This window comes from Rhinoraja longicauda, chromosome 5 (assembly GCF_053455715.1).
Source record: "Rhinoraja longicauda isolate Sanriku21f chromosome 5, sRhiLon1.1, whole genome shotgun sequence".
NCBI classification, from domain to species: Eukaryota; Metazoa; Chordata; class Chondrichthyes; order Rajiformes; family Arhynchobatidae; genus Rhinoraja; species Rhinoraja longicauda.
Genome location: NC_135957.1, coordinates 62,918,087 through 62,990,175, shown reverse-complemented (window position 1 = coordinate 62,990,175; position 72,089 = coordinate 62,918,087).

The window sequence follows — 72,089 nt, the reverse complement described above, 5'->3', positions numbered from 1 at the left end:
AGGCCATTCGGCCCTTTGGCCCTTCGAGCCAGCACCACCATTCAATGTGATCATGGCTGATCATTCTCAATCAGTACCCCGTTCCTGCCTTTTCCCCATACCCCCTGACTCCGCTCTCCTTAAGAGCTCTATCTAGCAGAACCATCCTATCAACAACTAGAGACTGGTCCTGAGCTACTATTCCCTTTACCATGTATCTGTACACTGTAGATGGCTCAATTATAATCATATATGTTCTTTCCACTGACTGGTGAATATGCATCAAAAGGTTTTCACAGTACCTCGGTACACTTGACAATAAACTAAAGTAAATTAAACTAAACAAAATGTTTGCAAGGTTTTTAAAATATGAAATGAGTTAAAGAATTATGGCATTGGGTAGAGTATACAGCACAGGGACCGACCCTTCAACCCACAGTCATGTTTGTGCTGACTTTGATGCCAATCAGTATTAATCTAATTTGCTTGTACATGGTGTACATCCTTCCAGCCCTTACCTATTCATGTGTTCATTTAAATGTCTCATGAACATTGCTATCATATCTATTTCCACCACTTCCGCTGGCAATATAATCGAGGCACCGACCACTCTGTGTATAAATTTGCCTCTTTTAAACTTACTCCCTCTCACCTTAAATCTACGCCTTTTCAAATGTGACATTTCCGACATAGACTATCCATCTTATGACGTAGACTACTTATCCTATCTATCCCCGTCATAATTTTATATACATATGTCAGGTCGCCCCTCAACCTCCAATATCCAGAGAAGACAATCCATGTTTGTCCAACCTCTCCTTATAGCTAATACTCTCTAATCCAAGCAACATCCTGGTGAACCTTTTTTTCACTCTCTTCAAAGACTCCACGTTCTTCCTGTAAAAACGGTGTTCAGAACTGAAGACAATACCCTAAACATGGCCTAACCTTATTTTTAAACAGCTACAATTCTACACTCAGCACCTCAATCAATGAAGACAAGTATGATGTACACCTTCTTTACCACACAATCTACTTCTGTTGCTGCTTTCAGGAAGCTATGGACTTGTAGGAAATATGTTCCCAATGTTGGAGGAGTCCAGAACCAGGGGCCACAGTCTAAGAATAGAGGGGAGGCCATTTAAAACTGAGGTGAGAGGAAACTTTTTCACCCAGAGAATTGTGAATTTGTGGAATTTTCTGCCACATAGGGAAGTGGAGGCCAATTCAATTGATGAATTTAAAAGAGAGTTAGATAGAGCTCTAAGGGCTAGTGGAATCAAGGGATATTTGGAGAAGGCAGGCATAGGTTGCTGATTGTGGATGATCAGCCATGATCACAATGAATGATGGTGCTGGCTTGAAGGGCCGAAGGGCCAAATGGCCTCCTCCTGCACCTATTTTCTATGTTTCTATGTTTTCTATAATCCAGGATGAGTCATACGCTGGCCACTCCCTCTTCTTCCCTCACCCATAGGGCAAAGCATATACAAGTGTGACAACGTACACCACCAGATTCAGGGACAGTTTCTTCCCAGCTGTTATTAGGCAATTAGAGAGTAGTGCTGAACGACTGACAACGAGGCATGTAAAGATAAAATTTAAGCAGGACAGTCAGACTAGTCGGAGAACTAGGATGGGGGAGGGATGGAGAGAGAGGGAAAGTTAGCCATCCTGGAATCTTGCTTGCAGCCTCAAAAATGCCTATATATGCCTCTGACTGAAGGATCTCCTATCATTATTGTTCACCTGGACTTTTTCCTACCCTGCTGTACGATTTGATGAGATACGATAGAACTTTATTTATCCCAGGAGGGAAATTGGTCTGCCAACAGTTTTGGGGGGGGGGGGGCTTGGGAAGGGGGAAGGGGAGTCAGTCTCCACCACACCAGAAAGAAGAGAAGGTGTACTGTTTCATAGCCACAGGGAAAATGGATCTCCTGTGGCGTTCTGTGCTGTATCTTGGTGGAACCAATCTGTGGCTGAAGGTGCTCCTCAGGTTGACCAGTGTGTCATGGAGGGGGTGAGCTGTATTATCCAACATGCTCCGAAGTTTGAGGACCATCCTCCTCTCCAAGACCTCTCCAGTGAATCCAACTTCACCCCCCCCCATGACAGAGCTAGCCTTCCTGATGAGTTTGTTAATTCTGTTCGTGTCCGTGACCTTCGCCCTGCTACCCCAGCACATGACAGCGAAGAAGATGGCACTCGCCATCATTGATTGATCGAACATCTGTGGCATCTTACTGCAGACATTGAAAGAGCGGAGCCTCCTCAGGAAGTTCAGGCGGCTCTGTCCCTTCTTGTCCAGTGCCTCAGCGTTCCTGGACCAGTCCAGTTTACTGTCCAGGTAAACTCCAAGGTACCTATACCCCATGGTAAACAGCACATCCACGCCCTTGATGCAGACAGGGGACAGGGGTATTCCTCTCCGCCTAAAGTCCACCACTGACTCTCGAGTCTTGTCGGTGTTGAGCTGCAGATGATTCAGCCCACACCACTCAACAAAGTAATTGACTACATCTCTTGTATTTAGCTTCCCTCCCCTCACTGAAGCTTCTGCAGGTGGCAGGAGTCCGAGTTGTATCTGAAGTCCGAGGTGTAGATGGTGAACAGGAAGGGAGTCCCCTGTGGAGCCCCTGTGTTGCTCACTATTGTGTCCGAGACACAATTCTGTAGCTTGACATATTGTGGTCGTCCAGACAGGTAGTTGATGATCCAGGCCATCAATCATTGACCCATCTTCAGACTTCAGAAGGGTCTCAACCCGAAACCTTCTATCCACTCCTTCTATCCAGAGATGCTGCCTGACCCACTGAGTTACTCCAGCTTTTTGTGTCTAACCACTGTCAGATCAGCCTGACGTGACCAATCCTCACGGACTTCACCAAAAGATTTGATGATCCTTTGAGATCTGCCAATCCTAAGAGACAGATTACAGATTTGCAGTGAATTATTTTCCGAATCCATTATAAACTGTTTAATTCATTTTGAACCACAGGACTATGAATGATAATAGTAAGTTCTGCTCTTTCCTGCAACCTATTATTAATTTCCCATAACGGCACCAGAATACTCCAGGAGCTTTCCCTTGAATATTAATTATTGCGTACTCTGCATCCAATTTCATCTATTGTATTAACCTAGTTAAATGTAATTAGCTTAAGCAACATAATGAACAAGGAAAAAGGAGGCTATTTTCTGGACAGAAGTCATGGCCATTAAGAAATAAAGGCAATTAATTCTGTGTAGTTGTTGTAACAGTGTTAAAAGAAGCTGCAGATTATAAATATTGAAGTTGAATTTCCAAGGAGATTCTCTCAATTGTTTGCTGCAAAATCAATCATTGTGCAGCAGCAACCTCAAAGACAAGTAAAATGACACTTACGTTTTCTTGATTACTTCATGCAGTTGGGTCAAAATCCACTCCACCAGCATGTTTTTCCAATGGCAGGAAGAACCCTGGGAATCTGATAAAGACTTTCTCCTCTTTTACACGTAGTAAAACAATTTTTTTTTTCCCGCTGCCAGATATATAAGCATTAATATCATAAAATATCTCAAAGAAAAATTCAACTGGCAAGGTTAACTATAAACCTGGAAAACTTTACTATATAATATAACAGCTATCTTCCTCAAAAGTTGCTTTGGTGATTTATAATGCAACACAAAATCTCAAAAGAAGTCAACAATTTTTACTGGAGACAACCAAATCGTGCTTGAAAGAAAAGGTGGATAACCTTGCTGCAGTTTTGGTCCTAATTTGAGGAAGGACATCCTTGCTATTGAGGCAGTGCAGCGTAGGTTCACGAGATTAATCCCTGGGATGGCGGAATTGTCCTATGAGGAAAGATTGGAAAGACTGGGCTTGTATTCACTAGAGTTTAGAAGGATGAGAGGGGATCTTACAGAGACGTATAAAATTATAAAAGGACTAGATGAGCTAGATGCAGGAAAAATGCTCCCAATGTTGGGAGAGTCCCGAACCAGGGGAGGCCATTTAAAACCGAGGCTGAGAAGAAACTTTTTCACCCAGAGAGTTGTGAATTTGTGGAATTCTCTGCCACAGAAGGCAGTGGAGGCCAATTTACAGGATGAATTTAAAAGAGAGGTAGATAGAGCTCTAGGGGCTAGTGGAATCAAGGGATATGGGGAGAAGGCAGGCACAGGTTACTGATTGTGGATGATCAGCCATGATCACAATGAATGGCGGTGCTGGCTCGAAGGGCCAAATGACCTCCTCCTGCACCTATTTTCTATGTTTCTATGATTCTATTGGATTAAATTCACTGTTGCATTGAATTATCAGACATTAGTTAGATTTCAACATCTCTGACTGTCAATACAAATATTAGTTTGACAAAAGCTTTAATTTAATCTTTCAATTACATAAAAAGCTCTCCTCAGAGGTAGTCAATGCATTTTCCAATGTACAAAAGAAAAAAATGACAAAGGAAAGGAAGTCCTTGTAATATTCTAATAGACCAGCACTTTTATTAAAAGATCATTGTTTAAAATGTAACAATTCTGCTCTTCTCATCGATGCCACTTGACTAATTCCAACAATTTTCTGCGTTTTAAATATATATATTTCAGATTTTCAATATCCATAATATTTTATACTTGGAAGAAGAACCAGTCAATTATGCCAATCGGAATTACAGATGAAAAGTGCCAGTTTTGGTGTGTTGCATGTTGAGACTGATGTCCAATTCTAATAATTGATTCTGCATCTTTTCTTATTTTTGTCACTGTTCTGTAATAAAGTGCTCTTTTGTAAGTTGCTTTCATCGTCTCAAATTTAAAATATTTATCAGGATTTCACATTATACTTTTATCGTTATTTTTCTGATTTGCAATCAACTCTTGGAAAGTCAGATGTTTTGACATGAATGAACAAGGCTGTGGGTGCACTTTATTTTTGGAAGGGCAATATTAGGAGATCACTATTTTCATGGAATGTGATATGCCTTCAAGAATGAACAGGTCTGGTGTCTCAACAATGCTCCCCATAGAGTAAGTGAATACTTCATGACCCTTCATCTCAATCTTAGTATCCAAGATGGCACCCAAGCCAGGCAAATCTTTGTGTGCTATTCAGAGAAATGGATCTGCAATAATGCATTAAAATCGCTCCACTCTTTTAAATCTCTGCTCCAATTCACATTATTCCCTCTATCATGTGTTTGTACACTATGGATGGCTCGATTGTAATCATGTGTTGCCTTTCTGCTGACTCGTTAGCAAGCAATAAAAGCTTTTCATTGTACCTCAGTACACATGACAATAAGCTAAACACAAACTGAAATTCAAACTAATGTGGAACAAATCCTGCAGTCGTCAGTGCCTAAGGCCCACTCCTTGAAGACATGGATGAAGCTTAGGTGGATTTATCTTTTGACCTTGAAAAAATGGTCGAATGTCAAAGACCACTTCTAATAACATCTTCCTCCTAACAAAATGTGTGGAATCTTAAAACTGTACAACATGGAAGCAGACACTTCAGCCCAACTTGTTCATGTAGACCAGTGGTTCCCAACCTGTGGGTCGCGACCCCAAACGGGGTCGCGACACCAATGCCATGGGGTCGTTAAATGATTTTGAGCTGATATGAATATTATATAAAACACGGTGAAATGCATATTAAGATAGTTATATAAATTCATACTATGAAACTAAATGTAACAGTTCCCTAAGTCACTCAACACAACGTGTTGTCACTCAAGCCAGTATTGAACATGTTTGGTTTCTGTTTTGTCTTGGTCGCGCCACCGCTGTCGCTCCTCCCACTTACCTAGTGTTGTACGCGCGCTTGCAGTGACACGTAGTTAGTTTTGTTCGAGTGATTCTTAACCCTTTAAAAATGAGTGTAAGAAAGAGAAAGTACAGTGATGATTTCTTGAAATGGGGATTCACTGACATAGTTAATGCAGGTGTGGAAAGACCACAGTGTGTAGTATGTTTGGAAGTTCTTGCTCATGAGTCTATGAAACCAGCTAAACTTCAAAGACATCTCGAAACTAAGCACCCTGATTTGAAAGATAAAAGTATTGACTTTTTTAAAGCAAAAGTTGTTGGTGTCAAAAGCCGCCGGCTTGATAGCAGTGGATTATTTCAAAACAGAAATGTAGCCGCCATTGAAGCTTCATACACGGTTGCATTAAGAATAGCACGTGCTAAAAAGCCACACACAATAGCTGAGAATCTTATTTTTCCATGCACCAAAGATATTGTACGTCTCATGATCGGTCCTGAAGCGGTAAATAAATTATCGCTTCTATCCGTGTCAAACAATACGGTAAAACGAAGGATAACAGATATGTCCGAGGATATTTTATGCCAAATTATTCAAGAATTAAAAGAAACTCCAACTGGGCTGTTCAGCATACAGCTTGATGAAACTACTGATGTGACAAACTTTGCACAACTTCTTGTGTATGTTCGTTATTATAAAAATGAAAAAATTAAAGAAGAATTCTTGTGTTGTAAGCCTCTGCAAACTTCAACTACTGCTGCTGATATTTTTGATTTAATTGATGATTTCTTTAATGAACATTCAATTGAATGGAAGAAATTATGCGGAGTTTGTACTGACGGGGCACCTGCAATGCTCGGCTGTAAGTCTGGCTTCCAATCGTTGGTTAAAAAAGTGACTCCAGAAGTAATTGGGACTCACTGCATGATTCATCGACAAGTATTAGCTACCAAGACGTTACCTGAACCATTGAAAGAAGTGCTTAACCGAGTGATTAAAGCAGTAAATGTCGTTAAATCAAGGCCACTTGCAACACGGCTCTTCAAAGTTTTATGTGAGGATTTGGGATCAACGCATGAAGCACTATTGTTTCACACAGAGGTAAGATGGCTCTCGAAAGGAAAGGCGTTGAAGAGATTTTTTGAATTAAGAGGAGAGCTTCAAATATTTCTCGATTCTCAAAATGCAAGCGAATATGAATCATTGTTGACGGATGAATTTACGTTGTGCAAATTGGCATACCTGGTCGACATTTTTGAGATATTTAATAGTGTTAATACAGGATTACAGGGTAAGGAAAGTACGATAATATCTTTGTCTGAAAACATATCGTCTTTCAAAATGAAATTGGAACTCTGGATCACCAAAATTAACCATAAGAAATTATACATGTTCCCAACACTTGTCCAATTTGTTGAAGAAGCGGCAAATGAAATTAACATCGATGACTTATATAGCTTGATACAAGAGCATTTGGAAATTCTTACTGTTCGATTAAGAAGTTATTTTCCTGATGAATGTTGCAAATCTTTCTCCCTTACAATCAACCCATTCAATGCCAATGTATCTAATATCCCTGAAGCAGCAGAAGAAGAGTTCATCGACTTAAAAAACAATTTTGAAGCTAAATCATGGTTTGGTGAATTGCAACTACAAGAATTTTGGGCAAAAAGTTTCCAAAAATTCCCAGTAATATCAGAAATCGCGATAAGGAATTTATTGCCCTTCCCAACAACTTACTTATGTGAAGCAGCATTCTCCCAACTTCTCATCCTTAAAAACAAATACCGAAATAAATTAAATCTGGAAGACGACTTGAGGTGTGCCATATCGACAACGGAGCCCAGGATAGAATTGCTAGCTAAAAAACTGCAATACCAGCCGTCTCATTAAAGTCAGTTCATAAACATATTTTACATAACGGTGGAAATTTGTGTGTTCGAACAATTTTGAATTGATTTGCAATTAATTAATGTTTGTAGGAGCTTTGGAATTTTTTATGAATAAATAATCTATAATTCAATAATCGCAATATATGGCAGTTTGTTGTACAAAAACCGAATGTATATATAAGATATTTTAAGGGTTGGGGTCGCTTCATGATTGCTTGTTCTAAAATGGGTCGCTATATTTGAAAGGTTGGGAACCACTGATGTAGACCAAGCTGGCATTATAGGTTAACCCCATTTGCCTGTATTTAGCCCAAATCCCTAAAAACCAGGGGAGCAACCGTGTGTGGACCCCGAGCCAAGGGTCCGGTGTCCATCCAGCCCAGGAGCCGAACTTGTGGCTGGAGTCAGTGCCATGGCCCACAATGCTATGGGTCAGGCACATGGTTAGAGCCAAGGTCCGGAGTACTTGTTTATTTCCTGCTCCCTTTTGACTCACTGAGATAACTGTGCGGAGATGGCAGGAGAATGCGGTTCAGAGGGAGAGTAAGAAAATAACTGCAGATGCTGGTACAAATCACACAACATGCTGGAGTAACTCAGCAGGTCAGGCAGCATCTCAGGAGAGAAGGAATGGGTGGCGTTTTGGGTCGAGACCCTTCTTCAGACGTCTGACCTTTATCATTCACATAATATGTTCAGACACCAGGAAGTCCTGTTACAACATTTAATTGTGATGATAACCATGCAATAGCTGCCTCCGTGCTGACATAACTGACAGAATTCCATAATTTCCCTGGCATTTGATCCGAGACTAATTGGTTTCGATTCCCTTCCTTTCCCTCTATTTCCCTTTTTTCGTCAATACATATTCACTTTCCAATTCTGTGTAACTTTTCCAGGCACTTGTGCATTATCGATTACGAAAACCAATGCATTAAGTTATAAACATAAATATTGTGGAGTTCTGGCAAAGAAATTATCTCCAAGGAAAAGGCTAACTTAGAATTTTTTGAACACCAACTAAAGCAGCATGAATGGAATATAAATTGTGTCCCAGTTTCTTATCATCATCCACCTCTTTACAACATACATTAGGGTCGACGTTAAAATTAAAATGATAAGGAATTGCAATTATTTTTTCGCCCCCCCGATACAAATCATATGGATATATGGTTTGATGAATTGTGTCGTTGATATTATTATGTTTTTTTAATTTCTTAATAATGCTGGTAACTCTATGAAACATAGAAGTCTTTTCCATGAGATGATGTTTTTCAACTGAGATTCTGCCTTGGAAAATAGATACACTATATCAGAAAGTTATGAAAATATTGTGAAAATGTTCAGTGTAATATTTGCCTTTACATATTTGCACAAAGGCTATCTTCCCAAAGGGGCTATGTAACAATCCAGTTTGTTGGGTTAGCACATAGAAGACGGAACAAGACACCACAGGAACAGACTCATTAGCCCACAGTGACTTTGCCGAATTTAATGCCAAGACCAACTCTTACCTGCCTGCAAATAATCCTTATCCCTCATCTCTGCTTCCACCACTATTCCCAGGCACTCACCACTCTGTGTATAAAAAACCTGGTTCCGAATAACTATCATTTGAGTAGGTAAATAAGTAAACAATGGCTGATCACCCGTACGCAATTCTCTGTGATTGGCACCACTTTTGTTCCAGCAACTCTGTAAAACAATAGAACATCTCTCGTGTACAAGTGAATGAAGTTACATTCACACACTCCCCATCAACTGTCCACTTGCATTTTCCAACCGTTCAACCGAATATTTAATCAGTAAGTTGACAATGATTCACATTTTGAAATCTTGATATCCATGACATCCCTAATTTATGACAGCCTCTAGGAAATATTATTCAAAAATGTCCAAATTGACTTTTTTATTATTATTCCAGCATATCAGTTTTACTTCAGATTTTTTTTACCAATATGAATTAACCAGAGCCTTGATGTTTCAGCCTCAGTGGAAATTTACACAAAAATCACATTGATATGCACCTGTCAGAAAATACCCGGTGACTTGTTGTCTGTATCTAAATAGAATTCTGAATGGCAATCACAAGTTGAATTGGATGCCTACTGCCGTCATCAGGAATTAAACCATGCACAAGAACTCAATCATCAGCATGAGTGATATGTTCAGGATTGAAACGTCAGCAAATTAACATGATAGTAAATAGCAGACTGCTGCTTCTGCGCTGATATGCCTAAAGTCAAGGCAGAGTCATAAACATATAAAGCCCAGCAAGAAACCATTCTACAACTGCATATTAATTCATTGATTTATGGTGTTAATCTGTAAATAAGATAAATAACATGCCCCGAACGCAGCATGAACCTGAATATGGAATTGCACTGAAACACTTCTTCCATTTTGCAGAATCAATACACATTTGCATCCATGTGACACTTTATGAATAAAATATGGTCAGTTTTTGTGAAAGCGTATGGAAAACAAAAACAAGCATCGAAACGAATGCTGAACACCACAAATCAACAGTCCACATCTTTAAGGGAAGGTCGGTCATAAAGTTTCTTAGCTCTCCATTATATTCCTGACGAGAGCATAGATGAAGAGATCAATGTTATTGTTTGCAGTTGAGAAGGTAATTCAGTCTTGTAACATCACTAGATTTCACGTTTCTTAACCTTTTCAGAACTTTTTTTCTAAGCTACCACTTTCAATTCCAACCACTTTCAAATCTTCTGGAAGTTCATTTTTCTACTTATCTGAAAATCAAATGTTGGGAATAGAGTGGGCTCCTAATATCAGAGAATTCTGCCGAATTGAGTCTATTGCAGTAGTTTATGGCCTGTAAAATAAAACATTCCTTACTCTGCTCTTTCCCCTTGCCTTTATTCTTTTTTTTTCCTTTTCGAAACAATTCTATCTCTAATTCAACACGGCACGCAGCCATAAATATGCTGCCTTACAGCGCCAGAGACCCGGATTTGATCCTGACTACAGGTCCTGACTGTATGGAGTTTGTACATTCTCCCTGTGACTGTGTGGAGTTTTTTCGGGTGCACTGGTTTCCTCTCACATCCCAAAGTCATGCAGGTTTGTGGGTTAATTGGCTTCTGTAAATTGTCCCTAGTGTGTAGGATGCGAAGGTGGGATAACAAAGAACTAGTGTATGGATGATCAATGGCCTGCATAGTAAGCCGAAGGGCCTACTTCCACACTGTATCTCTAAACCAAACTAAACTAAAATTCATAAACATCCTAAATATTTCACAGGAACATTTTGTTCTAAAAGATGAAAATTCTCTGGACTGAAACAATTCAATCCATATCTGCCAATGTTGTAGCAGCTAAAATTGGGGATGCTCAGAAAGTGGAAGCAGTCATCTCAGGGGAGGAGGAAGGGAGAGGGCAGGGGGAGGGGAGGGAAAGAGATTTCAAAGATAGGGAAGTTCAAATACGTTGCGGTTCACCGGCAGTAGTGTTTCAAAACAAGCATTGCAGAGCAAAGAGTTAAGTTTGGCCATCTTGTATTTAAATGACAAATGATACAAGTTGGCAGAGGAGAGCAGTGTTGGTGGAGTTAACATTTATAAAATCTGCAACCTAGAAAATAAGAGATTTAGGTTTATTATTAGAAGTAGAAATAGACCCTTCGGCCTACTGAGCCCGTGCCGATCACCATGTATTAGTTCTACCCTACACATTAGGGACATTTTTTACAGAAACCTACAAACCTGAGCGTCTTTTGAATATGGGAATTAACTGGAGCATCTGGAGGAATCCCACACGGTCACAGGGAGAATGTGTAAACTCCATATAGAAGTTTACCTATAGTCAAAGGTTCTCGAAGGGTCTCGACCCAAAGGGTCTCGACTCAAAACGTCAGTCTGAAGAAGGATCTCGACGTGAAACGTCACCCATTCCTTCTCTCCTGAGATGCTGCCTGTCCCGTGAAAATCAAATTACCATACAGCCATACTAAAAAAAGCAACAAGACACACAACTACATAAAAGTTAACATAAACATCCACCACAGCGGATTCCCCACATTCCTCACTGTGATGGAAGGCAATAAAGTCTAATCTTATCCTCTTATTCTCCCGCGTTCGTGGCAGTAGAACCATCCGCAGTCGGGGTGATCGAAGCTCCCGCAGTCGACGATCGAAGTCCCCACGTCGGGGTGGTCGAAGCTCCCGCTTCGGGGCAGTTGAAGCTCCTGCAACCTGGAACTCCCAAAGTCGGTCCCTAACCAGGGACCGCGAGCGCCACGATGGTAAGTCCACAGGCTCCCGCGGTTGGAGCTCCCCGGTCGGTCTCCAGCAGAGACCTCCAGCTCCTTGATGTTTGGCCGCAGTGCAGACGGAGATACGATACGGGAAAAAAATCGCATTTTTCCTTAACAACTTAAAGCTGTACTACTAAAGCTGTAATGAAGCTAGTTACCTCAAACAACTACTTTTTAATGCGCTGCTGATCAACAATCTTTCAAAAATGTATTATGCCACATATTACAATGTCAAAGTTATGCTGAGGGAGAATGGTTGCCTACAGAAGCTCTACCTTCAACATTTCTACTCAAGGGGCTCCAATTATCTATGATTCCTTTACTTGTGAAAACATCGACTTGCTCTTTCCTGGATCTTTTCAGTTGCCTGGCACTAGATAAGAAAATATTACACATAGATCAGGTACAATTGTTGAGAGTTCAGAGTTTAGTTTATTGTCACAAAGAAAAGTAATGTAGCATGCCTTAACTCAGTTTCAGTTTGGTTTCTGTTTAGTTTATTGTCACTGGTACCGAGGTACAGTGAAAAGCTTTTGTTAAGTGCTAACCAGTCAGTGGAAAGACAATACATGATTACAATTGAGCCACCCACAGTGTACAGATACATGATAAAGGGAATAACGTGAATAACATTCAGTGCAATGATGAGAAGCACTGAAAAAAAACTGAGATAGTTATGTGCATTAGATTCATAAATATGTACTTAGTTTTTGAAGGGCACATTTGCAGTGAATCAGACAATAACAGTGGTATCATTGCAGATGAACTCATTTTGTGCATGATCAGGGGTGTTTGGTGGGTCTGATCATTGGGAACATATATTCATGACTGTTTGTGCAAAGAGATCATTATTGCTGTTATCACTGTGTCTCTTGGCACTGTTTCTATATTAGTTTGTTATTGGAAAGAAAATTATTGCAGATTAGGAGATTTTATGTTCTAATGGATATTTAGAAATGCATTGGACCTTTTCTCAGTGATTTAAAGTGGGGGCATTTCATTGACTTCATTTGCTTCAGACATGTTGTATAGCTGACACTAGACTCTTTGATTTGCTCATACTGAATCAGAGAATTATGACTTTGAGTCATGGAGTCGTATAGCCCTGCAACCCCCCATATCCATGCTGACAATTGTTTGAGCAATTGTCCCTAATAGGGGCAATAGTGAATCATTAACTCGCGCTACACTCTGTCTGACTATATTTTCCATTTAAGATAATGTAAAATAAAATCAGGCACACCATGCTGGGCTTCCTATTCACTTCCAGCAAGCCTAAAAGTCACTGACCTGTTTCGAACAATATGTGATTTCTGAATTTTGTGTAACTTTCATTCAGATGTGGAGACTGCAGATGGAAAGAATTCACACAGAATCCGGAGTTCATCTTCAGATCAAACTTTCTTTATTACAATTTGGGCAGCTTGGGAGATACCTACTTTTGGGCAAAAGTTATCTGATTCTGTTTACATTATTTTTATATTACTTATCTATCATCACAACCCCCCCCCCCCCCCCCCTCCCCCCAACCCCTGCCCCATTATTTCTCCCCCGTGTGCACCTTGAGTATATAGGATGAGCTAAGTTGTTCTTGCTGGTCCATGCTCTGGTGTGCTGTGTTTTACATAAGTCATGAGCAATTCCATTTTTAACATGATCTACTGTGATAAGTTTCTGCACTAGGCTTTGCACACTGATTACCATGCAATTTCCAGGCATGGCTTCATTATAATTCCCCTTTAGCTCACATATGGTAATATCCAGTTGCAAAAGGGTATCTAATGAGCCCCTCCGATGGACATACTGCTCAGTACTTCAGAGTGCAGCCAAAACTGCAAAGATTAGTTGAATCCAGAGACACAAGAGAATGCAGATGCTGGAATATAGAACATTACAGATATATAGGCCAATAGGCAAGTGGATGCAATTTACAAACAGTCTATTGGAGGAACTCAGCAGGTCGAATGTTGACTGCCCATTTCCCTCCATGATGCTGCTCGACCCATTTGAGTTCTTCCAGCAGATTGCTTGTTAGTTAACTTCACTTGCCTATTGACCTATTTTTAGTGGGATGGGAATTTGAATAGATCTAAGTGATATTTTTTCCTCTACTCATTACATTATTTCAGTTAGATTTAGTTTAGCTTAGTATAGAGATACAGCATGAAAAATAGGTCCTATAGCCCAGCTCATCCACTCTGACCATCAATAACCCATTCACACCACTTCTATGTTATCCCACTTTCTCATCCACTCCTTACACGCGGGACTATTTACAGGGAATAATTACCCTACAAACTTGCATGTCTTTAGATAATAGACAAGAGACAATAGAAATAGGTGCAGGAGCAGGCCATTCGGCCCTTTGGGCCGGCGCCACCATTCAATGTGATCATGGCTGATCATTCTCAATCAGTACCCCGTTCCTGCCTACTCCCCATACCCCCTGACTCCGCTATCCTTAAGAGCTCTATCTAGCTCTCTCTTGAATGCATTCAGAGAATTGGCCTCCACTGCCCTCTGAGGCAGAGAATTCCACAGATTTACAACTCTCTGACTGAAAAAGTTTTTCCTCAGGGCGTGGGAGGAAACGGGAGCAGCAGGTGGAAACCCACAGGAAGAATGTGCAAGCTCCTTATAGACATCGTCTGAGGTCAGGATCGAATTTGGGATTGCGACACCATGAGGCAGCAGCTCTTCAGGATGCACCACTGTGCCAACCTAAATTTATTGGTATTAGAACAGAAAATATTTTCCATAACTGAATTATATGTAGTTATAGAGCTTTGTTAAAAGGCAAGGCGGAGACTTATTGCCGAGATATACTTCGTGGAATGAAAGTTACCCATTCCACAAAATTATCCCAAAGCTTTTGGAAGCACATTGGCAGCTGTATATTTTTTATGAAAGCACTGTAATTAAGAGCCATGATTCAAATTGTTTTTCTTTGCCAGGGAATGCACTTAAAATTAGGAATGTGCTGTTGTTAAAGATTTTAACCTCAAATAACCCATTTATACCAAAACTGTTGCTGTCAAGTAGTCTCTGCCACTGACAGTATAAGCTAATTACTAATTGAAATTGATCCATAGAAAATAGATGGCAAATAAAATGCATTCATTCTTTTTTTCATTCTTTCTGCAGATCCCACCAACACTTATTTGTATAAGAGTCCTTAATAGCCAAGATGTTGGTCCCATTTGTGCTCCATACTCTAGATCTAAGCGATCTTGCAGAGATTTGGCTTCTTTCACATGTTTAATGAAGACCCACCCAACTGCAAAGACCTGCCTCTAGGCAGATGGATCTGGAACATGCAGCCCGGTGTCCTTAAATAAGTCTCTGGAATGGGATTTACCCTCCGAGACAATGATCTAGTCTTTTAGGTTTTCATTTTATGAACATCACATTTTATGAACACACATCTTTTAATAGACAATAGACAATAGACAATAGGTGCAGGAGTAGGCCATTCAGCCCTTCGAGCCAGCACCGCCATTCAATGCGATCATGGCTGATCACTCTCAATTAGTACCCCGTTCCTGCCTTCTCCCCATACCCCCTCACTCCGCTATCCTTAAGAGCTCTATCCAGCTCTCTCTTGAAAGCATCCAACGAACTGGCCTCCACTGCCTTCTGAGGCAGAGAATTCCACACCTTCACCACTCTCTGACTGAAAACGTTCTTCCTCATCTCCGTTCTAAATGGCCTACCCCTTATTCTTAAACTGTGGCCCCTTGTTCTGGACTCCCCCAACATTGGGAACATGTTTCCTGCCTCTAATGTGTCCAATCCCCTAATTATCTTATATGTTTCAATAAGATCCCCCCTCATCCTTCTAAATTCCAGTGTATACAAGCCTAATTGCTCCAGCCTTTCAACATACGACAGTCCCGCTATTCCGGGAATTAACCTAGTGAACCTACGCTGCACGCCCTCAATAGCAAGAATATCCTTCCTCAAATTTGGAGACCAAAACTGCACACAGTACTCCAGGTGCGGTCTCACCAGGGCCCGGTACAACTGTAGAAGGACCTCTTTGCTCCTATAGTCAACTCCTCTTGTTATGAAGGTCAACATTCCATTGGCTTTCTTCACTGCCTGCTGTACCTGCATGCTTCCTTTCAGTGACTGATGCACTAGGACACCCAGATCTCGTTGAACATCCCCTCTTCCTAACTTGACACCATTCAGATAATAATCTGCCTTTCTATTCTTACTTCCAAAGTGAATAACCTCACACTTATCTACATTAAACTGCATCTGTCATGTATCCGCCCACTCACACAACCTGTCCAAGTCACCCTGCAGCCTTATTGCATCTTCCTCACAATTCACACTACCCCCCCCAGCTTAGTATCATCTGCAAATTTGCTAATGGTACTTTTAATCCCTTCATCTAAGTCATTAATGTATATCGTAAATGCAGATTGTCTGCAAAATGATAAAGTCGTTCCTTTCATCAGACCCACAAAGACCAGGTTTTTACAAATCGAAAACTGCTGGTAAAACATCTGGATGAGAATTCTCAAATAATAAAACATAGACTTAGAAAAATGAAAAATATTACTTCAGCTGACCACAAAATCGCTATTTTTAAAAAAAACCAATATTCCTCATGAAAATGTTTCAGATTCAGATTCAGAAAATGTTTCAGATTCCCGTGCATTTTAATATTTTCTTTAGCAAATTAATAAAAGAGATGACATTCAAAATGTAAACATAGTTTTGAATGTTTGAATAAAATACTTCACAGGCAAGCGCCAATATCAACTCTATTACAATAATTGAGGCAAAACCAGCTGCAGCCATTGTAATGCATTCATCATCAAACCATATCTGGGGGCGTGGCTGTGTTCTGCAGCTGCGGCTCACCGGCAGTCTCTCCGTTTTTTTCCCCGTTTTTTTTGTCATTGTCGATGTTAAATGTACGTTTTGTTTTATTTTTAATTCTGTGTATGTAGGGGGGTGGTGGGGGGGTTGGGGGAAACCTTTTTTTCAAATCTCCTCCTCAACGGAGATGCGACCTTTACCGTGTCGTATCTCCGTTCGCGCTACGGCCTAACATCGTGGAGTCGGCGGCCTCCAGCTGGGATCGACCTCAAAGACTCCGGTCGCAGTGCCTGGACTTACCATCTCGGAGGCTTCGGCCGTGGGCCCTGCAGACCGCAACATCGGGAGCTCACAGGTCCCTGGCTGGCGACCGGCTTTTGGGAGCTCCAGCCGTAGTAACTTCTACCGCCCCGAAGCGTGAGGTATGATCAACCCGCCCGCAGGCCCTTCATCGCCCTACGTGGCCCGGCCGCAGCACTTTCCATCGCCCGGTGGGGGCTCAGGACTTTCATCGCCCTGCGTGGCTCGGCCGCAGCACTTTCCATCGCCCGGTGGGGGCTCAGGACTTTCATCGCCCTGCGTGGCTCGGCCGCAGCACTTTCCATCGCCCGGTGGGGGCTCAGGACTTTCATCGCCCTGCTCGGCTCGGCCCTGGGACTTTCCATCGCCCGGTGGGGGCTTCAAAAAGTTGGGAGCCTCGATCACCTCGTGGCACCACGGGAGAAGAATGAGGAGGAGATAAGACTTTGCCTTCCATCACAGTGAGGGTGTGCCTAGAGCAATCACTGTGATGGCTGTTTTGTGTAAAAAATTGTATCTGTGTGTCTTGTGCTTTTTAATGTCTACTGCCGGACCCTGACGTGAGAGGACGCTGGCGTTGAGTATTCGCCGCTTTTCCGTCAGGATAGTTTGTCTGTTTGTTTCTATGTTAATTGTATTTGTAAAGCGCTTTGAGCATGTGATAAGGCGCTATATAAAATAAATGGATTATTATTATTATTATTATATCAACACAGCAGATGTTTGATTCAGTTTGGAGAGCAAGCATTTTGATGTTCCCAAAAAACAGCTTTACCAAACACAAAATAGACAACATTTTTCCCAGAGGTAACCTCTACAGTGAAAAATTAAAGAAAATCCCCAAGTTTGAATACAAATGAAACCTCTTTGATAAGATTATAAGTCTGTTCAGTATTATGCATTGGTTATGCCAACCACAGAAACGTCAAATGGTTGATCTGCAGACTTAAAAACACTCATGAAAATAGTTCTTTCATGTGTGAGGAGGAATTGATTGCAAAAAATACAAAAAATCAAAGCTATAGATCCCACCCAAGTCTAATTATGTTTGTTGCAAAGTGAGATATTGGAAGTAAACAAACTCTGCAGCAGAAGAGGAATTAGAAATTAGGGAATGGATGTAAACACCAAAGGGTCGGAAATCCGTGAGGATTAGACTTGTACGGTTTTATCTTGGGAATTTTCTGACATTTTGAAACATTCTGCCAGCACAGTAAGATCATTTTGACCCACAGAGGTACAGAGGGACTGAGAGGCTGCATCATCTGAGAAGATGTCTGAGCACTGATGTGCTATCACTGCAAACTGGACAATATAATTATGTTTATGGAGGTGTTTATGTTTATGTTGCTGGCTTGCAATCAAGATTGTGCCTAAGCCTTGTGTAAACTTCAAGAATTATGCAGGGCCATTTGAAAGAGCACTGTCTTGTCATTGCAGCATTTGGATCAGCTTTGCTCTTTACTTCCTTTCAACAATTTTTGTGTCAGAAACAAGGAAAACAACAGCATTTAGGAACTAATGTAGTTCGCAATTCGCAATTTTTTGTAGAGTAAACTTTATTTTTAATCCCTGGCCTTTATTCCACCCATCTGCCTATCAACAAACCCTATCACCTGTGTCAACCTAACACCTGCCACAATCTGTCATGCCTCACTCTCTCCTAGGTTTCTGCCCCTGCTCCATCTTACAATTGGTCCAAAGAAGGGTCCTGACCCGAAACAACGCCTATTTATGTTCTTCAGAGATGCTGCCTGACCTGCTGAGTTACTTGGGCACTTTGTGTCCTTTTTTGTAAACCAACATCTGCAGTTTCTCATTTCTCCTTCTCCAACATGAGGTTTTTTTTGTTATCGCTTCCAAAGCTGTAATAATGATGAAATACCTGCACAATGGTGCAATGGCATGAAATCTGTTCTGCAACATCAGTAATTAATAGAAATATTCAGAAGATCTTCAGAAGCACTAGGCAGCATCGTGGAGCAGCACTAGAGTTGCTGCCTTTCAACACCAGAGACTCGGGTTTGATCCTGACCTGGGGTGCTTATCTGTACGGAGTTTGTACGCTCCCCCCGTGACCTGCGTGAGTTTTCTACGGGATCTCCGGTTTCTTCCCACACTCCAAAGATGTACAAGTTTGTAGAGTAATTGGCTTGGCATGATTGTAAATTGTCCCTGGTGTGTGTAGGATAGCTAGTGTGCGGGGATCGCTGGTCGGCGCGGCGCGGGCCGAAGGGCTTCTTTCCGCACTATGACTCTAAACTAAACTAAATCTGACTGAATTACTGACTGGAAAAAAAATTGCACCTGGTTGGATTGCAATAGCACAGGACTGAGCATATATGCCCATTTACTGAACAAACTCAACATATAACCTTTGCCAAAATGCACATAGGCAATGTATCATCAATGAGACTGCAAACCCCAGTCCCGAACTTTCATTTTATTAGGGACTGAAGTAAGTTATTAAACCAGTCTGGATGTAATCAACCAGCTATCAAACCTTTACTTATAACTTTAACATGCATCATCTCTACTGTTACTTCCTTCCCTTGCCATATTAAACAAGAAGGAAGAATTGCTCCATTTTGTTTTGGTGTTCCAGTTTTGAAAATTAATTTCAGAAAAGCACCAGATGGAAATATTTTTGTTTCCAGAAGTACATCTGTTTTAAGGTGCCTCAAATATAGTACTGTATGATCTCAGTGTTTTATTAAGGACTGGGAAGGCACAGGCATCACTTATCTGCTGACAACTAGGAACAGGGTTCTCAACTTCCTTTAAGACATATTTTGGCATTTTTATTTTACTTTAACAGCCTTTTAGATTTGGAACAAGACAACTACATGAGTCCTTTGAATAATGTAAAAGATTCTCATTTTTTCCCCTCATTTTTTACTGAATACTTTGATCCAAAATTGTTGTGATTACCACGATGCATTGATTACCACGACTGCAGAGATAGCGTTCAAACAAAACCGTGTTGAATATCTGATAATTCAGCTTCTGCATTATCACTGGAAATGGATATTCAACTGCACAGAATTGCCTTTGTATGGGAAACAAATAGACAACTGAAGATAATCTTCTCAGCTTCCTTCAGGTTTTTAGATTTAGAGATACAGCGCGGAAACAGGCCCTTCGTCCCACCGAGTCCGCGCCGCCCAGAGATCCCCGCACATTAACACTATCCTACACACACTAGGGACAATTTTTACATTTACCCAGTCAATTAACCTACATATCTGTACGTCTTTGGAGTGTGGGAGGAAACCGAAGATCTCGGAGAAAACCCACGCAAGTCACGGGGAGAACGTACAAACTCCGTACAGACGCCGCCCGTAGTCAGGTTCGAACCCGAGTCTCCGGCGCTGCATTCGCTGTAAGACAGCAACTCTACCGCTGCGCCTCCGTGCCGCCATTAAGAAATGAAAAATAGGGTGTCAAGAAAATGAAGAAATGAGTAAGAAGTAGAACCTACAGCCTCATAAGTCTGTCCTTCCAATAACTATTATGATGGTGCTACCAACTGAAGATGCCACTCGCTTACTTGTATGAGATTACTTCTGGTTCCGTGTTTTGTTCAAAATGATGCAGTATCCTCATGTCTTTTATATAGAACTTTAAAAAGTACAACGGAGATAGACATAAAATGCTGGAGTAACTCAGCGGGACAGGCAGCATCTCAGGATCCGATCCGATCCGATACCTTTATTTATCCCAGGAGGGAAATTAATGAGGGATAGAAGTAATGGTGACATTTCTGCTCAAGACCCTTCTTCAGACTTCTGAATTCTGAGAGGTCTGAAGAAGGGACTGAGTTTGAAGAAGGGTCTCGACCCGAAACGTCACCCATTCCTTCTATCCAGAGATGCTGCCTGACCCACTGAATTACTCCAGCATTTTGTGTCTATCTTCAGGTTAAAGCAGCATCTGTAGTTCCTTCCTACACATTACAAAAGCACAGTGTGTAGGAAGGAACTGAAGTTACTGGTTTACACTGAAGATAGACACAAAATGCTGGATGACTCAGCGGGTTGGGCAGAACCTCTGAAGAAAAGGAATAGGTGACATTTCGAGACAAGAAGGGTCTCGACCCGAAGGGTTTTGACCCAAAAAGTAATCTATTCCTTTGCTCCGGAGATGCTGCCTGACCCGCTGAGTTACTCCAGCATTTTGTGTTAACAAAAATACAGCTAGGAACAAGACTTCAGTCAGCAATGTCTTGGCCGAATGCAATGCCAAGATAAGCTCATCTCACCTGCCTGCATATGGCAGAACCCTCCATTCCAAGCATATCTACATACCTGTATAAGAAAATAACTGCAGATGCTGGTACAAATCGATTTATTCACAAAATGCTGGAGTAACTCAGCAGGTCAGGCAGCATCTCGGGAGAGAAGGAATGGGTGATGTTTCGGGTCGAGACCCTTCTTCAGACTGATGTCAGGGGGGTGGGACAAAGGAAGGATATAGATGGAGACAGGAAGATAGAGGGAGATCTGGGAAGGAGGAGGGGACGGGAGGGACAGAGGAACTATCTAAAGTTGGAGAAGTCGACGTTCATACCACTGGGCTGCAAACTGCCCAGGCGAAATATGAGGTGCTGTTCCTCCAATTTCCGGTGGGCCTCACTATGGCACTGGAGGAGATAGGTATCTACATACCTATCTAACAGCCTCTTAAACACCACTATCACATTTGCCTTCGCCAGCGCCCCTGGTCGCGCATTCCTCTCTGTGTGAAAAATGTGCTCTGCACATCTTTTAAACTTTGCCCCTCCCATCTCCCACATCTACAAAACTGAAAAACTGCTGATGCTGAAAATCTGAAACAAAAATTGAAAATGCTGGAATCACCAACAGATCAAGTAGCAACTATAGAAAGAGAAGAATGCGAAGAAGAGTCTCGACCCAAAACGTCACCAATCCATGTTCCCCAGAGATGCTGCTTGTCCTGCTGACTTTGTGTCCTTTTATGTACAAAGCGAAACTTATTTGAAGTTTCAGGTAAAATATCCTTCATGAATTCTAACAAAAGGTCTTCGACCTGAAGCATGTATTCTGTTTCTCTTTCCCCTTGTTCTTTCATTCTTTTGGTGTCTAAAATCCCCTGGGGTCAAATTATACAAAACCCAAGTGAAATCGCAAGAGCAATCAGGCCTTAGTTGACGTATCCTTTGGTCCAGTTGCCGGAACATTTGGAATGTTTCAAAGAGCTCATCAAGTTTTTAAAGGTTTCTGATTATCATTTCAAATAGATTTAAATAATTGAATTAATTTAACATTATTTCAGAGATATTAATAAATATAATTAGAAACCATTAAGATAAGTCATTATGAAACATTATAATAAAATTTAAAAATGGCATAAGCATAGGATTGTTGATCATAATCAAATACGCCATTGACCTAAAACATTGCTTGCCCATTACCCTCCACAGATGCTGCCTGACCCGTTGTGTTCTTCCAGCACCTTGTTTTTTGCTTAACTTCTGTTAATCCCTTCCTGCTGGCGTGAAGCTGAGGACTGGTTCATTATTATCACATACTGAGGTAGAGTGAAAAGCTTTGTTTTGCATTTGACCCAAACAGATCAGGTGTCCCATTAAAAAAAGACACAACATGCTGGAGTAACTCAGCAGGTCAGGCAGCACCTCTGGAGAACATAGGTAGGTGAGGTTTGGGGTTGGGATCCTTCTTCAGACTGATTGAGGTGGAGAGGGGAAAAGCTGAAAGAGAGGCAGGGGCATGACAAAGCCTGGAGAGTGATAGGTGGATACAGTTAAGGGAGGGGGGGGGGCGCAGATTGTCAGATGGTTGGACGACGGATAGAGAAGAAAAGACAAAAAGTGTGAGATAAGGATAGAGGAGGTGAGAATTGTGAAGTCAGAGGAAGGAATCTAGGTGAAAGGGGATGAAGGGGCGGGTGGAGGAAGGATAAATACTTGAGAATCCAGGTAGGACCAAACAATTGTGAGTGTAATAGGGGACTGACAATGCATTCTTGTGGGGCAACGGTGTTAAGAGTTATTGTGGAGGAAATGTTGTAATCTATCTTCACTAATTCCGGTCTGTGGGTCAGTAAGTTGAGGATCCACTGGCAGAGGAGAGAGCTGATTCCTAAGAGTTTGGAGATACCGATGAACGAGAAAATGGTGTTGAAGGTGGAGCAATGGTTGGTAAATAGTAAAGTAGGAGTCCTTGTTGTCTAGGTGTTCGAAAAATCAATTCAGAGCCAGGGAAAGGACATCAGCCATGGAACTGTTGTGTCGGTAAGCAAACTGCAGCGGACCAAGGCTGGCCGGGAGGCTGTACTTAAAGTGTGCCATCAACTGTCTCTCAAAGCACTTCATGTGGAGGTCAGAGCCACTGGACAATAGTAATTCCCTTATCATGTATCACTTCACTGTAAATGTCTCGATTGTAATCATGTATTGTCTTTTTGCTGACTGGATAGCACGCAACAAAAGCTTTTCACTGTACACATGACAATAAACCAAACTGAAAATGAATTAAGCCACGCTACATTATTTTTCTTTAGCACCAGGATGATAGTGGTCTTTTTGAAGCACGTTGTGTGAAATACTTTGACTGCAGCTTCAGCTTGTCGAAGCTGCACTGCAAACACATAGCGATGAGTCCAGCAACATACAGACCAGCATCTGACCTTCGGTTTTTCCTGGACTTCACCTTTAACTACCCATGCATGAAAGTGCACAGCAGACTAAGGCTCAGAAGGCTGTCAGCCTCTAGAAACCATCAGGTATCAACCAGCTTGATTCAACCTATCAATAAGTGCTTTGAATATACACGTCCGTGAAGATCCAAAGATTTCTGTGCTAAACCCTCTGCATAGATAAATTGGTGAAAGATGCCAATGCTAAGTTTTGTCATTGATGCCGAGTTCATTTTGAAGCAAATAAAGGGAAGCAAATGTCCCATGATGCAATTGCTGGGCCAGTATCTGGGAATCAGCCAATGAGTCAATTACTGATCAGCTAGGTGCTTCCAGTCCCGACTAGCATTGCCAGCAACAGTCTGAACAGCTCACACAATGAATGACATGACCCAGCTTTTGATGTCTTCCTCTGCCATATTTAAAGTTGACCACCAATAACTATTAGAGGTGCAACAGGAAAACCACTGTGCATAGTATCAAGTGGCTGAGATTTGCTGCAATGGCTTGATTCATGAAATCCTTGGAAGATATAAGCAAGGAACGGCTTTCCGCTACAGATTACGATTACAATGCACACTCTTTGAGATGGCGCTGTGATCTTTTGTTTGAAGTGAGCGGTGTTTGGGCGGGCATAGGCTCCTTCATCTTGAGAGGAGCTGAACTGTGGAATCATTTGTGACAAAAGTCAACAGCTTCAACTACCTGGGTGTGCATATCTACCCTAGGCCCACTACATCAATGAAATCACAAAGAAACCACATCAACACCTCTACTTCCTTAGAAGGTTGAGGAAATTTGGGATCTCTAAACAAAACTAAACAGCTTCACCCCAGCAACCATCAGGCTCTTCAACACTGCACAACATAAACTTCAGCAACTATGATCTTCCAGGGACCATGTCTTTGGTTGCACAACAGACTTCTTTTTTGTTTTGCATTATTAAGGTTATCTAGTATTACGGCTATTAATTTGTTGTACTTTTTTATTACACTATTTTTTCTGTGTGTTGCTGCACTTATGTGCCCGTAAAGTTGCAGGAATTAAGAATTTCATTGTTCTGCTGTTGGCATATGTGACAATTAATCCACTCCTGACTCTTTGCAATGGAAAGAAATGCATTGCCATAACCACCAAGGTGTTTCATAAAAACTTTGGAACAGGAATAGTGCAAATTGCTATTTGTCCCTTTTCCACCGTTCAATCAGGTCTTGATTAATTTGCGTCTCAAACTCATTTGTTCCCAATTTGTTAATTGCCTGCAGTGTATTTGTTGTGAATGTTAGAATATCTAATAGCTTTTCCCCAAAACTATAACCATTTTCTTTGCTTTAAAAATAATTCACAATAGGAGCTTTTGCTGAGGACTTTTATGCCCAATTGACAAGAAGTTAATTTGCAAGTCGAATCGGTAGTAAGGAAGGAAAACACCATTTATTTCGAGAGGACTAGAGTACAAACACAGGGGTGTAATGCTGAGGCTCTACAAGGTGCTGGTCAGACCGTATGATAGAGATGCAACCTGAAACCATTCTTATTTTAACATGTCCAATATTGCAGGCACTTTTGTGCCCAATGCAGCTGCATTGATATTACTTTCACTTTTCTTCTTTTGTCCATAGCTGGTCACAACTGTGATAAGGTTGGATCTAAGTGGAAGATAGATACAAAATGCTGGGGTAACTCAGCGGGACAGGCAGCATCTCTGTAGAGAAGGAATGGGTGACGATTTCGGGTTGAGACCCTTCTTCAGAGGTCCTGGTAATTATTTATTAAGTGGTAAAACTGGAAACATTAAAGACGGTAGGCATGCTTGTTGTAAGGTGTTACTATTCTATTTGGTTTCAACAGCCTCCAGTACAACCTTACTGTTGACTTCCAATAGAACTTCAAAAAAAATCGTTTTTGCTTGAAGCACTGAGAAGCTGACATACAAATTGAATCTTTGACTATAATTGGCATGCGAGCGGTATTAACAGTGAGTGTCATCCCCATTATGGTTCCTGCAACAATGTGCCTATTACAGAATTTGAAAATATTCTATAAATTGACAACAGGTTAAGAATTTTACCTGAAAAACATTGCAGAATATTGTACTTGATAATCTTTTCACCCCCTGCTAGCTAATTTGCTGCCATTGATTAGATTTTATTCTCTATGTCAGTTCCCAAGATTAGATGCTACCATTTTATACTTTAAGAGAAAAATAACAGTAGGTAATGGAAAGTGACATTTGTTGTAAATTCGATTAGAGCTTAGAGTGAAATTCATTGTGCAGTGCACATCTAGTTTCTTTTTTATCAGTCTATTTGGGGATGTCTCTGCAGAGGTATGTGATTACCTTTGCTCGGTATACTGAATGGCTCTCAGGCACAAACATGGAATCTGATTAATTTTCTTTTATGTCCCACAATCTATTGCATCATTAGCAGTACAAAGTATTAAAGGGCATAATTTCTTATGTTTAGCTGCAATATTTGACATTAAAATAAGAACGGTTTCAGGCTGCATTCTGTAAAAGATCTATACATTTCCTCGAACAGAGTGTTTCATAGATCTCCCAAATAGCTAGCCACTAATGACAATGTATCAATATATACATCCTTTGGATGCCTGGGCTTATTTAAACCATGGAAATACTGTTTTCTTTATTTTCTCTTTCAACATTTAGATGCTGCGGCCAGGAAAGTATTAAGTGATAGGAGCAGAATTAGGCCATTCGGCCCATCAAGTCTATTCCGCCATTCAAACATGGCTGATCTGTCTTTCCTTCTTAACCACATTAAATACCCATTCAGAATTTGCTTTGAGAAGTGATATTGCACTGCATTTTTGGAGTTAGTTAGAATATGCTCAAAAAATGCTGTGGGATAGGAAATCCTGACCATTATGAGGAGTGAAAGTAAAGATATTAGGATATATTTCTATATCAGGAGACTATGAAACTTTTAAGTTTAGGTTTATTATTGTTACATGTTCCAAGATACAGTGGAAAGCTCTGTTTTGCCCCGTTCAGATAATGTTATACATAAATTCAATCAAGTCAAACTCATGTACAACCTAAAGGAGATGATACAGAGTTCGGAATAAGGTTCTCAGCATTGTAGTAGAAATTAATGTATAGCTGTTGGGTCCTCATTCACCTGCTGCCCTTGTCCTTCCTGTAGCCTTGAGCAGTACTATAAGAGTAAACATAGTGAGCAATTACAGTCCATTTTGTTCATGGTACAGAGGCAATCACCGTGTACCAGTGGTAGAATGGATGAATGCTTGGTGTACTGAAAAGTATTCCTTCCTGATTTGTATCTTCCAAAAGGATTTTGGGTTTCAGAATTAATTCATTTACACCAGAATATTCAGCCTCTTGCCCTCGGTTTGTAGCTAGAATATATATATACACACTATATATATATATATATATATATATATATATATATATATATATATAGACATACACACTAAACATATATACACAATATATATATATATATATCTTTATATATATATATACTGTATCTATATATATGTAGCTGTGTAGGAAAAAATCTGCAGATGCTGATTAAAATCGAAGGTAGACAGAAAAAAAAAGATTGGAGAGGGGCAGCAGAGATTTATAAGGATATTTAGCCTCTTGGATTGATCTCTGCTTTGATGAAGGATCTCAGACCTGAATCTTTTTCCAAGATGCTGCCTGACCTGCTGAGTTTTCCAGCACTTTGTTTTTATTTCAAATTTCTACCATCTGCAAATTTTCCAAAGGGTTTTTATTTACTACCCTGTAGAACTCCAACAGATATATCCTGGGTTGGGCTGGTTGACCTTTAACAATTCTAATCATTTCTCTTTGTATTGGGCATAATTCCAGCCACTGCATAATTTTCCCCATGATTTGCTGTTACACCAGTTTTATCATTGCCCCCAGATGGTCAAATGCTCTTGATAGCAAAGGCTATTGCTTTTGCATCAACTCTGGCATTCAACTCTTTTGTCCTTGTTCACATCAAAGTTGCATTGAACCTCGTGGTTCTTGCAAAACCCAAATGAAGCGTCAGTGTGCAGGTTATTGATGAGTAAGTGCAGCTGGAAATCATTGTTGCAGATACCATCAACAACTTTGATGATCGAGAGTAGACTGATTGGAGTAGTAATTAACTAGATTAGATTTGTCCTACTTTTTATGGTCAGAAGATACTTGTGCAATTTTCCACATTGTTGGGTAGATGCCATTGTTGCAACTGTGCTGGAAAATTTACCAACACACTGACATATTCTTTGGTCTTTCTTTTTCTTAACCACTTGTTGAAACCCTTTCTACCTGTGACACCACCTTTAGGGAACAATGTTTATGTACTCCAAGATCGCTCTGCTCAACAACACTCCCCAGGGCCTTGCCATTCATTGTGAAGGTCCTGCCCTGGTTTGTCTTCCTAAAAGTTGAACTCTGTTATGAATTGTGAACTGTAAATAAAACTCTATGTGAATTAAACATCCTGATACTATATCTTTCAAATAAGCGCCAGTCTTTAGGAAAGGAAATTGAATTTTCCCTCGGGTCGTTACAGGTGCTGTTCATTGCTACGCTGGAACTAAAATGCTTCACACTCCATCTCAGAAATTCCCTCTATTGGGAGCTCAAATTTAGTCTTTTGAAAATAGGGTTTGACCTGATCCTCTCTACTTTTTCCTGCAAATTTGGATGGCTGCCAGTTAATCAAAATATGTAGAGAACAATTAAATGAGATTCACATATCATTAACATGCAGCCCTCTGCAGTGAATGTGGGATTTGAACCTGAGAGTTGACCCAAGAAAACAAATCAGACTAGAATCAAATTGATCTTGTAATTTTGCACCTGTGTGGAGCATCCCACTATTTGACATGACGTTTGGGATCACTTTCCCCTATTTAATTACTTTATCGGCAGCGTACTTGACACAAACTAAAACATTACACCATTTGTTCATTCCTATGAAAATGTTGCAAATCAATGTAAAACAGAGCCCGAGCAATGAAATGAAGAATATGATGGCTAAAAACTGTCTTTTGCTAGGACACTGTAGCAGCACAGTGGCAGAGCTGGTAAAGCCTCTGCCTCTCATTGCCAGAGACCCGGCTTCGATCCTGACCTCGGCTGCCATCTGTGTGGTGTTTGCACGTTCCCCTTGTGATTGCATGGGTTTCCTCTGGGTGCTCCAGTTTCCTCCCGTGTTCCAAAGACGTGCGGGTTTGTATTATAATTGGCCTCTATAAATTGCCCCAAATATGCAGATAGTGATTGAGAAAACGGGATAACATAGAACAAATGAACGGGTGATCGAAGGACGACGTAGACTCTGTGGGCTAAAGTTCCTGTTTCCATCCTCTTTCTGCCAATCAGTCAATCACCCAAGCTGAGGGCAGATTCTCAGAAACAGGTTCAGTTTTGTTAGGGATTTGCTAAAAAATGACAAATCTTTCTATTCTCATCTGGCAGGAGTTTAAAGTCCTCATCAAAAGACAGTTGAGCGGTCTGCTGGATAGAGGAGAAAGGAGAATTCAGATGTGAAAAAGAAAACATCAACTGATATGGAGAAAGGACAAAGGAATAAGAGTCAGTTGTCAGAACTATCGGACCATGATACCCACTTGATGGGCTGAGAAATCTCGCTCTGTGCTGTAACTTATTCATCCTTTCTGTGTTTGCATCGTCCTGCACCTGATCTGCCTTGTCCTTGTCAGTTATTATTTAAGATACCAGTTACCCCGATCACGTTAAACCCTCTCCATGGTCACACGCACTTTAATACTGCTTGAAAGTTAAATAAGATTTTGATACACTGCGCAGAATTTACTATTTTGGATTCCACTGTTCAATGCAGTTAGTGACAGAGCCAGAAGCCATATTAGGTTTTACAATGCAGTATTCAAGAATAAGTGTGCGTTAAATTAATTAATCAAAGCACGAAGTAGGGTGCTAACGTCATGGAGCCTATTTATATTTTCAGTGCAGAGAACAGAGTAAAAAGGCTGAGATAAGCAAATGTGTAACGTGGTGTCAATCACGATTTTACTTGCTGTTTGGAAACAGCTGAATGGATAACGCCACATACAATGTTAATAAACATTGAAACATGCAACATTTTTTCTGGCTCTCTTCCCACACTCTTGCTGTGATGTTTGTCAAAGTTTTTTTTATGTGTTTCAAGCCATATGGTTCAGTAGCCTTGCAAAGATGCAGCAATACTGAACGCCAAGGATGCAACACTTTTAGCGCTTTGTCGTATTAATTTTGTCTGATGGACATCCACAATAAAATGCCTGGTGCATCGGTAAAGCTGCCAGGGAGTTTGTGTGCAATGTCAAAGAGGTCGGAGGACGTGAGCATGACATGGAGCTCTGCTTCGAAGTTGCAGCAGGTCGCCACCATTGTGGGAACAGCATCTCCATTCACACAGTTGTGGAGCATGGCACAAAGTAGTGTCTGCTGGTTGATATTCATACGGTCATAAGTCGTAAGTGGTAGGAGTAGAATTAGGCCATTCGGCCTGTCTACTCTGCCATTCAATCATGGCTGATCTATCTCTCCCTCTTAACCCCATTCTCCTCCCCATAATCTCTGACACCCGAAATAATCAAGAATCTTTTCAGCTCTGCCTTAAATATATTTACTGACTTTGCCTCCATAGCCTACTGTGGCAAAGAACTCCACAGATTCACCACCCCCTGGCTAAAGAAATTCCTCCTCATCTCCTTCATAAAAGAATGCCCTTTAATTCTGAGGCTATGACCTCTAGTCCTAGACTCTCCCACTAGTGGAAACATCCTCTCTACATCCACTCTGTCCAAGCATTTCACTATTCTGTATGTTTGAATGAAGTCCCCCCTCATTCTTCTAAACCCCAGCAAATATAGGCCCAGTGCCGACAAATGCTCATCATATGTTAACCTACTCATTCTCCTCTGGACCCTCTCCAGAGCCAGCACATCCACTTTCGAGCTTCCAAGGGAAAACAGGAAAGAGCTATTTACTTGCAGCTAGCGACAAGTAAGTGTTACTAGCTTACATGAGTTACACTAGTATGCTAGTAATACTTATTAGCTGTGTTTACATCTGATTGCTGTAATGAGGGTGATCTTACAAACCATTGCGCTCTGTTATGTATGGTCAGCCAACTATCCTGCAAGCTCGGAGATCTGTCAATATGCCAAGGTCTCACAGAAGTCGACCAATCTGTCAAGACAGTGGCAGAGGCTTGATGCACTGCGATGATCATGTGCTCTCTCATTGAAACACATGTGAAGGATACAATCAGGTAGATCAGTCAACGGTTCAATGGTTCTTTATATGGATGCATTGGTTTACACAGCATGGAAACAGGCCTTTTGTCCAAACTCATCCATGCTGATCAATTTGTCAACCTGAACTGCTCGCATTTACTTGTATTTGGCCCATATTCCTCAAAGCCTTTCTTGTCCATGTATGTTCGAAGGCTGAGTTCAAAAGGTCAAGAGGGAGAGATAATCATATTTCTTGGGGAGGTGAGAATGAATTGGACCATGTGGGCACCACGGGTGATTAGAGAGTAACCTGGGAATTAAGGGTTGATCAGAGATTCTGGGGTAAGAACAGGGAGTCAGGAAGTGATCAGATAGTAAGGAGTCAAATCAAGGAAGTCGGGTTTGAACATGAAATCAGAAGAGTGATCAGAGTCAGGTGTCAGAAATAACTGGTGTGATCAGGAGTCGGAGTAGAGTGTTGGGGGAAAGGGATGTGTAATTAAAGGGTATGTTCATGGAGTCAGGGGATAATCAGAGGGTCAGGGATCAGTTCAAGGAGTTGGGAATTAAACCATTCTATGAATGGTTTCCATGAAGAAAATGTATCATTGAAACAATCAGCAATCAGAGAGTACCCCCATCAAAACTGTGAGGGTAAAATTTAAGACCAGGAGAAAAAAACACAATTACTGTACATACTTTTCTGGAAGTAGCCATTTTCCACATTCAGTGCATTGTTAGAAACAGCACCATAGAAACATAGAAAATAGGTGCAGGAGTAAGCCATTCGACCCTTCGAGCCAGCACCGCCATTCAATGTGATCATGGCTGATCATCCTCAATCAGTACCCCGTTCCTGCCTTCTCCCCATACCCCCTGACTCCGCTTTCCTTAAGAGCTCTATCTAGCTCTCTCTTGAATGCATTCAGAGAATTGGCCTCCACTGCCTTCTGTGGCAGAGAATTCCACAGCTTCACAACTCTCTGGGTGAAAAGGTTTTTCCTCATCTCAGTCCTAAATGGCCTGCCCCTGATTCTTAAACTGTGACCCCTAGTTATGGACTCCCCCAACAACGGGAACGTTTTTCCTGCATCTAGCCTGCCCAATCCATTAAGAATTTAATGTGTTTCTGTAAGATCCCCTCTCATCCTTTTAAATTCCAGTGAATAGACAAATATTAACATCACTGTATTATAAAAAATACACTGACTTTATGTTTCTAAAGGTTGGATTGTGACAAAGTCCCTAGAAATACCCTAAGTGGTATTTAACCACTGCAACTGCTGAAGAACCAACAGATCAAACTTACTCAGTGCCCAATTTTACTCTCCATTGACTTCAATGGAACCTAAAATTGGCAGATGTGTAAAATGGACAATCGATTTGCTGGTATTAGGATTTCACCAGGCAAATTCAACTTTAATTCCTCAAGAGGCAATAACGTTATTAAAACAGTTCCTCTATTTCATCCTTTCAAAGGTCACATCATAAAATACGCTAGCTGACAAATTCAAAAAAATTCTGATGATAGATATCAGGTATCATGTATAATTCTGTAAAATTGGTCAAATGTGCTAAATGTCATCCACCACGATAACACTGCAGGACCTACCTTGATGGTCAATGCTAAATCAAATCTTTGTGTTACTCATTGTTAAGGCTGCAATTTCAGTTGTCCAAAGCCAACTCTTAGTAATGGAGAAAATTACGTTTCTTCCAGTATGAGTTCTTTTAAAATGGAAGTCATTATCATGTTATAATACTTCCATTACTGACCAAAATCCTGTCTGTATCAATTTGTAGCAGGTAAGAAATTAGAGATAATGACAAGGCATTGGATTAAATTATTGTGGATTTACTACAAAATTAGCAACAAATCAATTAAAATCAAGCACCCTTTAATTGTCAAAAATGTTACCATATACATTTACTTCTTTCTATTCCCTTTTCAGCTGCAAATTTGTAATGTACTCAAGCATATTCCTTGGGAGTATGTAGTTTAGAGATAGACAGAAACTGGCCCTTCGGCCCATCGAGTCCATTTCAACTATCGATCACATGTTCACATTAGTTCTATGTTATTCCCACTTTCACATCCACTTCCTGCGCACTCGGGGCAATTTACAGAAGGCAATTAACGTACAAACCCGCACCTCTTTTGGATGTGGGAGGAAACGACAGCACCCGAAGGAAACCCACGTGGTCACATAGAGATCACACTAATTCCACACAGACAATAACCGGGATCAGGATGAAACGGGTGTCTGGCACTGTGAGGCAGCTGCTCTACCAGCTGTGCCACTGTGCCCAGTCCTTTTTCAGCCCTGAATACAATCTCTACAACAAAGGGAAAGGAACTGGATTTCAGCTGTTAGCTCTCCGCAGTGAGTCCTTACATTTCAGCCTTAACCAATGTGATGGCATTAGACATCTGCTTGCAGACTGTGTTGCAAGAGATCTTCGGTTTCCTCCCACACTCCAAAGACGTACAGGTATGTAGGTTAATTGGCTGGGTAAATGTAAAAATTGTGTTAATGTACGGGGATCGCTGGGCGGCACGGACTTGGAGGGCCGAAAAGGCCTGTTTCCGGCTGTATATATATGATATGATATGATATGACCACCACAATGAACACTTGTAGACTTTAAAAATGGACACTGCACCATTCATATTAATGGACTCCAAATTTTTTTAAATTAAACTAAAAATCCTTGATTTATTAATCTGAAAATGTTTTCCCATCAACATCATAATTGACCACCTGTTTGACATTGCCAAATTTAAAATGGGAGTCAGTTTACACATGACATTGCATTGCAAACAAAATAATTTAAAGATGGATTCCACGGGGTGGTTGATGGTCTTATTTATCATGGAGTGTTTAATTGTCACATAAACTGACAAAGGAACAAATAAACTCTTACTTACAGCAGCATAAAAGGCCTGTAAACAAAATGCAGAGATAATATATAATAAATAAAAATTCAATAAATCAATAACCCCAATAACAGTGCAAAAAAGCCCAAAGTCCTTAGCGTAACCAAAGACAATCCATAGTTCATAGTTGAGGTAATGTTGTGTAGTGTTCAAGAGCCTGATGGTTGTTGAGAAGACTCCCTATACCTTCTTCCCGATTGTAGGAGTGAAATCAGAATGTGGCCAGGGTGAGGTGGGTGCACAATCCAGGTCAAAGCAGTTCTTTTGATTGAAAGTCTTTCAATGAACTTAAGCATCCTTCTTCACTGCTGGTGTACCAGGGCTGTCTTGAGCACTATTTAAAGATGCGTCTGGGGAGGCTCGTGATCTCTTCACAAGCACCTCTTACACCTGTGGGCTGTGTCACACAAATGGAAAAGCATCTTTGCAGTGGATTGGTGTGTGTATAACTAGCCAAGGGCAGATTCATTAAGCTGGATAGTAATGGAATGCTTAATTGCATCGGGCAGCAGGTAGAGTGAGAGGGAAACACTGAGCAAGGCACTGTGATCCCAGTCACAGAGAATCTCACTGCCAACTTTGATTTGGTCATTTCAGCACCAGAGTGTGAGTTTGGGGAGGACAGTCATGGGTGACTATTTGAAATATAATAGATCTTAATGATCTTAATGGTTTACCATGAAGGTCGGAGAGGAGCAGCAGCCAGAAGCAGCGAGAGCGAATGTTGGCTGGAAGTAGGTGAGTGAGAGGGAAAGAAGGTTAAAAAAGAGCGCCAAAGGCCCAGTTGCAGTAATTTATAAATCAGCCCTAAAGTAGTTGATTAGGTAACAGATAAAGAAGTGTAGCTGTATCGGAGCGGCGTTTTGGGGAGCGGCCTTGTGGAGGTGAAGTGCCTAAGTGTGATTCTTTGGCTCGAGAGAAGTGCCTTGGTGAGTAAAGTGTGAGTCTTTGGCTCCAGAGTTTTTGATGAGGAGGCTGAGGCAAGGAGGCTACACTTGATTTGAAATTTGTGGATTTTTTGTCCACTGAAGAAATGGCAGGCAAGTTGGTACAGTGTGTTTCCTGCAGGATGTGGGAAGTCAGGGACACTGCTAGTGTTTCTGGAAACTACACCTGCAGAAATTGTGTCCAGGTGCAACTCCTGAATAAACGTGTTGGGGAACTGGAGCAGCAATTGGACGACCTCGGGGCCATCCGGGAAAACAAGAGTTTCCTGGACAAGACCTACAGTGAAGTTGTCACGCCATGTATACAGGAAGAGCGAAGGTGGGTTGCCGTGAGAAAGAGGAGTAAACATGGAGTGCAGGAGACCCCAGTGGCTGTACATACTGAAAACAGGTACACCCTCTTGGGAGCGGATGACACGATAAGATTGAGTGGTAGCCAGGGCTGTGATTTCAACCGTGGTGCCGAGACTCAATGGGGAAGAGTGACGTCAGGCAGAGCCATAGTGGTGGGAGACTCCATCGTCAGAGGTGCGGATAGGAGATTCTGCTGCAGCAGGCGAGACTCCAGGATGGTGTGTTGCCTCCTGGTGCCAGGGTCCAGGACGTCTCAGAACGGCTGCACAGCACCCTCAAGAGTGAGGGGAGCAGCCGGAGGTTGTTGTGCATGTTGGCACAAATGATAAAGGTCGGAAGAGGAAAGTGGTTCTGCAACAAGAATTTACGGAATTGGGTAGGACTGAAAAGCAGCACCTGCAGGATAGTGACCTAAGGATTGCTTCCAGTACCTCGTGCTAGTGAAGGTAAGAATAGGAAGATAGGGGAAATGAATGTGTAGCTGAGGAGTTGGTGCAGGGAGCAGGGATTCAGATTTCTGGATTATTGGGATCTCTTCCGGGGCAGGGATAACCTGTATAAAAGGGACGGGTTGCACCTAAACTGGAGGGGGACCAACGTCCTAGCAGGAACTTTGCTAATGCTACACGGGAGGATTTAAACTAGATTGGCGGGAGGATCTCATGCAGGACAGAGGCACGTGGGAGGCTAGAAGTTGGTATGGAGGGTAGTGAGGGAAAGGTTAGGGGACAGAATTGGCAGGTGAAAAGCAGAGAGTGTGGAAGGATGGTTGGTTTAAACTGCACATATTTTAATGCAAGGGGTCTGATAGGTAAAGCAGATGAGCTTAGGGCATGGATAGGTACGAGTGACTGGGATGTTGTAGCCATGACTGAAACCTGGTTAAGGGAGGGGCAAGAATGGCAGCTCAATGTACTGGGTTACAGCAGCTTCAGGAGAGACAGGGGTGAGGGAAAAAGAGGAAGGGGGTTGCTTTGTTGGTTAACGAGGATGTGAATAGACAATAGACAATAGGTGCAGGTGTAGGCCATTCAGCCCTTCGGGCCAGCATTGCCATTCAATATGATCATGGCTGTTCATTCACAATCAGTACCCCGTTCCTGCCCTCTCCCCATACCCCCTGACTCCGCTATCATTAAGAGCTCTATCTAACTCGGCTGTGTTCAGAGGTGACATTACGGATGGTTCGTCTAGTGAGGCTATATGGGTGGAGCTGAGGAACAAAAAGGGATGATCACCTTGTTGGGGGTGTAGTACAAACCCCCGAATAGTCAAAGGGAATTAGAATAACAAATATGCCGGGAGATTGCAGACAGCTGCAGGTCAAATAAGGTTGTTGTAGTAGGGGATTTTAACTTTCCCAATATAGACTGGGAAAATCATAGCATTAAGGGTTCAGATGTGGTATAATTCCTCAAAAGTGTTCAGGAGAGTTTTCTTAAGCAGTATGCGGAGGCCCCCACATGTGAGTTGGCAACGCTGGATCTAGTTTTGGGAAATTGGGAAGGGCAAGTTAATGAAGTGTGCGTGAAGGAGCCTTTTGGGACCAGTGACCACAGTTTGATTAGGTTTAAGATAGTTATGGATAAGGACAGAGAGGGTCCAAGTGTTCAAAGGGTCAACTGGAGTAAGGCCAACGTTGAGGGTATGAGAGAAGGTCTCGCTCAAGTCGACTGGAGCAGGCTATTAGAGGGGAAAGAAACATCGGTCATGTGGGATGTTTTTCAAAGTGTACCGAAGAAAGCTCAGGGTGTGTAGGTCCCTTTTAGAATGAAGGCCAAAGCAGGCAAACATAAGGAAGCTAGGCTGATGAGGGAAATTGAGACGTTAGTCAAAAACAAGAAGGATGCATGGGACAGGCATAGGCAGCTGGGATCTAGTGCATCCCTGGAGGAGTTTTGGGAACTAAGGAGTAAACTAAAAAAGGAAATCAGAAGGGCAAAAAGGGGGCAGGAGATAGCTCTGGTGGGTAGCATTAAGGACAATCCCAAAATATTTCATAAATACATCAGGGGGAAAAGGGCAACAATAGAGAGAGTGGGACCTCTCAGGAATCAAATCGGTCACCTCCGAGTGGAGCCACAAGAGATGGGCAAGGTCCTAAATGAGTATTTCTCATCGGTATTTACCGAGGAGAAAGACAGTAGGACGGAGGAAATTAGAGCAGTCACTGGAAGTGTCTTGAGAGCAGTCAGGGTTACTGTCGAAGAAGTACTGAAGGTACTGTCGTGTTTGAAGGTAGACAAATCTCCAGGGCCTGATCTCATATATCCGAGGACATTGTGGGAAAATAGAATGGAATTTGCAGGAGCCCTGGTTGAAATTTACGAGTCGTCCTTAAATACAGGAGACTGGAGGGTGGCAAATATTATACCTCTTTTCAAGAAGGGCTGCAGAGAAAATGCTGGGAATTACAGGCCGGTGAGCTTAACATCTGTAGTTGGTAAGTTACTGGAGAGGATTCTGAGGGATAGGATATGCAGGCATTTGGATGGGCAAGGGCTGATGAGGGATAGTCAGCATGGTTTTGTACATTGGAGGTCGTGTCTCACAAATCTGATTGATTTTTTTGAAGACGTGACCAAAAAGGTCGATGAGGGCAGAGCTGTAGATGTTGTATACATGGACTTCAGTAAGGCATTCGACAAGGTTCCGCATGGTAGGCTACTCTGGAAGGTTTGTTAGGATGGGATCCAAGGAGAGATAGCTGAATGGATAGCAAATTGGCTCTATGGAAGGAAGCAGAAGGTAATGGTGGAAGGTTGCTTCTCAGACTGGATGCCTGTGACAAGTGGTGCACCTCAGGGTTTGGTGCTGGGCCCATTACTGTTTGTCATCTACATCAATGATTTGGATGATAACATACAGGGCAAGATTTGCAAGTTTGCTGATGAAACAAAAGTTAGTGGTTTTGCAGATAGTGAAGATGATTGTGAACAATTGCAGCAGGATCTCGATCGATTGGCCAGGTGGGCAGAGGAATGGTTGATAGAATTTTATACAGAGAAGTGTGAGGTGTTGCATTTTGGGACGTCGAACAAGGTCAGAACCTACACAGTAAAATGGTAGGCCTCTGGGTAGTGTTGTAGAGCAGAGGGATCTAGGAGTACAGGTATAATAATAATAATAATAAACATTTATTTTATATAGCGCTTTTCCAAGCGCTCAAAGACGCTTTACAAAAACAGTCATGACATAAAAACAAACAGACGAACTATCCTGACGGAGAAGCGGCGAACAAATAGCGCCAGCGTCCTCTCACGTCAGGGTCCGGCAGTAGACAATAAAGAACACAAGACACACAATTACAATTTTAACACAAACAGCCATCACAGTGATTGCTCCAGGCACACCCGCACTGTGATGGAAGGCAAAGAAAAGTCTTATCTCTTCCTCATTCTTCTCCCATGGTTCCACGAGGCGATCGAGGCTCCCGACTTTTGAAGCCCCCAATGGGCGATGGAAAGTCCCAGGGCCGAGCCGAGCAGGCCGATGAAGGTCCTGAGCCCCCACCGGGCGATGGAAAGTGCCGCGGCCAGGCCACGCAGGGCGATGAAGGGCCTGCGAGCAGGTCGATCAAACCTCGCACTCCGGGGCGGTCGAAGCTGCTACGGCTGGAGCTCCCGAAAGCTGGTCGCCAGCCAGGGACCTGCGAACTTCAGATGTTGCGGTCTGCAGGGCCCACGGCCGAAGCCTCCGAGATGGTAAATCCAGGCCCTGCGACCGGAGTCTTCAAGGCCGATCCCAGCTGGAGGCCGCCGACTCCACGGTGTTAGGCCGTAGCGCGAACGGAGATACGACACGATAAAGGAGGCACGTTTAGGAGGAGATTGGAAAAAAAGGTTTCCCCCACCCCCCCCACAACCCCCCACATATACAGAGTTAAAAATAGATCAGAACGTACATTTAAACGATGACAATAGACAAAACAAAAAAAAAGACAGAGAGACTGCCGGTGAGCCGCAGCTGCAGAACGCAGCCACGCTCCCTCCTTGTGCATGCTTCCTTGAAGGTCGAGTTGCAGGTAGACAAGGTGGTCAAAAAGGCTTTTGGCACTTTGGCCTTCATCAGTCAGAGTATTGAGTTTAGAAGTTGGGAGGTCATGTTGCAGTTGTATAAGACATTGGTGAGATCGCATTTAGAATATTGTTCAGTTCTGGGCACCGTGTTATATGAAAGATATTGTCAAGCTTGAAAGGGTTCAGAAAAGATTTATGAGGATGTTGCAAGGACTAGAGAATCTGAGCGAAAGGGAGAGGTTGAGTAGGCTGGGTTTCTATTCCAAGGCGTGCACGAGGATGAGGGGAGATCTTACAGAGTTACGCAAAATCATGAGAGGAATAGATCGGGTAGATGCACAATGTTTTTTGCCGAGAGTAGGGGACTCGAGGACTGGAGGACATAAGTTCAAGGTGAAGGGGAAAAGATTTAATAGGAATCCGAGGGGTAACTTCTTCACACAAAGGGCGGTGGGTGTATGGAACAAGCTGCCAGAGGAGGTAGTTGAGGCTGTGACCATCCCAGCATTTAAGAAACTGTTAGGCAGGTATATGGATATACCTGTGTATGTTGGGTTTGGAGGGATATGGACCAAGCGCAGGCAAGTGGGAATAGTGTAGTTGGGACATTGTTGGCCGGTGTGGATGAATTGGGCTGAAGGGCCTCTTTCCACACAGTTTCACTCTATGACTCTATAACTATGTCTGGAAATCTTTGGTTTGCACTTTGAAAAGGCAATAAGGTTCAGGAAAAGGGACTTTTTTCCAGTTTTTGAATATGTTTATTCTATCCAAGGTAGATATAAAATGTTGGAGTAACTCAATGGGTCAGACAGCATCTCTGGAGAAACGGAATAGGTAACATTTCAGGTTGAGACCCTTCCCCATTTGGTCATTTTTATTAGTGATTCTTTTAGTAATTTATATCTCAATCATTCAAAAATACAGTATCCAAACTACTTCTCACTTGACTGTCAAAGAAAGATAATAGTTTCCTACACCACTTCATTGTTAGGATGTTTTGTAAAAAAAGGTCATTCAAGTTTTCTTCACAAGGAATTTGTTTCATGTCCTCTCATGAGAATTGTTCGGCATTTCAGAGACAAGATGATTAAATTTCTTGCTCAATTTGGACTGTGTTGTTTTCATTAATTAATTAAAGTACCGTTTCTTCTCTACCTCTTTCCTGGTGTTGAACTAGTTCATAAAAAAATAACATGCCTATGGACATTTTGTCTTCAGTGACTGTGATATTTTGGTAACGCAGCTAATTCCCTGCGGTGTTTGGGATAGGTAAGGTAAGGCTCCATAGTATTTGCATCTTGATGACTGTTGCTGAAAGTGAAGAGGAAAGTGTTATAACTTCAGACACTGCGAAATCTGCCTCTTGGGAGAAACGCAAACTTAAGGAGATGACATGTTCAGATAAAGAAGTTTCCTGTATCTTTTCCTCAATGAGTTGAAACTTCTCAAGTACAGTTAACAATTGTACAGTTTACAGGCATGTAACAAGTGTCTTATTTAGTGTTAGCCCCACAGGAAACCTGCATTAATCCAGCACGTATGGTTTGCTAGTGATGCCAGACTAGTGGCTATTCCAGATGATTGGATGTTACTACTCAACTAAGTTAATATTTAGTATTAATTCTGTTTATTTTTACATAATACGCAGTAGAATAATAGCTGTTCCAGGGAACGTGGCAAGCTTAAAGGAAGTGTGGGGAAACAAGGTCCCAGTAATTTTGAAAGGAGCATGGAGCAGGAATACAGAGCTCAATGAGTTTCTAGGTAATGTGGGGAACAGATCACGTTTTTTAAGGGAGCACAGAAACAGGTGAATTAGTTTAGTTTAGAGATACGGCGCGGAAAGAGGCCCTTCGGCCCACCGAGTCCATGCCAACCAGCGATCACTCCATACACCAGTTGCTATTCTACACATGAGGGACACTGCACACTAATTTGCAGAAGCCAATTAACCTACAAACCTGCACGTCTTTGGAATGTGGGACGAAACTGGAGTACCTGGAGAAAACCTACACGGTCTCTCTGTAAAGAGAGCACCCATAGTCAGGATTGAACCTGGGTCTCTGGTGCTGTAAGGTAGCAGCTCTACCGCTGCACCACCGTGCCACCCCGACAGGAGGTTCCACTAATATAGGAACTGAGGTCCAGTCATACGGAAGAGAATGCAGAAACCATGTTCCATGTGAATCAGAAGGAAGCATAGGAACCAAGCAGTCAGAAAGGAAGGTAGCAAACATCAAGTGCAGGAAAGAGCTGCAGATTCAGGTTTAAACCAAAGATGGACGCAAACATCTGAAGTAACTCAGTGGGTCAGGAAGCATCTCTGGAGAAAAGGAATAAGTAACGTTTTGTGTCGAGGCCCTTCTTCAGCCACCTATTCCTTTTCCCCAGAAATACTGCCTGACCTGCTGAGTTACTCCAATTTTTGTGTGTCTATCTTTGGTAGCAAATATCAAGTCGAGTTTACAGTCATATACACAAAATGGTAAGGTACAGATGCAATGAAAACCATGCTTGCAGCAGCATTACATGCACATTGACTCAGACAAATGCAACGTGATATATATAAATTCTATATAAATTCTATATATGAAAAAAATAAAAGACATTAATGCAAAATACATCAGAAAAAAAACCCATGGTAATGTGTGAGGTGGCCTACAGTTTTATTTTTATTGTGGTGATAAGATTCAGGTTATGTGGATTGGTTCAAGAACCAGATAGTTGTAGTAATGTTCCTGATCCGGATAGTGTGGGATTTCTGGCTTCTGTGCCTCCTGTCTGATGGCAGCAATGAGTGGAGGACACAACGCAGATGGTGAGGCAGTGCCCCATGTGGAAGCTTTTGATGCCAGGGAATGTTCTGCCCCTGATGCACGAGTTATGCCTGAGACGAGTCCACCACTCTCTTCAGCCTTCAGCCCTTTGCATTCCTGTGCGCTGGGATTGCCGTACCAGGACGTGATGCAACCAGCCAAAATGCATTTTACAGTATATCTGTACAGGTTTGTTACTATCCACTAGTGTGCTGAATCTCTTTGAACGCTGAAGAAAGTTTAGTCAGAGGGTGTTGAATCTGTGGAATTCATTGCCACAATCTGTGAAATCTGCAGCCCTAGCACCACCTGCTCCAAATGATGACAGACTGTCACCATCTAACTCGCTTCAGTCCAAAGATTCCTCAGCAACATGGAACTCAACAGGCAGTGATCACTGTTGACTTTATAACTATGGAAAGTGTGGAGATTTGCGCTAGGCTTTTGGCAGAGCAGGGCTATCAGTAACACATCCCCCCTCGAACCATAATGCTATAATAACCCCTTTTAGCACTGATTCCATCAGTGCCTTTGTTCCTTCGTGCTGAGAATTAATAGCGTGATTTCAATGGAACGCAATCTTACTTGTATTTTCAATTTAAGGTTTCATCATTATTTTTATTTGAGAGGTTAAACCCCTTTGATTGTCAATTATTTTCAAAAAAGGAACTTTCTTAAAGATCATATTAAACGGGACATCAATTTGGAAACTAGAAGAGAGTATAAAGGTGAAAAAGAACAGCATCCTTTGATGGACTGAGAGGTCATTCAGTTTGTGAGCCTTTTATGGGAGAGCAATAGGATTGTGCCTTCATGTGGAAAATGATGATCTCAGAGGAATAAATAGATAACCTAAAACTCTTCAATCCCAAAGGCGGTTTCTTTAAAGGATCATCACAGAAATGTGTAATATGAATTGGTTGAGAGATGTCAATGTCAATCAATAGTCAATAGTCAATAGTCGTTTATTTGTCACATACACATAAATGTGTAGTGAAATGAAACATTACCCGCAGTTGAACAATAAGACCAATAAGAATCTATTATACTAAAACTTAGAAGAGTATATATGTATGTAACAGGTTTGTAACAGTGATTTCGGCTGATTTTTGCACCGCCTAATCACACCGCTGGACGCTTGCCGAAAATGATTTTTTTATTTAATTCGGTCGTATATTGGTCGTATATTTTTTAAGTTACAGAGGTTTAAAAGTCAAAAAAAAAATTCTCTCAGTTATTTCGGCTGACTGTGACTGTGTGTGCTTGTGTCCACGTATCAGATTTGTTGGGCATGGATGTGGGGGTGACGTTAGGGGAATGACTCTGCAGGGCTGGACAATGTGAGCAGAGCTTTGACAGTTGTGGAGGCTGAATCCGATTTAATCAATTCCTGACATTTAATAAAAATAATTAAAACATTTTTAAACATAACTTAGTTACAACCACATAAAGTACCACAAAAAAAATATTTTTTACAATGGAACTAACCTTCCCTTTTGCCCTACAGTCATATTAAGAAATTAAAGTCACAGAACCAGTCAGAAACCAATGCAACATGCAAACCCACCATCCATGCCAACCGTCACACACACGTTTACACTAAAACTAAACTAATCCCATCTTATTTTCACCACATTCTCAACAACTCCCACCAGATTCCACCATTGATGTATACACCAGGGACAATTTGTAGTGCCAATTAACATCCTTACCCACAGAAATCAGAGCACCCAGCAGAAACCTACATGGCCACAGAGAGAATGTGCAAACTCAATGCAGGCAGCACTGGATGTCAGGATTGAACCAAGGTCACTAGAGTTGTGCGGCAACAACTCTATAAGCTGCACTACTCTGCCACTCAATTGATGGGGTTTACTATCTTGAAAATGAAAATAAGAGATTAATTGAAAATCTGAAGGCGTGAAAGCATATAGAAGGCCAGCCCAGTTTAATAAGGGGAAAAGCATTTGGATTATAATACTTTATGAGGAATGTGTAGTGGAGAATAAAACTCAGCTTCACCTGTCCCACTCAGTGCTCGGATTAGGTTCATGTCTTTGCAAAGTGAAAAATAAAGAGAAGCAGTTTGTGTTCCAAGTGGAAAAAAAATCTCTGTTTTGTAAATTTCTTGCTATTACATTTCATTCTGGAAAATGTAAAAAGTCATATCTTAAGAACCAGTTGCCAATGATCATCAAATAAATCTGTTTCCATTGACATTCACTCCATTACACATCGAATATGTTTTTTCTCTCTGCAGTGTTCAGGGATTTAACTACTTTAACTCCATTGCAATGTTAGAAATAATTTGCAGAAGTGATCTGGTGTAGAGTGACAAACTGCAACAAATTCCAGGAAACTGCCCTTGATACATATGGCAGTGAGTTCTTCAAGTAAAACAATTTGACATAAAATGGTGCCGCGGCAATGAAAATGCTGAGTTCTCAGCAGATTTGAGCGGTAGCAAATCATTTCCCTCTGCAAGCAATCAACACACAGAGGGGAGTCACAAGCCTACAATCTAATCAATGGAGTTTGTATGCTGACGCTAACCACAAGATTGGCATTTAAGCCACTCTAACCCTCACTTAAAGTCGATGATTGTGTTCCTGCCTTAACATTGTATCTTAATGCATAACTTACTTATTTTGGCTCCTTTTTTCTTTAATTTTGAATTTAGTGACTGTCGATCTGAATAAACACAATCTGAAATACAATCTGGACCTCAAAAGGATTGCAAATTCAATGCCATTGACAAGGACCTGTTTCTGATTTAATTTGCATATTATCACATTTCTTCCTGGTAATCAAATGTAAATTATTCCTCAATGAATTTATGAACTAGAATGCCAACTGCTGATGTTTTTTAGGTGGATGTTATTCAAAGTTAAGAAATAAAATAGCATTTTATTGAAAAGTGATTTTGAATTAAATGAAAATAAGCAATTATGCCACCTCATAAATGATGTAATTATTAACATACTGAAGCACACGGTAATTAAACCAGGGCAGAAATGATAATAAATCAACATAAAAAGTTAAAAGAAAGTTGAGCTGGATTCATAAAGTCAATTATGCTACCTTAAGCCCTTTTACATACTTTGGAGTCATTTTACATGTGCAATCTTCTTTAGTTATTGATACTGCAAGTAAAACACATAGTACTGTTTAGCCAAGAAGTAAAATAGCTAAAAGTAAAACAGTGTAAACCTAGCTGATGAAGTACCAATCCAACAATTAAAAACATTGAGAAAAAAAATAGTTTTGCATCCATATAAGTTATTAATCCAAACCCCTTTTTTTGGTTTTGCAGTTATACGTAAGGTTGCACATTTTGAAACATTCAATAATTATTCCTATGGAGAATTTGTACTTGAGATCAATGGAAGTCTGACTGTGTGGCGGCGCCCGGGGGCTAGGCCACTCCCTTGGTCATTCCACTCGGCACTCAGTGGACAGGAGGGATTAGGTCACTTCCTGGGTCAGTTCCCTTGGGTCAGGTGGTCTGGGGCTATAAAGGGCTTTGGGTGTGTCGACTCACAAGTTTTAGTGCGGTGTGAGTGTTCGTTGCAGAATAAAGTATTGTTACTACTTACCTGGCGTCTGGCCTGATTTCTGTGGTGACCGCACCCACTACACTGGTGATCACGTCGGGGTCACCAGTGTAACATATAACATATAACATATAACAACTACAGCATGGAAACAGGCCTGTCCGGCCCTACCAGTCCACGCCGACCATTCTCCCTGACCTAGTCTCATCTACCTGCACTCAGACCATAACCCTCCAATCCCCTCCTATCCATATACCTATCCAATTTACTCTTAAATAATAAAATCGAGCCAGCCTCCACCACTTCCACCGGAAGCCCATTCCATATAGCCACAACCCTCTGAGTAAAGAAGTTCCCCCTCATGTTACCCCTAAACCTTTGTCCCTCAATTCTGAAGCTATGTCCCCTTGTTGGAATCTTCCCCACTCTCAAAGGGAAAAGCCTACCCACGTCAACTCTGTCCGTCCCTCTCAAAATTTTAAAAACCTCTATCAAGTCCTTAAAAACCTCTATCAAGTCTATCAGTGTAGTGGGTGCGGTCACCACAGAAATCAGGCCAGACGCCAGGTAAGTAGTAACAATACTTTATTCTGCAACGAACACTCACACCGCACTAAAACTCGTGAGTCGACACACCCAAAGCCCTTTATAGCCCCAGACCACCTGACCCAAGGGAACTGACCCAGGAAGTGACCTAATCCCCCCCGTCCACTGAGTGCCGAGTGGAATGACCAAGGGAGTGGCCTAGCCCCCGGGCGCCGCCACAACTGTGTCTGCCCTGTGGCTCCCAAGGTGGAGGCAAACGCGATAATGAGCAATTGCAGTCCCTGGCATAGGCAATGCTTCTTGCTTTGGTTGTAAGGAAGAATGGACACGTGGCTTTGATTTTGTCGGTAAGCTGGAGAGTAAACAAAACTCTCAACAGCACTGGATCCAGCTTTCACTTACAGTGAGTGTCCGGTCCTAGACAACATTGCAAATAGCAAAGCTATTATTCTGACACCGCATGTGATTTAACTCTGTGGTCATGTTGAAGGTTATCAACACATTTATTAATGGAGTGTGTACTTACAATGGCATTAAAACATTTTCATTATTTGAAAATAAATAATAGTAAAATTGGATTATATATTTTAACATAGAACAGAGTAAAATTGGGTCAAATTAATGAGTAAATATTAAAAAATTGAATCCATTTAAATTAGCTTTAAAAAAAGGACAAAAATAATTATTGATGCCAGTCCTCGTCTTATGATTTATTATTTCCAAATACAGATTCTTTTTTTTGTGCATTGGTAATAAATTTATTTTATGATTTAAGACTAGATAAAGAGAATCAGTTTAAAAAAAAGTTTTGTAAATACACAGTCATATTTCTTTCTCTCTCCACAGATACTGCCCCCATTACTGCATTTATTTCAAATTTCCACTAGTCATAGGGTGATACAGTGTGGAAACAGACCCTTCGGCCCAACTTGCTCACACCGGCCAACATGTCCCAGCTACACTAGTCCCACCTGCCCACGTTTGGTCCATATCCCTCCAAACATGTCCTATCCATTTACCTGTCTAACTGTTTCTAAAAAAAATGGGATAGTCCCTCCCTCATCTACCTCCTCTGGCAGCTGGTTCCATACACCCACCACCCTTTGTGAGAAAAAGTTACCCCTCAGATTCATATTAAATCTTTTCCCCTTCACCTTGAACCTATGTCCTCTGGTCCTCGATGTACCTGGTGTGTAGCATGATGTTTTTAGAAACAGAAACAGCAATGGAATATATAAGAGTTAATGGGCACTGTGCATGTTTGTTTATACACAATGGGATTAATTGTAGAGTGAAATCAATTAATGAAAGCAAATTGGAACATGAAATGAACAATTGCATTCTGAAACTCTAGATCATGCACGCTCACGTACATTGTACACATCCAAATGAAGGAAGCTAGATACATAGTAAAGATGGCGACATAAGGAACTGCAGTGCTGGTTTACAAAAAAAGGTAATAAGTGGCTGGGTAATTCATCAGATCAGGTAGAAACATAGAAACATAGAAAATAGGTGCAGGAGTAGGCCATTCGGCCCTTCGATCATGATCGCGGCTGATCATCACGAATCAGTACTCTGTTCCTGCTTTCTCCCCATAATCCCTTGATTCCGTAGGAAGGGGATAAAAACAGATGTGAATCCAGGTGGGGCACAAGGAAGGGGGGGGGGGGGGGGAGGAAGGGGAGAAGAGGGTGTTTGTAGGTTAGTTACCTCAAATAAAATTCAATATTCATATTGTTATAAGTCCTTAAGTATAGTGCTACTTTTACTGAATTGCTTACAAAAATGAATGTCACTGTACCCTCGGTACATGTGACAAATAAAGTACCATAACGTACCATAGGTTGAAGCTGCCCTAGCAATATGCAAACATGCATACTGGCAGAGAGCAATTCATATGAAGTGCTCTCCGCCGGTATGCATCTTTGCAGCTCCGTTGGCTTGGTATAAATGTAAATTGTTCCTATTGTGTGTAGGATAGTGTTAATGTCCGGGGATCATTGGTCATGGCAGACTCGGTGGGCCTAAGGGCCTATTTCCGCGCTGTATCTCTAAAACTAAAAACTAAAACTAAACTCACTCTGGAAAAGGAGGATGCCTGAGACAGAAAGGTCAATATGGGAATGGGAAGAAGGGTTAAAATGGCCATCAACCGAAAGATTCAGCAGGTCATGGCAGACTGAGCACAAGTGCTCAGCAACACGGTTGCCCAGGCTATGCCTGTTCACACCGAGGTAAAGGAGCCACATTGGGAACACCAAATGCAGTACATGGGGTTAAAGGAGGATCATGTGAACCTCTATCTCACCTGGAAGGACAGCTGGGGTCTCTGGATGGATGCGAGGGAGGAGATATAGGGGCAGGTGTTACATTCCCTGTTGTTGCAGGAGAAAGTATCTGGGGAAGGGGTGGTTTGGGTGGGATGGAACGAGTGAAACAAGAGGTTCACAGAGTAAAGATGTTGATCTCTATACAATGTCCATTTGGCACTCTTGCTACCACATTGGACCTTGCATGCACAATGAAGAACCGTTGTGGGCCACAAACAGGAACACAGATGCTCCTGTGATGCTGAGAGAGCCACACTGTATCTTTGTGTAGGGAGGAACTGCAGATGCTGGTTTCGACCCGAAATGTCACCCATTCCTTTTCTCCCGAGATGCTGCCTGACCCGCTGAGTTACTCCAGCTTTTTGTGTCTGTCTTCACACTAAATCTTTGTTGGGAAGTCTAAAACACTAGAGGTCTGTGGGATGAGGTCAGCTGGAAAGTGTTCTGAACCACGATGTAGGTGAGGTGTTCCATCGTTAGTTTGCAGGTAGGAGAGGCGAGGGGTTCCCGAGCACTCTGTCCTGCTGTTCCATCACGTAATCGAAATTATCATGAGCACCATAGCGCCCATGTCCAGGTCTATCATGGCACATCTCACAGCCCTGGTCTCTCCACAACCCCCAGTTGGTGAAACTCCAATAATGCAACTTCAGTCATGGCAGCGCATAGAACAGGTTTGCATTCCTTCAAGTTACGCCTGCTAATGTGTGCAATGATGCAAAAGTGCCTTTTCTATCATGAACGTTACAAGGGCTGGGTCAAACAAAAACCCTTCCCTGGCAAGACACAAACAAACTGGAGCTGGTCAGCATGCATCTCTAAATTAGTGCATGTTTCACATGGACCTGAATTCTTTTATGCCACTGTATCTCCTTTTAAATTCTATTTAAAATCAATTTAAATTCTAATTAAAATGAATCAAATTCAAGGTATTCTGAGGCACATTAAAACCAGAATTATAATGTCCATTTGTAAGGTTCCATAGTCTTCAGTAAATTGCACATGGATCCCCTAAATAGGACACTGGAGTTATATGGTTTGACTAAGTCATGTGTTCAAATTAATTAGTGAACAAATTATTAAATCCAAATGCTCCTCTTGAAACAGCTACAGCCATTAATACTCAGTAATAATTCATGTTCTGATAACAAGCTGAACTGCAACACTTCATTAGTTATTTCAGAAGCTCTATCTTCCTGGCTATAATGAATGTCCCACGATGGTTTATACTGGAGTATGGGGCAGAAGGCGGATGAAAGTATATCGTGATACTCTGTTCTCCTACGTCCACCATTACTTTAATGATAACCATACTGGAAATGATGAATTACTGCTGCAACAGTGATCATGCTCAATGACTAAAGGACCAGCAGTGTCAGAAGAGGTGCATCCCCTTCAACACCATGACTTCATCAGATGTTTGGGTACGAGTTGACATGAAATTTAAAGAAGGCGGTAATAATAAATAGTGAAAGACATTTATTTTCTTTAATTTGTTATAAAAAGAAACATTAGCAGGAGAAGGCCACTCTGCCCCTCATGACTGCCCTGTCATTTAATATGTTCGTGGTTGATCTAAGTTGGTCTCAACTCCTCTGCCAAATCCCCCATAACCCCCTATTCCTCGATTTAAAAAAATAAATTATCAGTCTCTACTTTAAATATATCTAATGATCAGGCCTCCACCACACACATGGGGCAGAGAATTTTCGAGCTCCTCTGCTCTCTGACCGCCCCTTTATTTTGGAGCTATGTCCCCTCGTTCATGACTCTTCCACTCATAAATAAACAACTAAGCACCTTCTCCATCAAGCCCCCTTAGGACCTCAAGAGTCAAGAGTCAAGTCAAGAATGATTATTATTGTCATAAGTCTCAAATTGGAACTATGAAATTCTTACTTGCAGCAGCATAACAGATATGTCAAACATACTACTCATATATGTTCTTCTAACTCCAAGGTATACAATCTGCAAATGCATAGCCTCGCTTGACAGTACAACTGTCTCATCTCAGGAATTGGCCTGATTAATCTCCTTTGGACTGTCTCCAAAAAATATTATATCCTTAGTTACTGTAGGTAAGCGGATATAAACCATGCCCAAGATACAACCTCGCCAACATCCTGTCACAAACTATTCTTAAACTCCAATCTTTATGGAATAAAGACCAACGATACTTTTGCCTTCTTAGCTACATGTTGGACCTCCTGCTAACATTTTGTGATTCATGCACTAAGACACCTATATCCTTCCCATCTTCACTCAATCATAGTCTCTCTCCATTTAGATAATAATCTGTCTTTTGAATGCATCGGGCATCTCTTTACTTTAGTAATGTCAAGTTCAGTTTTTGTATTCCAGTGAGGTCAATTCATATTGGACCTTATAGGCTCTGACTATAAATAAGATAGCAACTTAGTTTGTAATCAAAACACCATTATACTGATTTATCTATACAGTTGTAATTTGGAACCTGGATAATTCTAACATGGATAGATTCAACAAAGCCAAGATCAGCTTTGTTTTCTATTTTGGTCCAAAGGCCTCCTTGTCTGGTGTGCCATTTGACAATTCATAGAATAGCGAGTATATCCAAATGTTAATTCATAAACTTTCCACTTATGCTGCCTTATCTACTGAGTGGTTCCAACATTTCCTTTCCTCATGCCCGAGGCTGTACCAAAGCTTGTGTCAAAGCCCAAATAATATTGTGGTAAAAGAGATAGTGTAATAGAAAGATCAAAAATAAATCTGAATACACCAACTCTAAAATAAGAACAATAGTGTAGTGTATTGGAGTTATAATATGAACAAGGGAAAGTAAAACACAAAATTAGTTTCGTTCAAGTGTCATGCATTTGCAATTTTTTTTGTGTGTGATAATGGTGTTTTGGCTTTGGTTTGGGAGACTTTGAGAATCAGTCTGAAGAAGGGTCCAACCTTAAATGTTGCCAATCCCTTCCCTCCACAAATATTATCTGGCGCGGTGAGTTACTCCAGAACTTTGTGTTTTACTCAAGATTTCAGCATCTGCACATTTTTTTTGTCTGCAGCTTGGGTATCTGTTTACTTTTTTTCTTGGATTTATCAAATGTTGACAGTTAACACTCAGAAAATAAACGTGACAGGTTTTTAATCAGCATCCTGTTGCTTTGAAATACAATAACTGGTGACTAAATATTTCTATAATGTTATAGAGTCAAATAGTCATACTGCACAGAAACAGGCCCTTCGGCCCAACCTGCCCATCTATGCAAACCTGCCTGGTTTGGTCCATATCCCTCTAAACCTTTCCCATGAATGAACTTATCCAGATTTCTTTTAAATGTTGGAAAACTACTTGCCTCAACTACCTCCTCTGCCAATTTGAAAAGTTGCTCCTCAGGTACCTATGACTCCTGGTTCTTGATTCCTCTACTCTGGGTAAAATAAACTATGTGCTGTGTACCAGCACTCCTAGATCCCGCTACTCTACAACATTCCCCAGGCCCCTGAAATTCACTGTGAAGGTCCTGCCCTGGTTTGATTTCCCAAACTATACCTCACACTTTTCTGCATTGAACTCCATTTACCATTCCTCAGTCCAGTTGCCCAACTGATCAAGATCATGCTGTAATTCTTGCTAACAATCTTCAATACCACCCATTTTTGTATCATCTGCAAACGTATTAATCATACCTTGCACATTCTCAGCCAAATCATTGATATAAACCAATGCAGCAATAGGCCCAGCACCGATCCCTGAGGCACACTACTAGTCACAGGTCTCAAGTCTGAAAAACCTTCCACCATCACCCTTTGCTTCCTTCCATGAAGCCAATTCTGTATCCAGTTGGCTAGCTCTGTTTGGATCCTATGCGATCTAACCTTCCAGTACAGCCTACCATGCAGAAACCTTATCAAATATCTTGCGGAAGTCCACATAGGCAATGTCTACAACTTTTAGTCCTACAACTTTGTCTACGTCTACAAACTTTACCCTCATCAATCATTTTGGTTACTTCTTCAAAAAAACTCAATCTAATTGAAAAGACTTTATCTTGTTTGTTAATAATTTCTTGAAGGGAGCATTGTGTAAGGCAACTGGACACGTAAAGTTACAGTGAGCAGAAAAAAAATTGCATGTGCTTCTCTTTAGAATACCTGCTGTATATTAGAATGGGATTCACAAATCGACATACAGTCATTTTCAGGAAATAACAGACAGCTCTAGTGGCCGAATGTAATTCCGCAAGCTTGTGCAACCATGCATTCTATTTCGATATCTTTCCCCGATCAGGATCCTTCAAGTCCAGGGCCACATTTCGCACTAAACGAATGGTTAGAAAAGAGTCAGGTCAGATTTAGCAATAAAGGCAATATGAGGGGAACGCAGCACGTTGAGAAATTAACTCGGTAAGAAGGCTAAGCTGTGACTTTCCATTAGAGAGCATATATGATAGTCTGTGTAATTTACTTCTAATCAGAATTGAAAATGTACCTTGTAATAATATCACGATGGCCCATCTTTCTCCCCTGAGGTATTATTCTGGCGTGCATCAGCTCACGTTTTGAAAGCGCTTGTTCTCCCAAGCTTTCTTGCATTGCGGTACGACATTTAGTTATTCAAGCGTTCAAGCTACAAGCTAATCAACGGAAGATTAATGACAAGCAACCAAGTTGTCCTCACCTGTTTGTTAACTTTAATGAAGGGATAGATGTGATTGTAAAATGTAAAATACATACTTTTTAAAACCAAAATTAGTGAACTGAATGCCAACATCGTAAAATATCACTGTTATATATAAAACTTGGGGGGTTTTTTAACAGAAGGGTATTTTATTCTCGAGCTTTATCATCTGTGTCTGCTTTTTGAGATTTTAGAATTTGAATTTATTCTTTATAAGGAGTAAAATTCACGTCAACTCGGAAACATACCCCCTTGTCTTATATCTAATACCTTGACCTCCAGTGTTATGTCAGACACTATAAATGCTATATATATATAAATATATAGCATAAATGCTATATATATATATATATATATATATATGTGTATCGGGTTATTCATTCAATCTGTACTCTCTTCCGGAAAGTGTAAAATCAATAACTTTGTTGTAAAAGAAAAGATTGTCGTTCAAAATATAGACTGAACCAGAGATAAACATTAAATCAATCCGTAACCTGGAGATTAACTGAAAAAATAATTCCACCTCTTTGTAGAAGTGCTGCCTTGCTGATAATCCCGATCAGTTCCGTCTGGTGAAATCCGGAATATTATTTATTTACTGAGCTGGCTAGGTGGCCGTAAAATCAGAATTTTCTGCCTGAAATTCAGCAACTTTCTCCCACAGAGCAGCTCCATGTTTCCATTGCACAGGAAGAAAAAAAACCCCACAAGTATCAAGGGATTATCTCAAAATTGACATGATTAGTTTCAGTTCATTGCTTCACAGACAATATTATTTCCCCAGGTAGACAGGCTAGTGCACTGTTCTACTGCCTGGGATTTTTTTTTTTAGTGATTAGAAACACTGAATTCCAACCTATAATTAAGTTACAGCTACTTCACAAATTATAAACAAGTGCAGGTGATTATTCTATTGTGCACTTTATAAATGTTTCGGATAGAATAATTTGGTTCAAAGATCAGTGGTGGTTCTTCTGACGGTCTGTTTTAACTGGGGAAAAAGCAGATTTCATCGCTGTGGGCAAGGGGTTTGAAGGAAAGATAGCCTTTGTTCAGATCTGATCAGAAACTGTGGATTTAAAATGCTCTGCATACCATTTCAATTGAGCTTTCTTTTTAAACGTTTTCTGATCTGAACATCTATTTAAATAGCTACATTTAATAGACTTGAAATTAAATTCTTGACCGACCCAGTACTTTTGGTGAAAAAGTGTTACATACATTTAACTAACAATTTGAGCAAGACATGATTCTTTTAATCCAGATATTGTTGAAAAATAGACACATTATTTGATTAAAATGTTGGAATTCATTCTAATTATTTTAATACCTTACACTGAGCTTCTAGTGTTTAATGTGTTTCTCCATATCCTAAAATATATACCCAAAATTAAGATCCTGCTTTACATGTATATTTATAAATTTTTCAATTTAATTTTGCTAATGTACAAAGAAATGGAATTGACAAAATATGCTGGCAAGCCAAGGGCATAAATCAGCCTTTTTTTTTCCTTTAACAGGATGAAGTATCTGTTTTTAAAAGGGACCTGAAATGTCAGCATTAAAAACAGCAGGAGTGCATCAAGGAGATGGACACAAAGGAAAATTGTCACTTCCATATTCAACTTAGGGTACTGTACTTTCGTAAGAATAGCAAACCTTTGGAGAAGTAGCAGAAGAAATTTACTAAGGTGACAAAAGATATGAAAGACCGAAGCAGAGAGTCAAGAGAAAATGGGGCAAATCTCATTGAAGAAAGAGAGAAGAGTGCTTGTAGAGTTTTGCAATATTTTGAAGGGTTTTGTTCAGACAAATGAAGAATGATAATATTTCCAGCCAGTAAGTAGACAGTTTAGATGTATGATCATTATCAAAACGATTAAGGGAAAGACAAGACATTTTTTGACAGACTCGTGACATTGTTGTGGTTATTTTGAACTTAGTTAAATAAATCAGGAACTACAAGGCCAGTGTCAGTAAAAGTGTCTGTGAAGTTACAGAGCTGCAATTCAAATCCTGCTATGTTGCAAATAATTTTAAGGGGAGAAAGTTCATAAATTCGTGTTCATAAGTTATAGGAGCAGAATTAGGCCATTCAGCCCATCAAGTCTTCCACATTGGTTAATGTGTAACTCCAATCGCATTCCAGTGTAATAGATTATGAGCTATCAGAAATGACACAGAGGTCAAGAAATGACACAGCTGCATAAAACTCCATAAACCTCTTCAAGAAGAGGAGGAAGTGCCCGCCAGTTATGTCTTAGAGAAACTGTGGTACCGATTATATATTTTTAAAGAATTCATAGACAAATACATGAAAAAGAAAGAAGAAGGATGGGGGAATAAAGCAGGGACATGCGTGTGAGTGGACTAATTGAATTTCAGGGATCCAGAACTGGTGCTGTGTGAAATGGCAGGATGGATTTGAAAAAAGAAGAAAGGAATTTGGACATTGGCAATGAAGACCAGTGTGCTTGCACCTTAAGCACCTTAAGCACCTTAAGTATCTTACCCAGCTTTGGCTAACCAATCAAGCATGGCTGACGTTACCTGCCTCATAGAGAATTTGCAGAGCAGAAACAGATTGTTTCTGGGCAATGTTTTATTGCACTTGCCATGTTTCTCCTTCTGGACTTTAGCAACTTTGAAGAACTCTTGAAAACAACAAGAAGTTTTTAGGATGGATTCATGGATTTGTATAAACCATTCCATGACAAATCTGCAAGAAATTGAATGTCCGTTCAAGAAAACAAAAATATATATATTGAACGAGCACCGCACTCATCCTTCTTCAAAACTACGGCCAAAAAAACACTGCTTTTGAAGTGTGATCACTGTTATTACTGCTGAAAATCTTGCATCCGACTTATCCACTGTAAGTCCACAGAAACAACAATGTAATATTGATCAAAAGTACTAGTTGAGCCATAAATTTGTATAGGACCTATGGAACAATTTCTCTGCTCTCCAGCAAACTTGTATTTTGCCTGAGAGACGCTTATTTTGACTTTTTGTTCAAAAGATGGTATCTAACAGTGTAGCACTTGTATTGTGCAGAAAGGAACTGTAGATGCTGGTTTACACAGCAGATAGACACAAAATGCTGGAGTAACTCAGCGGAACAGGCAGCATCTCTGGATAGAAGGAATGGGAGACGTTTCAGGTCGAGACTCTTCTTCAGACTGAGAATCGGGAGAGGGAGACACAGAGATATAGAACGGTAGGGTGAGATGCTGCCAGTCCCGCTGAGTTACTCTAGTATTTTATGTCTATCTTGCCACGTATTGTATTACTTTCAAGAGCTTGCTCAATCATTTGTGCTCAAGCTTCCGGCATGAAATTTGAACTAACAACCTTCTAACCGCGCCGTTGTGTTTGGCTGCCTGCCACTGTATGTTTCTTTTTTTTTTTCCTAATCAGATGTGCAGCACTTTGGTCAACGTGGGTTGTTTTTAAATGTGCTATACAAATAAAATTGACTTGACTTGACTTGACTAACTTCTACTGGTTGGTGTGGAAAATGTTTTGCTGGTGTTTTATCTAGTGTGGAAGGCCAGCTCCCATCAAGCTCCCAAATGGCAATGCTGTCAGCAGATCAGCATGTTCTGTGGTAAATGCCAGTCATACCACTTTGCATTGGTCGGTCTATACACAAAATAACCCCTTCAACAAACGTCATCCTGCTCAGCTCACACCACAAAAACGCCACCACCTTTGAACTGAAATTACACTCCATATATTTCAAGTAAGATTCAAAATTCAAGGGTATTATGTCTTCTTCCCTTTATTAATAATATCTGCTTTAACAAATGGACAGGCGAGAAAGTAGCGCAGATTCCATCAACTGCCCATTTCCGCTACTGTGACCTTTCCATCCAAAAATAACATTTTTGCCCCTTTTGCCACTGAGCCAGAGGTAACCATGAGCCTCTACTGGAAGTATGTGGGCTCGGAAGGGTCTAAAATGAGAAGGCATAGATTTAAGGCGAGAGGAGAAAAGCAAGCTGCAGAGGTGGTTATTTTGGCAAATGTAATTACAGCATGTAAAAAGCATTTGGGCAACAATTTGGAGAGAATGTTGAGAGATACGGGCCAAATGCAGGCATATGGAATTAGCGTAGATTGGCATCAAGGTCGGCCAAGAGGAGTTGGGGCAAAGCTGCTCAACGACTCTATAACTCTATAATTCTTGGGATAACAGAAATGTAAAATAGATCACAAACTTTCTGGACCGTAGTAGACTGAAATATTTTAAATGATGCATCATTTCAGAAAAAGAAAAAAAAGTGGTTTAATAACAGTGAACAAAAGCAATGCAGTGTTGTATCTTCTCATATGAAAAAGTACCTCAAAATATCGGTACCTAGAAACAAAAAAATTATTGGCCTTACTAATATTTAGTGTGGGAGATCACAGTTGGTATTCTGACTACTCATGAAGCATATTGTTGTGTTGTAGTTTCAATATAAACACTTCTTGTATAACAAATCTCCTACCCCATTTTTATCTCCTCACCTTCGCAATGTTTATGTTCACATCCTATCTGTGGCTATTATTTTATAGGGTATAATGTTATCAAATCAGACCCCTTGATGTATTAATACCCCCTTTGATTGAGATTACTCCCACTTAGCTGGTGCCCTTTGACTTAGATATACCTACACGGATTTACAAGGGACATCAGTTTTTTTCCACTCTCTGCTTCAAATGAGATTCAAAACTCAAGAGCTGAGGTAAACAATTTGTTCTTTTATTTATTTGTTTATAAATGATTAGCTATAGCACAATTCACAGGTAATCACAATTATCTGCCAAGAACAGTCAATTGATTCCCTCTAAAATTGTAAAATTATGACAAGAGCAATTCAGTGATTGGGTGTCAGAACAGTGCAGAAAAATTTAGTTTATAAACCTTCACTTATGATTGGACATTCTGAGAATAATGTGCATTCATCAGAGATTTGGACCATTTGGTGGCTGTTTGTGTTCTTAAAATATTGTTAGAATGAGATAAAAAGAACCAATTATTTTGAAGTTGACATTGAGACTTATAGCAATAATGAATCTGCTTTTTAAGTAGGTGATGGCTTGGTGAACATTGATTTTTATTGATCCTGCTAATATTTTATTTCTTTTATTGATTTTTAAAGAAATCTTTTATTCAAGTGCTTAGTGCGCATGCTAAAATACAAACTTCCCAAACCCATACAAGCAGGGTGATGATTCAATTATTCCAGAAGCAAGGAACTGCATAATATTGGTATCCTTCGAAAAAAACAGATCTCTTGGCTTCTTAAATAATTAGTATGAAAGATCACAGCTGGCTTTCTGACATGGGACTGATACATTGGGACAGATACATTGAAACGTACTGCTACATTATAATGGTATTACAAACTTGTCTCACCATAAGACATATTCTACAGCTATGCTATTACAATGCTCAAAATTTTGGCTTGCGAAGGAGCCGCTAATAAATGATAATGCTCAAGGACTATTAATATTTTCCGTCATTTTGGACTTAATTATTTTTGTTTTGTGTTACTGCGATCTCGGTTTAAAGCCTTTGTAAAGTATCTGTGGATTATGCTCGGACATGGCAAGATCCTCATGAACTTTGGGAGTGTTGCTTCAGCCTCTGGGACAGCCATTTTTAGTTTTTTCTTGCTATTAACTCTCATGGATTTTAAGGTGGATTTTGAGCTGAGATGGGAGTGCTGGTAATTTAGGAGGACCATGCTATTAACCTTTCCTCATCAGCAGCCCTGACCTGCATTTCACAGATATTACATGTTCCTTTATTCCTTTGCTTTATTCCTCTGCATCACAATACCCTTGCCTTCACTGAGTGATGCAGCTCCTGTCTTTATACTTTGATCTGCATTTTAGTATTACAAAGACCATTCCCCAGTCCTATCCACTCCTCCCCCTTTGCAGGTTGAAACTAACTTGTTTTCTCACTTTTCTAGCTCAGATGAAAAGTTTATGAACTAAAACATTAACTGTTTCTCTTTCCAACGTTGCTGCCTGAGTCATTGAATATTTCCAGCATTTTCAGTTTGATGGTTAAGAAAATCCTTGCAATTGACTATGACACAATATAAGGTGCAACTTGACATAAGCTGGGGGTGCTGGTAAACTCTAACCGCAACGATATTCAATGGAATATCAGAGGTTTAAAACCAAGATTGTATACTCCACGAAGGACTAACAGAAAGGCACCCTGATACATGGTGCTTATATCATATACATCAACATTGATGTCATTACATTCTTATAACTACACAACCCTTATACCATAACACCATAAGACATAGTAGCAGAATTAGGCCATTTGACCCATTGAGTCTGTTCGGCCATTCAATCATGGCTGGTCTATTTTTCACTCTCAACCCCATTCTCCTGTCTTCTCACCGTACACTCTGTCACCCTTACCAATCAAGAACCTATCAATCTCCACTTTAAAAATACCTAATGACTTGGTCTTTATCACCATCTGTGGCAATGAATTACATAGATTCACTACACTCTGGCTAAAGAAATTCCTCCTCTTAACTTCACAACTCAAATTGAATATCATGTTTGAGTATATCACAGCTCCTGTGAAAAGCCACGGACACTATCACAATACCATTACCTCCACTGAGTGATACAGGTTCTGTCTTTGTATATTGAACTGCCTTTTATAGTGCAAATAGGTAATTATACATCATGCTATGTAAATCCCCACTGCAAAAGTGAAAGGGCCAGGTGCCTGGTTAGTTGGAGTAGTTGGATCTTATGATGCTGAATACATTGCCTGGGAATATATTGTGTCAACAGGGATTCCATTTCCGGTGGGTCATGTTGTTTATACTCGTAATATTGTGCTTACAACCTATAAATCAATATCTCATTGATCCTATTGTGCTATTTTTAGAGGAGGCATATAATAAACTAGGTGATATGCCTAGACCCACCAGCCCATCAAACAGTAAAGGATGAGTTTAGATCTGGATACATCAGGACAAAACATCACATGAATGGACATTACATAAATCCTCACCACCTATGGCATTGCACATAACTGGGCATTTCCTGATTTCACTATTTCTTTTGATTCATTTTAAACACTAAAAAAGTCCTTCAGTGGATAGTAACATAAAGTTTCTCCACAAGTCAATATGGAGGTCATTGTGAATTTACCTCATTTGTCAAGTGACAAACAAGGCATGCTTTTATTGAAGGGGCTAACATGAGCTACTTCTGCTTCTATTTCTTATATTCTTTTGAGTCAGGTACTATTCCTGCCACCAATGTGCAGGAGCTGAAGAACATGGTATTGGTTTCATTACTAGCAGGAACATGGCAGTTGCTAAACCCCATTATCTTTCCAGAAATTGTCTCAATTTTCACCAGTGGAAGACTTCAATATAACTCTACAAATTCAGAATGGATGCCAAGGAGTAGTACTCAAAAATCCTGGCAGATGTTGCATGATATTTTTATTAATTTATCGGATGCAGGTGTCGCCAGCAAGGATAACATACATTGTCCTTTCTTTATTGCTCTTGAGCTGATGGAAGAGAACAATCTACTTGAACCTCTGCAGTCCCTGTGGTGAAGTGCTCAATAATGTTGAAAAAAGGTGATCCAGGAATTTGGCATGGCGATTATGAAAGAACACCATTGATTACCAAATCAGTACGATGTGTGTTTCAGGGAAACTTCCAATTGGTGAAGTTCCCTTGTACCTGTTATCTTCTAGTTTGCAGAGGTCATGGCTTTGGGAGATGACTTTAAAGAAGCCTTGGTGAGTTTATTAAGCTGTTAACTGCTAGTCCCAATTGAGATCACCTCACCTAGTTTGGACCACCCTTTTTATTATCATCTGTAGGCTAAATCTCAGAGAAGGCAATAAGTCAGCAGGAGATAGACCCAAAATACTGCAGTAACTCAGCGGGAAAGACAGCATCTCTGGAGAGAAGGAATGGGTGGCTTTTCGGGTCGAGACACATCTTCAGCGTAGAGTCAGGGGAAAGAAAGTCAGCAGGAGAGTTAACAGTGGGTTTTTTTTAAAAACCATATATATTTTTCATGTTGCATATGCTAGTTCCACTTGTGTTAAATGTCAAACAAAGCCACATTGAATTATATTAGCAAGAAAAAGCCCTTCAGTACAATTTTGTCAGTAATATAATAGATTTTCACATTATTTCATACTTAATTGGATGTGAACTGCTCTCTGCTAGGTTGTGCAATTTCCATAATTATCTCTGTCTATGTGTAACATCCAGTAGATGCCAATACAACTGGGGGTTTAAAAAGTAATTAAGACTCCACACAAGAGGAAAGAAACAAATTTACCTGAGCCTTTTCATTTCTTGATTGTATAAATAAAAAGACACGCTGTTGTATATTTTTAAAAAACGTGTATATTCTGGAAATCTGTGTAAAAAAACCCAGATAATACTGGATATATCTCAAGTTAAAGGCAGCATCTGTGGAGCGGGAATATGAGATTGAACAATTCAGTATGACCTTTAATCAGAACTAGACAATACACATTTAAGGTACAGAAAAGGGTGGAGGGAAGGTCCATGATCGCATGAAATTGAATCATAAAAGGGATGATTGCGGAAGATGAACGAAAATGATCATTAGAAGGAGTAAATGGGAGAAACTAAATCATTCTCTATAATTACCATAGGAGACAGTGTGAATAGACAATAGACAGTAGACAATAGACAATAGACAATAGGTGCAGGAGTAGGCCATTCAGCCCTTCGAGCCAGCACCGCCATTCAATGCGATCATGGCTGATCACTCTCAATCAGTACCCCGTTCCTGCCTTCTCCCCATACCCCCTCACTCCGCTATCCTTAAGAGCTCTATCCAGCTCTCTCTTGAAAACATCCAACGAACTGGCCTCCACTGCCTTCTGAGGCAGAGAATTCCACACCTTCACCACTCTCTGACTGAAAAAGTTCTAGAAATCTGAAACAAATGAAATAGTGCGAATGACGATTATCTCAAATTGTTGTTCAGTGCTCATTTTGGAAGGTGATGGAAGATGAATATATTGCTCCTCAGTTAATTTCAGATGTTGATTCATTTTCCTTCCTATTTAAACCTCCTCCTGATTGTTTAAGACACAAGAGACTGCCAAAGCTGTAATCTGAAGCAAAAAACAAACTCAGTGTTTGGTTGGCCATCCCACTGACTCCACAGATGCTGCCTGACCCATTGTGTTTTTCCAGCAGTATTTTTTTTTTTACTGCGTTCTTCGTTTGTCCCATTATCATTCTCTTTTATCCCTCCCTGCCCTACAAGTGCCCTCACTTGCCTTCCACCCTGTCACAGGCTTTCCCTCTTCTTTTCTCCACCATTACCTTAACTAACATCTTAATGCTTGTGGTCATCAAACCTTTCCCCATTCTGGTGAAAGAAATATAAATATCAACTCTTCCCTTCCCTTTCCTTGCCTGGCTTGTGTATTTTCAGCATTTACGATTTCATTTTCAGATTTCCAGCAATACATTACTTTTTCATTTTACATTATGACACGTTGCATCTTTTTCTCAACTTTCTGAATTTCTAGAGCATCACCATTTATCCACCATTTTCCTGTCTCATTGCTGAACCAGAATCTAAATCCCACTTTAGTGGACATACTTTCATGATTAATTGGAGTGTTTTATCAAATTGTCATGTAGTAATAGCAATTTGTCATGATTTCATGCACAAATAAGCTTCAAAAGGGCCACTGCCATTATTGGGCAATATTTAATGGAAATTCCAGACAGTAAGTCTACAAAGATGTTTTGATCTGTTCCTGAGTCACATCTCAAGGCGATATTACTGTGCATGCAAGCTCATTAGATATTTACTATTATGGCTATTAACTTTAATATAGTAAATCTCACATAACAGCTTGCTGCCTTTGAACGCGAGCCATAGATCTGGGAGTATTTCACTCCTGCAATGGGAACACCTGTCAATAGCTGTCTCACCTTCACCTGCTTCTGTGAATTACAATAGAATCAAACAGCTGTACAGTAGTAGCAACCCATCAACAACAATCAGAAGGTAATCATATCCATCCCAAATCTAATGTCTGCAGGCAACAGATTTTGAACCATTGACAGCCTGCCTTATAAACAAGAACACTGCCACATCAACCACCTGTCTTCAACCACCAGCTTTTCAATAGTACTGTGTAGGTCATTGTATCTCTCTCCCTCCTTTTCTCTTTCATGTATCATATTGTACATATTTATAGACATAAATAAAACGTCATCGCATCTGTTGCCTTACTCCCCTACGTTTTGTTCTCTTTCAGCATTGTTTAGTTTAGTTTCGAGATACAGCGTGGAAACAGACCCTTCGCCCAATGATCCCTGCACACTAACATTATCCTACACACTCTAGGGACAATTTACAATGTTACCAAGCCAATTAGACTACAAATCTGTATGTCTTTGGAGTGTGGGATGAATCCAGAGCACCTGGCGAAAACTCGCAAAGGTCATTGGGAGAACATACAAGCTCCGTACAGACAGCACCCATTGTTCAACTGATTTCTTGGTACATACCTGATTAAACACTCGCACCTGAAATGTTAGCATGTTTCATTGCAGAACTAGCTGACCTGTCCAAAACAACAGCTCACTTTCAAAGACCCACCAGCAGTTAATTGCCCACACTCACACTATTTCATATTCAGAATTTTGATTTCCAGCAGTTGCTTTCAGTTTAACTATCTGTACTGTCTAGTAAAGAAGGTTTATCTTCATAACATTTTAATTAAAGCAAAGCTAACAAAGTCATCCACTCATTAAAAATCCAAGGAGTTTGGGGGTCATTATTGTGCAGCCGTCTTAACATAGTCTCTGGGTAGCAGGGCACTCCCTCATTAATCTGTACTTCTGTTTAGATAACCAATTATTCCTCCTTTACACAAATCCTGGAAGTTTATCTGTTGGTGCTGTTCATAATTCCCCCTGTGTTTTACACAGGTTCGCCAAAAGCAGCTTCCATTATTGTCTCATGGATGTAATTAGTGAAAGTCATCACGAGCACTTTGAAATGACGATGTAATTTTTATTTTCTTTGATTTGATACCACTCCAAAATTATAATATTCTAAGAGAGAATTATTCATACCTGCTTTGTATTTTGATGGATGTTAGTTGTTTCCTTTTTATAAATTTTGCGTTTGAAAACCTAATTACAGCTGTTGAGAGATCTCGGGGGGACAATCTAATTAAGTTTTCAACTGCGGTTCTGTGATGGCCTGTAGCAGGACATCAAAGGAAAACAGGCTACAGACAAAGTGTTAAGATCTCTTTGGCATTTGAGGCTACAAGTTGCATGAATGAAATAAAATAATGATTTCTCACCTCTGTGGGGGAGATGGATGGAATAAGAACCGGGAGTTATTTGTGGTCTGTTATTATCTAGATTTTAGCAAATCCTTGATTTTTCTAGTATGTTTTTGCTTTGGATTGAGATGCATGTGAATTTACTAATAATTTTTACAACCAATTTCCAGATTTGATAGTAAAGGTAGTCAAACTTTTGTTTCATTTGTATTGTAAGTTCAGATAATATTTAAATCTTCTCCATACTGATCCTTATTTTGCAGCTTTAAAACTTATGATCTTTCCATCTGAGAAACATCACCATCGAGGTTAATTTGGGTTCGCAGTTTGGTTTGATTTTACTTTAACCTAATATAATTCGCCATACCCAGTCAATAAATATTCCAGTCAAAATTTACTGGTCCTCATTTTCAGGCCATTTGGCAACTTTGAATGGAATGGCTGAGTCCTGAATCATTTCATTTCAGTGGTTACTATTGGGACCACTGGGAAGACAGAAAGACGTCAGAATCAAGTTGCAAGGCCTTCCAAAATGAAAATTCCATGATATTGATAAGATTCTTGACCGTCAGCAGATTATTTGCATTTGCACGTGGCATGATTTAAGGTAACCCATGAGATAGTTAAATGCATTCATTTTAGTTTTCAAAAATAGCCTATATTCAGGAAAGGTCCCTTTAGATTGGAAAACAGCAAATGTAACTCCATTGCTCTGAAAGGGACTCAGAATGTCAAAAACAACAACCACGGGAAAACCACCATAGGGGAATTTTTAAAAGTTATCAGGCAAAGTCAAATTAAAAGAGAATTACTTCTGACCAATTTTTTGGGGTTCTTTTAATAAATAATATGCTGTGCATAAAAGGACTCTGGCAATATTTGATAAGGTGCCACTTCAGGTTATTGCAGAAATTAGCTGTTTTACAGGACATAGAGTGTGTGTGTGTGTGTGTGTGTGTGTGTGTATGTGTGTGTGTGTGTGTGTGTGTGTGTGTGTGTGTGTGTGTGTGTGTGTGTGTGTGTGTGTGTGTGTGTGTGTGTGTGTGTGTGTGTGTGTGTGTGTGTGTCTGTATCTATGTATGTGTACCTGCATGTGTGCGTACGTATGTGTCTGTACATGTGCGTGTGTGTCTTGTATCTAGTAAACAAGATATATTGAGTTCAGGGATTGCTGTGGAGGGAGAGGGGGATTGTTCAACACTTTACAGTTATGTAAATGATGTGAATAAACACGTCAGGTGTATGATAAGAAAATAACTGCAGATGCTGGTACAAATCGATTTATTCACAAAATGCTGGAGTAACTCAGCAGGTCAGGCAGCATCTCGGGAGAGAAGGAATGGGTGACGTTTCGGGTCGAGACCCTTCTTCAGAGCTTCTCTCCCGAGATGCTGCCTGACCTGCTGAGTTACTCCAGCATTTTGTGAATAAATCAGGTGTATGATTGTTGTTTGTTGATTAAGAGGGGTAGGAAAGCAAATTGTGAAAAAGACTGCAAAAGGATTTAGACTGGTTAAGTGTGAGGCCAGCAATCTGATAGGTGGTGTACAACTTAAACCAATGTGAAGTTATCCATTCTGATGGGAAAATACATAAAAGAAAAACATTATCTAAACAGTGAGTAAATGCAGAGCTCTGAGGTGCCAAGTGATCAAGGTGTCTCAAAGCATGATTCAGAAAAGACCAGCATGCAGACACAGTAAGTATTTAAGAAACTAACATAATTTTATTGTTTATTTCTAGGGGAGTTCCTTCTTTAAGAAAAGATGTTAAGGCTTCAGATACAGATCAAAAACGTTTACTAGACTAATAGCTGGGTGGGTTGTCTTATGATTCATATAACATGGTATAGACCAAACATCTACACAGACCAAGATGAATATCTAGGCTGATTCTGTTTGCTCATATCCCTCTAAACCATTCCCATCCACGTCCCTGTCCAAATATTGTTTTAAATGTCGTAATTGTACCAGCATATACCACCTCCTCCAGCAGCTCATTCTTTATATCCATCATGTCAGACCTCCTTTAAATGTTTCCCCTTGACCTTAAGCCAATATCCTCCAGTTTTAGTCTACCTACCCTATCTGTTTCCCTCATAATTTCATAAACCTCTCTAAGGATACCCCTCAGCCTCATTAGCTCCAAGGAATACAGTCACAGCCTCAATCTCTTCTTATAACTCAAACTCTCCAGTCCAGGCAACATCTTTTCTGCACCCTCTGTAGCACAATTACATCCTTCCTATGGTGGAACAACAAGAACTGATGATCTTTGATGATATTGGTTTCATTTCTAAGATGACACGTTCTATAGATCCCTTCAATGCTGGGGAGGTCAGTAACAGTGATAAAATAGACAGCGTATACCTTCGATTTGTAGCAGCATCTGCAGTTATTTTCTTACACCACCTTCTGAAGTGTCCTTTATTTCTGGGAATTTGATTTGCCAAAGCTAGACATGATACGACCAGTTAGTATGCTCTCTAACATATGCCTGTGATGAACTGGACGGAATTTTTGTCAACATAACATAGATCAGCATTTTTCGTGATTTCATCGACATGTTGGGCCTAAGACAAATCTTCAGAGAAATCCAGGAATTTGAAGCTGTTAATTCTCCACCACTCTCCTGTTGATGAAGACAGGTCCCCCCCCCCCCCCCCCCCCCCCCCCCGTCCCCCCCCAGAGAGTCAAATATATGCACCTAGATCTTGGAAACATTGAGAGCAAGATTGTTGATCTGGCACCTTTCAATTACTGTAGAACGTCAATCTCCCTTCTGGCTCATTGTTCATCCAACATCAGTGGTGAAAATTCAGAGAATTTAAAGGTGGCATTGGAGCTGTGTCTGGCTACACAGTCATGGGTGTAGAAAGAGTTGAACATGGGCTCCTGTGGTGATGGATATTGAGGAGGAAATGTTGTTGCCAATTCATACAGGTTCTTCCTTTGCCTTGTCACAATGGATGGGTCCCGGAAATTCATTCACTATTTTACACTTCAAGAAGACTTACACTTCTCTTTCATTACGTCAATATGTTTCAGGATACCAATGCATTCTTTCCTGAATTCAATGACTTTAATGTCCATCTCCATGGTCAACACAGATGAGAAATGTTCATTCAGACCTCACCAATCTCCTGTGACTACACACATGGGTTACTGCTCTGATCCTAAAAAGGACTGGGTGACGTTTCGGGTTGAGACCTTTCTTCAGACTGGAGAAGGCTCTCGACCCGAAACGTCACCCATTCCTTCTCTCTGAGATGCTGCTTATCCCGCTGAGTTGCTCCAGCTTTTTGTGTCTATCTTTGGTTTAAACCAGCATCTACAGTTCCTTCTGTCACACCAAAAAAAGGCCAATCTTTCTTGTTCCCATTTTCCTAATATACTTAAATCATCTTTTAGGATTCTCCTTTACCTTCTCTGCCAGGGATATCTCATGGCCTCCTTCCTCGGAGTATTCCTAAGGCTTAGGATGGGTTGGACAGGCTAGATAGGTGTCTGCCAGAGTTTAGCAGAGTGGACAATTGAAATATGTAAGAGGGTATTTAAGGAGAGACATTGTGGGACAATCTAGAGCTGGGTGTCACCGTTTAAAAATAAAGAGATGCCCATTTAAACAAAGATGATCTTTCTTTCAGAATCTTTGGAACTCCCTTCTTCAGAGGTCGATGGAAGCAGACTCTTTGAATAGTTTTAAAGCAGAGTTAAATAGTTGCTAGATAAGCACGGAGTTGCCAGGAATAGGGAGTAGAAGTTACAATCAGATCAGGCATAATCTCATCAGATGTCAGAATATGGTTGAAGGGCCAAGTGGCCTACTCCTGCACCTAATTTATATGTCTGTAGAAACATATAAATGATGTCCATATGTAACAATATACAGTGTATCTGTAATAAGATATTGACTGTATGCAAAAAAGGAATTTCACTGTACCTAGGCACATGTTGCAATGTAGTACCATTGAACCGTCACTATTATTTGAGCAATGTGTGATCATTCATGGAAAATTTGTAAGATAACACCTACTTTTTATGAACTGGTCACAACACAAGCAGCCTAAGGAGTCATCGCTTCCACAGCTGTTCAGAGGAAAGATGTGAATGCAGAGTTAGCACTTCAGAAATTCAATAACTTGACTTGAACCTGAATTATGATACCTCTGAAGAATACTCAGACTGAAAGAAAGAGCATACGACATCAGCAAGAACAATGCATAAATACAAAAGAGCACATAGATAATGTTACTAATCCACTGCTCTAGCTATGCCTCACATTGCGATTTAGAGTGCCTTAGTGGAACAATATATCACCTAGCACATTGCACACTATTGGCCTTGAGAGAGCCATTCCAAAAGGATCTTATGAAAGAAAGGCCTTAAGAAGAGGATACTGGGGTAAACAGGCTTGGTAAAGTTTAGTTTAGTTTTGTTTATTATCACGTGTACCGAATTAAAGTGAAAAGCTTTTTGATGCGTGCTATCCAGTCGGTGGAAAGACAATACATGACTACAATCGAGCCTTCCACAGTGTACAGATACACGATCAAGGGAATCATGTTTAGTGCAAGATAAAGTTCAATAAAGTCATAAGGTCGTAAGGATAGGAGTAGAATTAGGCCATTAGGCCCATCATCTACTCTGCCATTCATTCATGGCTGATCTATCTCTCCATCCTAACCCCATTCTCTTGCCTTCTCCCCATAACCTCTCAACAGTACTAATCAAGAATCTATCTATCTCTGATTAAAGATTAAAGAGATAGTCCCCATTGTGGTAGCTTAGGACCTCTCTAGCTGGTGATTGGATGGTTCAGTTGCCTGAAAACAGCTGGGGAGAAACTATCCATGCATCTGGAGGTGTGCATTTTTACACTTCTGTACCTCTTGCCTGATGGGAGAGTGGAGAAGAAGGAGTGTCCAGGGTGAGTTCAGTTTGGTGATATAGAGATATTGTGTGGAAACAGGCCCTTCGGCACACCGAGTCTGCGCCGATCAGCGATCCCCGATAACTAACACTATTCTACACACACTAAGGACAATTTGACAATTTGACAATTTTGCCAAGCCAACTGCCCTACAAACTTGTACATCTTTGGAATGTGGGAGGAAACCTGGGTACCCTGAGAAAACCGCTGCAGGTCATGGGTAGAATGTACAAAGTCCATGTAGTCAGGATCAAACCCGGGTCTCTGGCACTGTAAGGCAGCAACTCTACCACTGCGCCATCATGAGACGCATCCTTGATTCTGCTGGTGGCCTCGCTGTGGCAGCGTGAAGTGTAGATGGAGTCAATGGAAGGGAGGTTGTTTTGTGTGATGGTCTGGGCTGCGTCCACAATTTTCCACAATTTCTTGCTATCTAACAACTAGTTTGGAGTTGTTCCAAACTATGTTGTTATGCATCCTGATAAAATGCTTTCAACTGTGCATCTGTTGAAGTTGGAATAGGGAGTTTCAATTCTTCGATATAATCCAGGTCCCTAAGGTTATTTAGCACTGTAATATTGACAGAGATGCTCTCACCATCTTTATTTGATTTTTCTACCTGAAAAATAAGTGTTTGTTCACAGGTATATGCAGAAAATGGACCAATGCAGTTTGTAGTCTCTTTTGGAAGGGGTCACCTTTGAAATGTCTGGCAAAGAGAACACTCTGGTGGATGGAACAGGCAAAGAGGAGCTATACGGTCTGTTACTCTGATTTCTATGCTTGTGCATGAAGCTCAAGGCATTTCCAAAGCTAAAGTCATAACTTCATGTTCATAAGAGATAGGAGCAGAATTAGGCCAAGTCTACTCTGCCATTCAATCATGGCTGATCTATCTTTCCCTGCTAACACCATTCTCCTGCCTTCTTCACATAATCCCTGACACCTGTACTAATCAAGAACCTGTACCAATCAATTAAGGGTGCCACGGTGGTGCAGCCGTAGAGTTGCTGCCTTACAGCTCTTACAGGGCCAGAGACCCAGGTTCGATCCTGACCTCTGGTGCTCTCTGGCATGGATTTTGTATGTTCTCCCCGTGACCGCGTGAGTTTTCTCCGAGATCTTCTGTTTCCTCCCACACTCCTAAGACGTACAGGTTTGCAGGTTAATTGGCTTGGTAAATTGTCCCTAGTGTGTGTAGGATAGTGTTAATGTGCGGGGATCACTGGTCGGCGTAGACTCGGTGGGCCGAAAGGCCTGTTTCCGTGCTGTATCTCTAAACTGAACTAAACTATCTATCTCTGCCTTAGAAATATCCATTGACTTGGCCTCCACAGCCTTCTGTAGCAATGAACTCCACAGATTCACCACCCTCTGACTAAAGAAATTCCTCCTCATCTTCCTGAAGGAATGTCCTTTAATTCTGAGGCTGTGACCTCTGGTCTGAGTCTCTCCCACTAGTGGATACATCCTTTTCATGGTTCCTTACGTCGAATGACTTAATGACCTGGTACTCTGGAGAATCTTGAACTGGAGGCCAATATCTGAGGATAAAGGACCACACATTTAGGACAGAAATAAGAAATTGTCAGTTCCTAAATTCTAATAAACGTTGTGGTTCTCAAACACGCAAATGGATGCTGAGCAGTTGAGCAATGTGGATGTGATTATGTTGGGGTTGCAGACCTTTATGAATGCTGCATGCCATGTGCTATGAATTTGGTAAATGCCATCAATAAAGGATATTTGGTTTGAAAGATTTTTTCCTGTTGCTTGTGTTACAGTGCGGTAATGTAGAAAAGACTATAAATATGACTTTAGAGATAAATGTGGAATCTTCCAGCTGTGGAAGTGACAGCGCAGTCACCATGTGTGAGGGGAAAAAAAGGAGCTTGTTTCTTTAGACAGAACAATATTCAGGACTGCGTAATAAAAAAAGATCTACAGAGGCTGAGTTATACCAAAGATAGATAGAGAATGCAGGTGTAACACTACGGGTTGGGCAGTATCTCTGGAGAAAATGGACAAGTGACATTTTGGTTTCAGACTAAAGAAGGGTCATGAGCCAAAACATCACATGTCCATTTTCTCCAGAGATGCTGCCTGACCCGCTGAGTTACTCCAGCATTATGTGTCTGTATACAGGGCTGGTGGTGAACATAACAATTGGAAGCATGAACAGGCTTATCAGCTAGTCATGCATGCTACACAACTCATTGGTCATCTTTACCCCAGCACCACTTTCTTGCACTGATCCCATCTTCCTGGATTCACCTAATGTCTAAAAATCTATCAAACTCTGTTTCAATAATGTTCAGTACAATACCTCCACAGCTGTCTTCAGCAGAAAATGTTGTAGATTTTGCTGGCCTCTAGGTGAAGAAATTTCTTCCCAGCTCTATCCTGAATGGCTAACAGCTTATTTTGAGATTACGACCTCTGGTTTGTAGTCCTTGCTGTGGAAAACACTAATTTCCCTGTCAAGCTCTTTGAGAAGTTTGTGTGTTTCAATTAAGTCACCTTCTATTCTTCCAAATCCGAGGAAGTAAAGATTTGGTTTGCTCAATCTTCCCTGTGGCAGAGAGCAGTCTGGAGAACATCCATTATGTTTCTCTATAGCAAAACCACCCTTCCTCAGGT